General features: G+C 37.6%; 4 protein-coding genes and 3 pseudogenes across 8 annotated transcripts in view; 4 read left to right on the plus strand and 3 right to left on the minus strand.

Annotated features, from left to right (window-relative positions):
• Window positions 1-6, minus strand: part of LOC137733232 (putative inactive purple acid phosphatase 27) — a 6,729-nt gene extending 6,723 nt beyond the window's left edge. Inside the window, exon 1 of the mRNA XM_068472382.2 lies at window positions 1-6. This exon is cut by the window's left edge and continues 411 nt beyond it. The gene's annotated coding sequence lies outside the window, so the exon portion shown is untranslated.
• Window positions 7-1,580: 1,574 nt separating this feature from the next.
• LOC148695433 (uncharacterized) lies at window positions 1,581-6,498 on the plus strand. The gene is made up of 2 exons (XM_088697815.1): window positions 1,581-3,701; window positions 5,760-6,498. Exons 1-2 carry the CDS (start codon window positions 1,677-1,679, stop codon window positions 6,357-6,359), a joined length of 2,625 nt encoding a protein of 874 aa, XP_088553941.1. The 5' UTR covers window positions 1,581-1,676; the 3' UTR covers window positions 6,360-6,498.
• A 2,183-nt stretch (window positions 6,499-8,681) lies between these two features.
• LOC137734843 (DNA polymerase delta catalytic subunit) lies at window positions 8,682-26,283 on the plus strand. 3 transcript variants are annotated; one of them, XR_015964418.1, is made up of 32 exons: window positions 8,682-8,990; window positions 9,123-9,423; window positions 9,514-9,624; window positions 9,898-10,004; window positions 10,105-10,264; window positions 10,593-10,785; window positions 10,903-11,038; window positions 11,164-11,301; window positions 12,084-12,161; window positions 12,672-12,763; window positions 14,036-14,102; window positions 14,216-14,287; window positions 15,341-15,427; window positions 16,686-16,805; window positions 16,889-16,987; window positions 18,197-18,304; window positions 18,427-18,522; window positions 18,690-18,755; window positions 18,930-18,986; window positions 19,093-19,180; window positions 19,264-19,343; window positions 20,553-20,666; window positions 21,353-21,467; window positions 21,547-21,719; window positions 22,279-22,350; window positions 24,525-24,599; window positions 24,686-24,775; window positions 24,904-25,064; window positions 25,186-25,259; window positions 25,359-25,446; window positions 25,625-25,844; window positions 25,994-26,283. XR_015964418.1 is itself a non-coding variant. In XM_068474144.2 (31 exons), exons 2-31 carry the CDS (start codon window positions 9,168-9,170, stop codon window positions 25,710-25,712), a joined length of 3,261 nt encoding a protein of 1,086 aa, XP_068330245.2. In that variant the 5' UTR covers window positions 8,682-8,990; window positions 9,123-9,167; the 3' UTR covers window positions 25,713-26,283. The 3 variants fall into 3 exon arrangements, 1 of the variants encoding a protein (XP_068330245.2); XR_015964419.1 differs by having other exon boundaries at window positions 25,625-25,828; window positions 26,099-26,283; XM_068474144.2 differs by having other exon boundaries at window positions 25,625-26,283.
• A 13,639-nt stretch (window positions 26,284-39,922) lies between these two features.
• On the plus strand, window positions 39,923-42,712 carry LOC137735661 (scarecrow-like protein 3). Of its 2 annotated transcripts, XM_068475108.2 has the most exons (3): window positions 39,944-40,377; window positions 40,800-40,849; window positions 41,059-42,712. In XM_068475108.2, the coding sequence occupies exon 3, from the start codon at window positions 41,113-41,115 to the stop codon at window positions 42,487-42,489; it is 1,377 nt and encodes a 458-aa protein (XP_068331209.2). In that variant the 5' UTR covers window positions 39,944-40,377; window positions 40,800-40,849; window positions 41,059-41,112; the 3' UTR covers window positions 42,490-42,712. The 2 variants fall into 2 exon arrangements, with proteins under 2 accessions (XP_068331208.2, XP_068331209.2); XM_068475107.2 differs by lacking the exon at window positions 40,800-40,849 and having other exon boundaries at window positions 39,923-40,377.
• A 396-nt stretch (window positions 42,713-43,108) lies between these two features.
• LOC137733640 (dirigent protein 19 pseudogene) lies at window positions 43,109-43,831 on the minus strand (annotated as a pseudogene).
• A 5,190-nt stretch (window positions 43,832-49,021) lies between these two features.
• On the plus strand, window positions 49,022-54,300 carry LOC137733526 (uncharacterized; annotated as a pseudogene). The gene is made up of 7 exons (XR_015963889.1): window positions 49,022-49,051; window positions 51,671-51,862; window positions 51,985-52,086; window positions 52,925-53,069; window positions 53,185-53,384; window positions 53,487-53,541; window positions 54,002-54,300. The product of XR_015963889.1 is annotated as an uncharacterized LOC137733526 (transcript).
• Window positions 49,596-50,436, minus strand: LOC137733168 (dirigent protein 22 pseudogene; annotated as a pseudogene).
• Window positions 54,301-60,948: the final 6,648 nt, after the last annotated feature.

Consider the following 60,948-nt stretch of genomic DNA (forward strand, 5'->3'; position numbering starts at 1 on the left):
GGTCGTTGGTCTTGTATTTTTTTCCACTACTTTATCTTTGGTTTCCCACTTGAGTACGTATGAGTTTAATTTGCAAATTTGGATTTATTTTTAAGAATTTGGGGTTTGAAAAGAACGTGGCTTGTTCTATCCATCGTATAACAGAGAGACAGGTTTTGAGGTTTAATTTAAAATGATGTTCCTTAACGCAACGCTGTTTTGGTTATGTTGATACCACGCAGATGCAGCTGGTTGGTAATAACTAAGTTTAGGCTTTAATATTGTTTTGTCTTTTTTCTTTTTCTTGGGTAGACAATACATGAGATAGATGCACATATTCTCTTTGTGAATTCGAATAACGTATTTTTAACGCACAAATTTTACAATCGGGATTATTTAGTTTTCAATCTTCATTTGGAAATTATTCCTACACAAATCATTCAAATTGGAAAATCGTTCAAGCATTCAAAATCAGATCAAATCGATGATGTAAATACTATAAATAATATAATCATGATGAGTCGTCATTTATTTAATACATTTTGTTAACGCTCAAAATTGGTGAGGTCAACAATGGTAAAACTGGTCAAGCGTTTGCCTTTGATGAACTTGGGCTTTCCAAACAATAAGGAAAAAACAAAGGATTTAAGTGGTTCCGTCCTCAAAACTCGGATACATCATTTGAATATCTCTTAGATAAATAGAGAATGTACAAGTAGCGCTCGCCTAGTAGAGTACGATTTCTCTCTCAATTTGTCCGACCTCATTGAAGGAGTATTCATTCTCCTTATATAAGCCTTCTCTGAGTCTTCAGTCTCTTGGCACAAGTCTATCACTTTCTTTGCATTTAATGTGCCAAATGCATAGGTTAAACCTGTTAGTCGTCCTTGCGTTCTTTTACCAACACGTGGCAACGAGATGACATTTACGCAGCTCCACTTGTGTCCTTTCATTTCATGGGATGATGCGACCGAATGTCTTGCTAGGCCCTGAAGTTGGTGGGGACTCATACCCGAGCCCCCTACATGTTAGCCTTTATATCCCTTAGTAGGCCTTCAATCCTTTGCATGTGGCTCAGAGTTGACATATAAGTAGGTTTGCTCTTTCCTAGTGTCACGGGCCACATGTTACAAACAAAGAAAATGCCCAAGACATCATATATCTAAGCCCATAAAGCCTTGTCTTCATGGAAGCTTCCGGAACATCCCGGAGAAATCAAGAACATGGCGGAGCGTTCAAGATAATCTAGGGCATTCCGGAACAATCCACACAAGTGTACATATTCAAGCCTCACCTAGAACAATCTAGATTAGGCAAGTTGTATCTAGAACTATTCTAGATATTTTTGGATGTAAGTAGGCAATTCTAGAACCCTCCATTGAGGAGGTTACTTAGGCCTATAAATAGGAGGCAAGGCCATTTGGCCAAAGCATCCAAGAGTTGTAAGCAATTGTAAAGCTCTCCTAAGTTTCAATACAAAGCTTCCATTCTCCCATCTTCTAAGTGATCTTAGTATTCTCCAAGCTATCTTAGCTTTCTTTGTGATTCAATCCGGGGAAGCGAGGCTTCAAAGGCTTACTTAGCTTGTTCATCGAGGTTTCAAGTCTAAGTGCCGCACGGGCGGAAGGCTTAAAGAGTCATCCCGTGACAGCTGGTATCAGAGCCAAGCTCGCGAATCACTTGAAGGAAAGTAAGATATGGCAAGTGGAGAGATGGTGTCCGGAGTCTCCGACCCAAGGGAGCGTACTGCCGAGGTGCAAGATGTTGCCAAGAGCAAGCCAAAGTTAAAGGACTTGCAAGCAGCGATGGAGACCATGGAGGAACGACTCGAGAAGGTGGAACGAACCATACTCGAGTTCGATACTCGACTTGATGAGGACGTTGTCGACAAGGAGGAAATCCAAACCATGGTGGAAGATGGTAAGGATGAACTGCGTGGCTTGGTGGAAGGGCTACGAGATGAGCTCCTTGGCGCCCTCAACACCATGGCAGACAAAATGCGGAGGGAAGTCCAGGTTCACCTTGACAACATGGAGGCAAGGCTTGTGGCGCTTCAAGAGGAGATAAAAGACACAAAAGAACTTAAGGGAGATGTGGCGTTTTGCAAAGAAGCAATTGTGAAACAATTCGTGCAAGGGCCGAGGGAAATCAAGGCGTTGGACTCCAAGGTAATCGACTCCTTTAAACCCAAATCCTATAATGGGAAAAGGGAAGCAAAGGAGCTCGACACATTTGTGTGGAACGTGGAGCGATACTTCAAGTACCTGAAGCTTGAAGATGAAGAGTCCAAAATCGCCACGGCAACCATGTTCTTAGCTGACAATGCCCTTATGTGGTGGCGTCGCCGGAGCATGGAGATTGAACAAGGTACGTTCTCCCTCACCACTTGGGATGAATTTAAGAAAGATCTTATGTTGCACTTCTATCCCCAAAATGCCAAGTACGAAGCTAAGGAGAAACTAAGGTGGCTCAAGCAAACGGGGAGTGTCAAAGACTATGTCAACACCTTCGTGAGCTTGTTATTCGAGGTGCCCAACATGCTAGAGGAAGACAAGCTCATGTACTTCATGAGTGGACTGCAAAATTGGGCAAAACTCGAACTACAAAGGAGGCACGTGCAAACATTGTCTGATGCCATTGCCGCCGCCGAATCCTTGATTGAGTTTAGATCAAGCCACCAAGGTGATTCCAAGTCCACGGGGAAGAGGAGTAACTATGAGAAAAGTGGGGGAGCACATAAGCCGAAGGATAAGGCGGAGACAAGCAAAGGGGCTGAGACAAGCAAACCGAAGGAGAAGAAAGCCGATAAGCATGACAAAGGCAAGGGTAAGTCTTGGCAACCCACTTGTTACTTATGCAACGGCCCTCACATGATGCGAGATTGCCCACAAAAGAACGCCCTTAAGGCCATAGCTTTCAAGGAGGACAAGGGTGAGGAGAGTAACGATGCAAGGATGGGATGCATCCGTCTCCTGAATGCCATCCAAACAACCCTTCCACAACCTAAGGCTCAAGTTGAAGGAGGATCATTGTTCGTCGACGTCAAGACTGGTGACAAGACGACGCGTGTGTTGGTGGACACAGGAGCAACACACAACTTCATGACGTCGGAGGAAGCTATAAGGCTTGGCCTCCGAGTCACAAAGGAGCCCGGTAGCGTGAAGACGGTAAATTCCGCTGCCACCCCCATCGTCGGAATTGCGCGCAATGTGCAAGTAGACATTGGCGCATGGAAGGGAAAAATCGACTTCACCATTGTCAAGATGGACGACTATGGCGTAGTCATTGGGCTAGAGTTCATGGACAAGGTACGAGCCTTTCCCATTCCCTTCTACAATATTTTCTGTATCTTGGACGAAGGAAGACAACCTTGCCTGGTGCCATTGGAGAGGCAAGCCAAGAAGTGTACCCAACACTTGTCGGCAATGCAATTTGCCAAGTCCTGGAAGAAAGGAGAGGCCACATTTCTTGCAACCCTAATGTTGAATGAAGGGGAGGAGAAGTACGGGCCTTTGCCGAAACAAGTGGAAGCAGTCCTTATTGAGTTTGCGGACGTGATGCCTAAGGAACTGCCAAAGAAGTTGCCACCAAGGAGAGAGGTCGACCATGCGATTGAGTTGGAGCCTGGTGCTAAGCCTCCCTCCAAATCACCTTATAGGATGTCGCCACCCGAGTTGGAGGAATTGAGGAAGCAACTCAACGAGCTACTTGATGCTGGCTACATCCAACCCTCCAAGTCCCCATATGGTGCACCCGTCTTGTTCCAACGCAAGAAAGAAGGTAGCCTAAGGCTGTGCATCGACTATAGAGCATTGAACAAGATTACCATCAAGAACAAGTACCCACTGCCGTTGATCGCCGACTTATTCGATCAACTTGGTGAAGCAAGGTACTTCACAAAGTTAGATCTTCGATCGGGATACTACCAAGTGAGGATAGCCCCTGGAGACGAATCGAAGACGGCGATGGTGACCAGATATGGTTCGTTCGAGTATAAAGTCATGCCATTTGGTCTGACCAATGCCCCTGCAACATTCTGCACATTGATGAACAAGGTATTCCATCCTTATCTTGACAAGTTTGTCGTTGTTTACATCGATGATATTGTTATCTATAGCAAGACATTGGAGGAGCACGTCAAGCACCTGCGCATAGTGTTCAAGACCCTTCGGGAACATGAACTCTATGTCAAGAAGGAGAAATGCTCCTTCGCCACCCAAGAAGTAGAATTTCTTGGCCACAAGATAAAGGAGGGGAAACTTATGATGGAAAAGGGCAAGATCAAGGCCATTCAAGAGTGGGAACCGCCGACCAAGGTACCAACACTTCGATCCTTTCTGGGGCTAGCCAACTACTATCGAAGATTCATTAAAGGGTACTCAGCTATAGCGGCACCCTTAACGGACCTTCTCAAGAAGAACAAGGCATGGGAATGGACGGACAGGTGTCAAGAGGCCTTTGAGAGGTTGAAGAAGGCCCTAATGGAGGAGCCTGTACTAAGGTTGCCCGACCTCAGTAAGCCATTCGAGTTGCACACTGATGCTTCCGACTTTGCCATAGGAGGAGTGTTGATGCAAGAGGGACACCCGATAGCCTATGAAAGTCGCAAGCTAAACAATGCCGAGAAGAGGTACACGACCCATGAAAAGGAGATGACCGCCATCGTCCATTGCCTTAGAGTTTGGAGGCATTACTTGCTTGGTACTTCCTTCATCATCAAGACGGACAACGTTGCCACTAGCTACTTTCAAACCCAACAAAAGCTCACACCTAAGCAAGCAAGGTGGCAAGAGTTCTTGGCGGAGTTTGATTACAAGCTAGAGTACAAGCAAGGAAAGGAGAACGTGGTGGCCGACGCTCTAAGTAGACGAGTAGAGTTAATGGCTACGGTACTCAAGCCGCAAAGCCATCTCTTGGGCCGTGTCCGAGAAGGTTTATCACATGACGTCCAAGCCAAGAACATTGTGGAGTTTGTCAAGGAGGGGAAGACAAGAAGGTTTTGGCTTGAGGACGGCTTGCTATACACCAAGGGCAAGCGGATCTACGTCCCAAAATGGGGAAGCTTAAGGAAAGAAATCCTGAAGGAGTGCCATGACTCGATGTGGGCAGGACATCCTGGCACTCACCGCACGTTGGCCTTGGTGAGTGATGCTTATTATTGGCCCCAAATGCGGGATGATGTAGATTCCTACGTGAAGACTTGTCTTGTGTGCCAACAAGACAAAGTGGAACAAAGGCAACCGGGAGGACTATTGGAACCGCTTCCCACCCCATCAAGACCATGGGAGTGCTTAACCATGGATTTCATCACACATTTGCCCAAGTCTGATGGATGTGGATCTATCTTCGTCGTGGTCGATAGATTCACCAAGTATGCCACTTTCATACCCGCACCGGTGGAGTGCACAGCCGAAGTAGCTGCACGCTTGTTCCTAAAGCACGTGGTGAAGTATTGGGGTGTTCCGAGGAGCATAGTTAGTGATCGAGATGCTCGCTTCACGGGTAGATTTTGGAAGGAGCTCTTCAAGCTACTTGGCTCAAAATTAGACTTCTCCACCGCTTTTCATCCCCAAACCGATGGACAAACGGAGCGGGTTAATGCATTGTTGGAGACTTATTTGCGGCACTATGTTAGTGCCAATCAACGAGATTGGGCTAAGTTACTTGATGTTGCCCAATTCTCTTATAACTTGCAACGTTCGGAGTCGACGGGAAAAAGTCCGTTCGAGTTGGCTATAGGGCAACAACCCTTGACCCCGAACACGGTCGCGACTGGCTACACGGGGAATAGTCCAGCCGCTTTCAAAACCGCTAAGGAGTGGCAATTAGCCCACGAACTCGCTCGAGCTCATTTGGAGAAGGCTTCAAAGAAGATGAAGAAATGGGCGGATCGTAAGCGAAGGAATGTGGAGTTCCAAACCGGCGACCAAGTCTTTGTGAAGCTTAATGCGTCTCAGCACAAGAGTACTCGTGGCTTGCACAAGAGCTTGTTACGGAAATATGAGGGACCATTCCCTATCATCAAGAAGGTTGGCAAAGCCGCTTATGTCGTGGAACTCCCACCCCGTCTCAAGTTCCACCCGGTGTTCCATGTGAGCAACTTGAAGCCTTATCATGCAGACAATGAGGAACCAAGCCGAGGTGAGTCTCATCGAGCACCCCCTTTGATGACGGAGGCATTTGACAAAGAAGTGGAGAGCATCGAAGCCAAGCGTGTCGTGGTGCGACCAAGACAACCAAAGCATGTGGAGTACTTTGTCAAATGGAAAGGGCTACCATACTCCGAAGCGACATGGGAGAAGGAGACGTCCTTATGGCAATATAAGGACTTGATTAATACCTTCGAGAGGCAAGAGTCGACGAGGACGTCGACGGCTTAAGTGGGGGAGGATGTCACGGGCCACATGTTACAAACAAAGAAAATGCCCAAGACATCATATATCTAAGCCCATAAAGCCTTGTCTTCATGGAAGCTTCCGGAACATCCCGGAGAAATCAAGAACATGGCGGAGCGTTCAAGATAATCTAGGGCATTCCGGAACAATCCACACAAGTGTACATATTCAAGCCTCACCTAGAACAATCTAGATTAGGCAAGTTGTATCTAGAACTATTCTAGATATTTTTGGATGTAAGTAGGCAATTCTAGAACCCTCCATTGAGGAGGTTACTTAGGCCTATAAATAGGAGGCAAGGCCATTTGGCCAAAGCATCCAAGAGTTGTAAGCAATTGTAAAGCTCTCCTAAGTTTCAATACAAAGCTTCCATTCTCCCATCTTCTAAGTGATCTTAGTATTCTCCAAGCTATCTTAGCTTTCTTTGTGATTCAATCCGGGGAAGCGAGGCTTCAAAGGCTTACTTAGCTTGTTCATCGAGGTTTCAAGTCTAAGTGCCGCACGGGCGGAAGGCTTAAAGAGTCATCCCGTGACACTAGGACCTTGTGCCTTAAAGCTATTAGTGGCCACCTTACCTTATAGTGCTTGGAAAGCTTTTTTATGGGGAAATGATAGCCTTGATTCCTGATCAGATGCGTTGAGGCCATGGGCTCCTTAAAGCGTTCGGCTTCATCGTTCCATGCTCATTGGACCTTAACTTTTCTTTGGATCTTTGTTCCTTTGGGGTTATTAGGGTCAGAAAGGACATGCGTTAACACATTTGAATGACTAAGCAATCACGAATTAGAATGATTTTTTGTACGAAAGAATTAAGTGATGATTAAGAAATTGAATAGTTTGTACGATAGAAATACGTTTTCTGCATGGGTAAATATGTGCATTCATCTCATAGGATAGATGCAAGTATATATTATCCTTAATAGCTAGAAGCATGATAACCGTTAGCGAGAGAACCATTCTTAAAATCATACCCCGAAAAATACTGAGCCTGCAAGATTCATGGCCTGCATAGTACTTTGCAACCTCCCCTCTCAGATGCTTGCAGGATTTCTCCCTATAAATAGCCAGGTCAAATATAGTAAAGCTAATCACTACTTACTACTCAGAACTTTCTCAAATTATCTTTCTCTCTTTACTACTTTTCTGACTTAACATGAGAGATCCTTTGGTGGACACCCTTCCCGTTTCTTTTTTAGGGTGCTAGTCAATTAAGCTAACAATGTTTTGTTCTCTTGTATGTGGAATTTCGTCGAACCAATCGTTACTTGTTGGAAGGGTGAAAGGTTTCGGTACGTAAGTGCTGAAACTTTATTCGGAGATTGTGGGGTGTAAATATTCTATCCCAATCTATAGACATAGAGATGTTGGATTGAGATTAATGTAACTCATTGCAGGCCATGGTCTATAGTTGCATTAAGCTGTGTCTCTTTTAGTGACTTTCTCTAATTTGAAACAACAGAGAAAGGAAATGAAATTGAAATAACCAAAGAAGAATGGACGAAGAGTTACAATCTTTATAAATGTGACCTTTGAAGTTTACTTAAAAAATGTCTACATTTGTGTGAAAAAAACAAATCCAACCAACAGAAATTTGTCTAATTAAAACCACATGGCCCAACTTAAATCAAGCTTATAATTGCCAAATTTTATGTTGTGGTGATCAAATTTTAACCAAAGGAGGAGACACAAATTATATTTTCTTTTAAATTTTAATATTGTAATGCATGTTTGTATTTGTTTTCCCAATTTCAGCAGTCAGATTGATGAAAATAGAGATGAGAAGTGTTTTTGTTAATCTTCTTAATGAGAAAAGAAACAATCTGGTAAAAATGAAATAAAGTACGTTAAATTTTCGGGTTTCACATACAGAACATGTCAAGACTACATGAACAAGAAGATTTGTATCTCTGTTTTTATATATCCATCCACATCAATACTTGGGTTCCATTAGTTTAACTACAAGAGCTGAATCTGTAAATTCCCTTTTGTTTTAGAATCCATAACTTATTGCAAAATTGAATATTTGGTTGGTTTATGTTTTATAATCCATGAAATACTGTGAAGCTTCATTGTTTTTAATTTTTTTTGTGTTACAGTATAGTGGTATTCATTTTCGATTGTAAGTAAAAAGTCCTAAATTTGAATCTCGTGAATGAAAAATTCGATACCAAATTAGATTACCCATTGTGTGACTCTGGACCCCTTGCCTATAGTTTAAAAATATCAATGTACTAAAAAAAAAAAAAAAAAAAATTTCTTTTGTGTTGGATTCTGAAATTTACTACAAAAATTTGGGCTAACAGTTCTAACGCTTTGGGCCTCCAATGACTAGAAGTCCATCATTCTTTGTGGCCTATCTTCGTCGGCAAACCCAAACGACCCGCCAAAGAAGACGGCGCCGGCGACGAAAAAAAGGAAACCGGTACTCAGACGCAGAAGGTCGATACTCAGGTGCAGCGGCATCCCAAACGCCATCGCTCTCGCCCAGTTCGATCCCGCATCCGTTTCTCTCCAATCAGCTGGTATTGCTCCAATCCCCAATCAGATGTGGCTGAGAGAGACCATTTGGTTCTCTCAGGCAAAAATCGAACATTCTGATCAGAATTGCAATTTCAGGTCAGTTTTTTGTCTGGGTTTTTTCAGAATTCAATTTTCTAATCTGGTTTTTTTTTTTCAGAATTCGTTTTAGCCACATGCCTACTTTTTGTCGAATCATGAAAAAGTATGTGCTTTCTGGTTATTTTGCAGGGATGTTAGCGTCATTAGTACATTAGGAAATCCAAAGCAAAGGCGATGAACAAAGGCATAAGCAGAAAACGGCCAGCGCCGCCACAACCGGCGGCGAACCCAGCCAAGCAGCAGGCCACGTCCCCAGAAGAAGAAGAAGAATTCGTAGACGAGGACGTCTTCCTCGACGAAACCCTTTTCGAGACTGAAGACGACCTTGTTCTCCGCGACATCGAGCAGCGCCAGTCCCTCGCTTCCCGCCTCACCAAGTGGGCCCGCCCGCCTCTCTCCCATGCCTACACTTCCGCCTCCCGAAGCGTCGGTCTGTCAGCCTTTTCCAATTTTGCTCCATTCTCTATTTTTATTTTTAGAACTTGTTAAAATCTCTTTCTTTCCTTGTTGTGTGTTGTAGCTTTTCAGCAATTGGAGATTGATTATGTAATTGGAGAGAGCCATAGAGAATTGCTACCTAATTGGTCCGGGTCTGCTGCCATTATCCGAATTTTTGGGGTTACAAAGGAAGGTTAGCTTGTGCTCCTAATTTCTTTTAGGGTTATTATTCTGCTGTGAAAATGTGAAAATGTTTGGTTGGTGACTGAGAAACCTGAATAAAACTGTAATTTTGTATTACTATAGGATCAGCATTGTTGTTTCGGTCAAGCATGTTGGTTATTTGTTCTCAGAAATGCAACTTTTTACCAAGTATTCTATGTTGCTTCATGGGAATCAAATGTGCTACTAAACTAAACTAAGATAATGCATTTTCTGACTCTGATAAGTTGTTGCATCATCCTAGGACATAGTGTTTGCTGCCATGTTCATGGATTTGAGCCATATTTCTATATCAACTGTTTCCCTGGAATGGGCCCTGACGATATATCCAGGTTTCATCAAATTCTTGAGGTATTGTTTTGACTTTATTTCTTGAGCAGCTCAGATGTCTTTGTTTTTGTTATTGCATTACTTTAATTGGTTATGTCTTTTGTGTTTGGTAATTCAATAGGGGAGGATGGGGGAGGTCAACAGGAACAGCAAGGTACCAAAATTCATTCGCCGTATTGAAATGGTGCAGAAGAGGAGTATCATGTATTACCAGCAACAGGATTCTGAACCCTTTCTCAAAATTGTTGTTGCTTTGCCAACAATGGTGGCCAGCTGCCGGGGTAAATTCAGTTTCACTAATATTTGATAACGTGTAGGATCTGAATTACTTTCTAGATTGAAACACCTACATGCAGGGAAATGCATTTTATGGGTGATTACCACAATTATTTCTTTGACGATAATTGTTCTCCAACTTCTTTCATGTCTTTCTTTGTGTATCATTGTACTGATCCAATTTACTCTTTGTAAGGACTATATTTGGAGGAGAGCTCATATTGTGTCTTGCACCTTGCATGTCAATGTGTACTGCAATGTTTCCAACTTTCCATCATGTGGTTTATGCCTAATAATGGTTTATTCCTCTTCTATGCTTTCCCAAACTGCCAGGCATTCTTGAAAAGGGCATACAAATTGATGGCCTTGGTATGAAGAAATTCATGACATATGACAGCAATGTTCTTTTTGCTCTTCGTTTCATGATTGATTGCAACATAGTTGGTGGAAATTGGATTGAGGTCCCTGCTGGTAAATATAAGACAACTAAGCCTTTGTCTTACTGCCAGTTAGAGTTCCATTGCCTGTATCATTACACATTCAAGGAACTATCTGGGGTTTGGTGAACAATTTAATGAATGCCATTTACATTATGAGCTATTTCGTACGTGGTTTATCTTTCCTTGACAAACCATTTTCTTAGATATTTAGACTTGATCAGCCATACTCCAGAAGGGGAATTTTCGAAGATGGCTCCATTTCGCATATTGAGCTTTGATATTGAGTGTGCGGGCCGTAAAGGTCATTTTCCTGAGCCTACCCATGATCCTGTTATCCAGGTTCAGTTCTTTTCATTCTGAGTATCTGAAATAAAATGTTTAAGTGATTTTCGTGTTGCATGGTAAATATTTTATTTTTAAAGAACTGTTTCTGAAACGAATTGCTTTTTTTCTTCGTTTTATAGGTGGCCAACCTAGTTACTATGCAGGGAGAGAACCAACCGTTTATACGGAACGTCATGACTCTTAAGTCCTGCGCTCCAATAGTTGGTGTTGATGTGATGCCTTTCGATACAGAAAGGGAAGTCTTGCTGGCTTGGAGGGTAATATTATTGAACCTAAATATTCTTCTTTACTTAAAATAGAAAGGGGAAAGAAACCTTGTAATTTTGATGCAACACTATTGTTAATTGACTAAAATGTATTTTTCTTTTGGGCTAACTACATTTTAAACCCTTTAAGTTTGACAAGCTAAAAACACAATCCGTTTTATGTTTGTACACATTACAAAGTCCCTATATCCAGTCATCTGATATCATCCTACTTGCATACCATGTGATCCTTTTCATTTTTTTCTGTAGATTTTATGTCATCATTACCTTCATGTCTCTAACTCAATTGTATGTGTGTCCAAATTTTTTTGTCTAACTTGTTCTTTAGTGCTTTTGATTTTTTCATCTGTGGCCATTCATAATGGCAGATTTATGAAATTTTTTTGAATATGTTGTGCCAAATATCTCCAATCATCTATCAAGACAATATGTAATTCATTTTCTTCAGTAGGGACATTATTAATAAAAAGAAATTATACCAGAGGGTAAGAGCCGTCTTTAAAAATGTAGATTACTAGATGCATCTCTACCTAAAAGGAATACTAGTTAGAGTAGAAGCAAAGAACTAAGAGCATCTCCAAGGGAGATGTCAAATGGATTTTTTAGGCATTTTCTATTTTCTATGCATGAAGATTTAGATGCTAACCTAATTACTAGGCTACTGCCATTCACACGTTATGCACAAAAAGGTGTGTCAGTCTCATAGAAAGGAAATCTAATTGCCATCATTCTTTATGCCTTGCTAATGTTGAATAATAAAACTCTGCTTGCAGGATTTAATCCGCGAGGTGGATCCAGATGTCATAATTGGATATAACATCTGCAAATTTGATTTGCCATATCTCATTCAGGTAACTGAAACATTTCATTTTTGTTTTCCATTTGATTTAACATGGTATACATTCTCTAGTTTGTTGTACCAATTCGTGTCAAGTTCTGTTAACTATGTATCAATTTATGCCCATTTTGTGGAAATGGGATATCAATTCGGACTTGTTTCACTTTTTTGTCAAATTCATGTACCCTATCTTTATTTATTTATTTATTTTTATAATGTCTGTTGACACAAACATGATAAAATTTAATTTTGGGCCAAAAATCCAAACATAACACAATATCTCATGCCAATTTCATATTTGTGTCATGATTTGGTTATGTGTCCTCAAAATTTCACTCCTAAACGAAGAGGTGTTTCCTGGATTAACTCATCCACTCCTTCGGGGTAGAATGCTAACTTCTCTGTGCAACATCGTATTTTTAGCATAAAGGGTTGCGCCTCCATGGTGCTTTGACTGATCTCTATTCACTGACAAGAAAAAAAATGTTGCAATAATTTGTTGCCCTTGTTTTCTGGTTTTCAGAGAGCTGAGACCTTGGGAATTGCTGAATTTCCGATACTTGGCCGCATCAAAAACAGCAGGGTTCGGGTCAAAGACACTACTTTTTCTTCAAGGTAATAAGTTATAAACTGTTACTAGACTTTATATTGTATCCTTTTTCTATTGTTGGTGTGCCAATGTGGACCTTATTTTTATGATGTTTTTGCGTTGTTTCTCTATTGTATAATTGAGGTAATTTTAACAACTTGTGTGAGGGTTGAATTAACAATCCATCCACAGAGTGACTTAGGCTGTGAATATTAGCATAGTTAATTAACACACTTCTGCTTCTTTGCTATATTTGTTTTCACTACTATATAATGCATTCCACCGTTTTGATTTATTCTTTTTGTTGAAAAGAAACAAATTTTATTGCAATAAACAATTAAATTGCACCAGGAGTGGACAAGATGGCCACAACTTCATAAGAAAAAGCATAAGAAAAATGATAGAAGTAGTAAGTGTTCTCAAACACTAAGACATAAGCAATAAGTGTTTCTAACTTAGTTTCTCAAACTCATCTCTTGCAAAAGAATGCAAGCATGCCACAACTTCAGTGGGTAGAAAGTAATAGACGGATATTTATGAAGGCAAGAGATGAGATGACTGGTTCTTTGTAAGAGAGGGTTTGATGTTGGGCTTCTCTTTGGGCATTGATGTCCTTGGAGTTCAGGGAGAGCTTGTTTTTCTGTTATTTTCGAACTTGAATGCTGTCATTTCTTAATTCATGTTGTTTTGTCTTGAATGCAATTTTAGTTGATTTGGGTAGGTTGCTGATGGTTTTGGTTTTGTTTTTTTCCTTTTGACGACATCTTGTCATCAGTATTGTGTCACTGCTCTTTATTGATAAATTCTTGTTTCTAATCACAACAAACAAAAGAAGTTTTTGCACATTACAATTCAAGTTTCCACATTAAATTTGTGCTGGTGGCGGTGGAACATTGTCTTCATCCTATGATATATTATACAATGTAATGGCTTAGAATTTCTCAAATTTTCACAAAAAGTTTGTGTGTTTTTCAATTAATCTGTTATATTTTATTTTTTGTCAATCTTTTTTGATATACCTCTTGCTATTACACGCAGTAGGATTAAATTCTTCGCATCTCTCTGGGCTTCTTTGTTTAACAGTTTAATGATGTTCCTTTGAGTTTAATTGTTTTGTATTGGTCTATTTGTTCTGGTCTAAGGGTGGGTGTTTCTTCTGTCCTTTGGTTGGTCTATTGGTTTTCTCTATTGTCCTTTTTTCTGTTTCTTGGACTTCTTGGTTCATCTTGCTTTGTACTTCTTTATGCTTTTAAGTAAAATTCTAGTTTGTTATAAAAGGTATAATATTGGTAATACAGGCAGTACGGAACCAGGGAAAGTAAAGAAGTAACAGTTGAAGGGAGGGTTCAATTTGATTTACTCCAGGTATTATCTGTCTTCTTGCTCAATTTACCCTGTTACTGGTCCTTGAGATTTGTTCTTCAGCTAGAGATTCAATAAATATTCATGTAGATTTCTGTTGTCTTCCTTCCTTGTAGGCTATGCAACGAGATTACAAATTAAGTTCTTATTCATTGAATTCTGTCTCAGCGCACTTTCTCTCTGAGCAGGTGAGGTTTTGATATATTTCTTGTGCATATATTCAATTGCCCTTTTCCACAGCTTTTATTAAAAATCAGATTTAGCCCAGAAGTAACTTTTTGGTGTGGTTGCCTGGTAAAATAATTATAGACATTTTTATTTAGCAACATCGAGAAAAGAGGTACTTGCTGCTTTTTTTCTTTCTTGATACTTGTTTTTCTCCGGAATTTCCAAAACATGGTTCGATTGCACTCAAAGACCAATGTTTTTCTCTGGAATTCCTAAAACATGGTTCGATTGCACTCAAATACCCTTTTTTTGGTCGGACACTAAAAGGCCCTTTTATGTCCCCAATAAATTGTTTTCCTTGATTATTGTAATGGAAACTATTATTGGCACTCTGACCATCTAATTGTGCAAGTCAAACTTTCTATTTTTAGAATTTAGAGAGAAAAATACACTTATAGGTAGTGCAAAGTGAGACTTTTGGAGTGCCAATAATAATTCCCATTTTAATATACATTGGGATCTGTAAAATATTTGATTTGAGAAAATCATTGCTAGAAAATTATATGACATGTTCTTGTGCATCACTTGCTTTTACATATGATAGTTACCTCCTATTCTATATGTGGGCAAATGTAGTTACATTAGGTACTAAATCTCTGGAAAATTCTTCTTGGAACATTACTGAGAGATATCTCGTCAAACATGAAATCCACCAACTTTCTTTGCTGGGTAAAGTAATGCTTCCTTTGTTTCTCTTGTTTCCTGACTTCCTGGCCCACTTTTGCTCTTTTACATTCTATGAGGACATCCAAGCGTTAAACCTTGCTAAATTTATTTATTTGTTAAAATATCTTCTGTCTTTGGCCCATTCTTGTCGGTTTCCAGGAATGAATGGAATAGACTTCTTAGTTCTGAGTTTGTAACTGTCAATTAATTTTCTTGTTTTATCTTTAGCTCATATAGCTGACATAAAAAAAATCATCCAATAGTCTCTTCGTTTGATCTTTAATTGAACGGGGGAAGGAATGAGTCTTCATCGTTAATATATTGCAACTTTTTTTAATCATGTGCAGAAAGAGGATGTCCACCATTCAATTATATCTGATCTACAGAATGGGAATGCGGAAACTAGGAGGCGACTTGCTGTATATTGTCTGAAAGTACGTATTTGATTATTTTGATTCTTCCAACTTATCTTCCTTATATAATCTTCAAGAGTAGTCCTTTTATACAATATAAGAAGGTTGCAGAAAAGTTACATCTGTACCTGTTGTTTGTTATTGTGATGAACCTTGTAATGAAAGTAATACCTGAGATTGTTTAGTATTTTACCTTCTTTGGTACAGAGTTTAGTTTGTGGTAATAGAAAAATAGTGATGTAATTGCATGTCAAATCAGAGGCCAAGCACTTATATTTTATGAGAATATTTATGGCATCGGTAAAGGTGTTAATAGACACTAATGTCTAACACTCTGTTTCAAGCTGGAGCAAATACGTCCAAGTCGAGCTTGCCTAAAGAAGCACGGGAAGGACAGTTGAAAGGATTTTGAAACATATCAGCTTGCCTAAAGAAGCTCGATTTGATTTTTTCTCTCATGTTGACTGTATCCTAAGAAAACATAAAGGTAGAGCTGTTATCACAATATGATGCAGAAGAGTTTCATTACAAATCCCAGAGTCATGGCATGAGACGCAGCCTCTGTTGCTTGTTTGTCAGAGAAGCATAAACTATCAGGGAAGGGGAAGAAAACTATAAGACTTTATGGGCATGTATAATTTTGGCTGTGTTATGGTTAATCTGGACGGAAAGAAATAGGATGGTTTTTGGAGATTTTGTAGGTAACAGCAGAGGTGTTATGGGAGAAACTTCGTTTCTGGTCTTCATTGGCTTCAGTGTTGTCAGATTTAATGATTTGTCATTTTCATATATTTGGCTTTCTTAGGGCCCATGCTTTCTGAACAATAAGATGCTTGGTAGGCTCTATTCCGACACAATTAGTTTAGATAATCATTATAGTTAGTTTATCAATTACGATTGAATGTAATTGTCATTTAGTTGGACAGTATAAAAAAGAAGACAAGCAAAAGTTTTGAGAAAGGTAGCAGATATTTTTTCTTCTTCATCATGACGTAGAATGGGGGTTTTCTGGCTTTTGCATCTCATACGGAGAGGGCACACAGAAAGGAATAATGGAAATGGAATTAGTGAATATGAAACATATAAACCATTAATTGCCTATTCTTGGTATCCTGATCATAGTTCTCATAGATGTGTTGCACACTGTATCATACTTTTTCTGTATTCCGTTCCATATAAGCCTAATATTGACAAGAATATTAACAGTTAAACTTCAAATAAAAGACAATCATGTGCAGGTTATGTGGCACAAGTAATCAACTTTGATGTTTCATTGCAGGATGCTTACCTCCCACAAAGGCTTTTGGACAAACTGATGTATATTTACAATTATGTAGAGATGGCTAGAGTGACAGGTGTTCCAATGTCATTTCTTCTTTCCAGAGGACAGAGCATCAAGGTTAGTTTTGAGAATGAATACCTGCGAAGAGCACAATAGTTTAGTTGTGAAGAGGTTCAATGCATCAATGAAACCATTTTCAGGTACTTTCGCAGCTTCTTAGGAAGGCAAAGCAAAAGAACCTGCTTATTCCATATGTCAAAAAGGTTGGATCTGAGCAAGGAACGTATGAAGGTGCCACTGTAAGTTCACGAATGCTTAATATGTCATTATCACGGTTGTTGTTAATTAACTGCATTTCTCTTGACAAAGTGGGTCTGGGGTGAGGAAGGTTGTTGACGTTTATGATCTGGTCTTATACTGAGTTTTCTTGTCGTCAAATTGTTTATAAACATTCTGCCTGGTTGTATAAATATAACTGCTGGGGTGGTGTTTCAGCCTATAAAGTGTAGTTTTGTTTGCATGCATGTATGGTGGCTGCCCAAAACTTTAGAGTTGGATCCTAAATCTAGCATCCATTAAGACGTTCTGTACCCTAATTAAGTAACACTGTTGAAAAAATAGATCAAAACTAACAAAAATATCTTGAAAACTCGCAGCTAGTTGATGGAGCTAAAATAATAAAATTAATTCCTGGCAGGTTGCCCGTCCCTGATGTAGGACAGTGAGAAGGGTTGGGCTAAAAATCACAAAACTCTGATTTTAAGGGCTTACAAAGTAGCACCTTTTATAGGCTAATGGGTGAATGAATCTGGAAAGATCCACAACAATATGCTTTGAAATTCGGAAGTTGTACTTTTTGACATACAGAGAAACTCAATGACAGTGAACCTGCACATGTATGTGTAAATTTCTGTTGTTATATAAGAAACTAGAAAGATATTCGCTTGTTAAACTTTTGAACTAGGCTCCTGCATCAATCCCCCTTTTCCACGTCGACCTGCTCCTCGTCTGGACTTTAAAAAACTCTGGACGTCCTGCACTGAGAAATTTTTGTGTATATATATTTATTATCTAAATACTTAGAAAGTGAGTTTCAGTTAATTTTCCAATTTTAGTTTTGAGTTGAGCATAGATGCCTAGGGTGAACATTAGTTACATCATTATAACATTTATACTCGTACTACAACAAGCATTGTTGTTAAAATTGTTTTATATTTAACAGTAATTGATAACAATACAACATATTAGTCCTTTGCCAATCTACAGTTCCCTCCCACTGTTTGAACCTAGAGCCAATTTCTTGATTGGTTATAAAGCGGAAGATATTCAGGAGCTTGTTATGTGCTGTAACACAGTACATAACTTGCGCATTATAACCTGGAACTTATTATTTTGGAATTTTCTCTCTTTGTGTATTTGATGCTTTCAGTTTGTTCCTTAAACTGGCTTTGAATGGCATGAGACATCAGATTCATATGGGCTTTGATATTCATCGTTTAGAAATCCAGGTTTTGGAAGCAAAGGCAGGATTCTATGAAAAGCCAATTGCCACTTTGGATTTTGCATCTTTATATCCATCAATCATGATGGCCTATAATCTATGCTATTGCACTTTGGTAAGTCTCCTGACAGTTTTTCTATAACCTGCCCTTTCTGTATTTTGATTTCTTAATCCAACATCAAAGAAGCTCATAGTGAGAAACTTTGGCCAAAATGGTATCCCTTTTTCTATGTGAAGGTGACACCTGAAGATGTCCACAAACACAATATCCCTCCAGAATGTGTCAACAAAACTCCATCTGGAGAAACATTTGTTAAATCCAATTTGCAGAAGGTCATCTTTATTTTATGTTCCTCTATGTTGCGTTTTCTGTTTTTTTTATTCGACAAAGATTCCTAGTTTTGAATTTTTTTTTTTATTTAATTATCTGTATGACATATAATTACTTCATCTCATCAAGTAAATCATTTACATTAATAAGATTTTAATATGCTTTCCAGGGAATACTTCCTGAAATTCTTGAAGAATTATTAGCTGCTCGGAAGAGAGCAAAAGCAGATTTGAAGGTACATTACTTTTACTATGTATTCAATGGCTTTTGCCGACTGCTTTGGAAAGAAAAAAAAAATGTGGGATGACATATTATCTGGTTACAAGCTTACAAATCACTTCTTTTGTGCATGCAATTTTATGAACTACCATTAATTTTTTTTTGGGCTAATATCATTTTATTGTTCTAGGAAGCAAAAGATCCACTTGAGAAGGCAGTGCTTGATGGGCGACAATTGGCCTTAAAGGTATTTTCTGAACTATTACATTCACATTATCTTTATTGAATAGTTTGCAACTAATAGTATGCATGTATTTACATATAAGTATACATTCATTTGTCCCTTAATCCAGGTAAGTGCCAATTCTGTATATGGGTTTACTGGAGCTACTGTAGGCCAATTACCATGTTTAGAGATATCATCAAGTGTCACCAGCTATGGTACGTTTCAAACAGAATTGTTATAATGCATTGAACTTGTTGAGATGTGCCTGATATTAATGTTATGTGGTTGTTCTGTAAAGGTCGACAGATGATTGAGCATACAAAGAACCTTGTCAAAGAAAAATTTACCACCCTTAAGGGCTATGAACACAATGCTGAGGTATGCCAGCTCAGATTTTCTCGGTAATTGGTTTGTAATTGTTTGAGCCTACGTTAATTTACTATAGTATTGTTCTTCCTTGGTCTTCTTTACTGCTTCTCCTGCAAGGGTTTCTTCTCATAGTTTATAATATAAACTATGTGGTAGGACTCTTATTTAGCCAATCAATTAAAGCTATACGTTAACATTAACTCTTTTTTTCTTTTTGATATCATATGAGCTAGGACTCTCATAGTGTAGGCCCATTCATGACAATCCATATGGAGGCTCTTTCCTTCGTTGCTTCTATTTGGGTCTGCAAGCCCTATTGGGGGTTGTTTAGTTGCCTTTCCAGATTGGATGGTCTCTTTTGTTCTTTTATTGTGTGCTATTGGATTTTTCAAGTGGGTTTGGTTGGGTTGAGCTAAAGGGGTCTTGTATGTGTGACCTTTTCTAGATAGGATAGTCACCGAATTTATAGTATTTCGAGGCTTTAGACTAAAGACTGATGAACGTTTTTAAGCACTTTTTCTTCTTCTTTTTTTTTTTTTTTTTTTTTTTCTTTTCGTTATTATGTATTTTTATGTATTTGTCTTGGCATGTCATGATCTGTGTTTCCGGTGGAAAATGTTGCTGGACTTCCGTTCCTTTTATTTAAACTTGAAATTAGTTCTGATAAATCTTTTGTTATGAAATCAAGTCAAATGATCTCATAAACGAATAAAATTTTAATTTAAAAATAAAAAAATGTCAAATGCTCATCTTTCTGGGGTTTTTGGCTTTGAAATTGTATTTTGTGGGAAAGTAGCAGGAGGATATATTATTTTTGAGTTGGTTAACTAACCTTGGCTTGGTCACTGTTTCTATTTTCGGTCTTTTTGGTGTTTAACGTCGGTCTTTATTGAAGTTCTATGCTCCCTTATCATCTTATAATCTTCATCACGTTTCAAGTAACGGCGCAAAAATTACAAATTAATTTTACAGTATGAAGTATGAACATATGATGTCAAGAAAAAAAAGAGTGAATACTCTATGGGCATTTGAGAAAATAAATCTCATTTTGTTCAGATGATTATATACGCTTCACATTTCTAGTGCTGCATGTTTACTATTTATGCATTAATAAATTTATCGAATTGCTGTTTCTTCTCATGCATGATGTCAATGATTCTTCCTTTTTATACTGCCTTTATCCTACTTTAATAATTTGACACTAAAATATTACTTTAGGTTATATACGGGGACACAGACTCAGTAATGGTGCAATTCGGGGTTCCCACTGTTGAAGCAGCAATGAACTTGGGGAGAGAAGCTGCTGAATACATAAGTGGAACTTTCATAAAAGTAGGAGTTGATGCCACTTGATTTCCTGTTTAGTTGGTTTCTTAAAGTCATGTGTCTTTGTTTGCTCTTTAGTATAATAGTGCTAAACTAGAGATTCCTGATGAACCTCTCATACACATGCATGCACAGAAAGTTCTTTGCAACATTTAATAAATACTTTCAAGCCGGAATGAAGGAAGGTGACTAGAGAAAATAAAAGTTGATTAATATGGTGTTTATCTAGATTATAGACTTCACATACTAATCTTTTGGTGAAATGATTTGAATGATATATATGTGAGATTATAGAGAAAGAGGGTATTGATGTGCCACAAACTAATTTTTTTTCACACAAGTGTTACTGCAAATAATGGGGATAACAAAGCTGAAACCTTATTAAGTAGACTACTTGTCAATTGTATTTGTTTGTGGTGAAAAGGAGGGCAAAATGGGAGGGGTGAGGTTAATGCCCCTTTCGCTAAAGCTGTAATGCCCTACAGATTTTGTTTGGTTCTTTCGTTATCTTTTGTGTAGGGTAATTTTTATAATGGTTATTTAGCTATGAGACTATTACCATGAATGTGACATGATTAGTAATTTGTCCTTTGATGCTTATTTTGTTGTGTAATTTTTTGAGCTGATCTTTTACCATTCTTTGATTTTAATTCGCTATCTGGGTTTTTTATTATTATTTTTTTATCATGAAGCCTATCAAACTCGAATTTGAGAAGGTTTATTATCCATATCTTCTGATAAGCAAGAAGAGATATGCTGGTTTATTGTGGACAAATCCTGGCAAGTTTGACAAAATGGACACTAAAGGTTAGTCAGAATCTCTCAACCCCTTTATCATCTTCTAATGTTTTGTGTGTGTCACTTATTTTGTATCCATTGATGACAGGAATTGAAACTGTACGAAGAGACAATTGCTTATTGGTCAAAAACCTGGTAAATGAATGCCTGCACAAAATATTGATTGACAGAGATATTCCTGGGGCAATCCAGTATGTCAAGAATACCATCTCAGATCTTCTCATGAATCGCATGGATTTGTCGCTTTTGGTTATCACTAAGGTTGGAATATTTACTTGTTAAAATAGTGCCCTAGCTGTCATTGCTTTGTGCCTTAGCTTCTTGCCCAACTCTGGAGGTGTCAAATGGGCCGCGGCATGCTGGCCCAACCCATTTACAGAGGGGCAATTCATGCGCTCTGTGCCTTGCCTATGCTGACATCAATTTTATAATCATATCGTATTTATGCCATGACAAATAGCCAAGACCGGGTGTGGTACTGGATGTTAGACTTTTGGTTTGGTGTTTGGAGTTTATATTGGATTCTACTTTTGTTATGATTGAATATTCAACTGTGTTTGAAAAAATGATTTTTCTTGTTGAGTATATTTGTTTTCAAAGAAAAACAATATTGAGTGTACCGCTCCAAGTTTACGCCTATATTTTGTTTCCTTCTTTTCTTATTTTGTACTAGCATTGTGGTGCCTGATGAGCTAAGAAACTTCAGTTCAGGCCTCACCATTTACTTGTGTCATGCTTGTGCCAGTCCGGTGAATTTTATTCTCTTTTAGAGTAAATTTATAATGAAAGTTAACCTGGTACATTCAAAACAATTTTGTAGGGTCTTACAAAAACTGGGGATGATTATGGAGTAAAGGCAGCTCATGTTGAACTTGCAGAACGTATGCGCAAGGTATGCAGCATTGACGTAATTTGCTTTAAATTTCTTGTTTCCTTCTTGTAAAAGAAATGCTTCTAGGAAAAAAAACCTTAAGAACAATGTTTGTTGCTTTTATTGATTGCATGCAGTTGGCATAAAATTGAATTGTTTCAGTATTTTGAGGTGGAAGCCTCCCATTTTTTTGCCCAAGGTAGTACATTTTAACTTACCTTGTCTGGTGGCAAATTCAAATGAGTCAGTTACTATGATCTCTGTTACTCTGAAAAGAAGATCATTCACATGTGGAATTGGTTGAAATTTATGAATTGGCATACTAGTTTTAAATCAAATTGTGTTTTTAGCAGTTTTAGTTGGTGGATTTCTTATCCACTTTCGTAATCCTCTGTTATTGGTTTTTATGGAGTTGTGGGTATGTGGCTACAACCAGATATTGTACCAATATCTATTTGCTTGCTCCAGCTTGAAATCCGATTGAAATTCGAGAGTTTTAATGATGTTTCAAGTCTTAAATGCATTTTGAAGGTAGTTATTGAACTATGCTCTATCAAAGAAAGATATGAGAGAGAGTTTCCTCTTTTCCGAAACCAAGAACAAAATGAAAACTTATATGACGGGTATGCCACGAGAAATATCCCAAGACACCCATAGCTTAAATAAAATTCCTCAATGAATCGAAGAAATAAGTTTTAGCCTACCTGCTTGATAAGTTGACTACGTATACGAATGAGTCTACCTCCTCTAGAGAGACACCCCTTTCTCCACCTGGCCACACGTTTCCTGACTTTTCTGCTTCAGGATTCCATAAGCTGAAAGAACTCATAATTAACCAAGAATCCCAACCAATTAGAAGAGATGATGAGGAGGGGTACATGCGTTCATGATTTTATTTTCTTTTGCTATTGGGAAGTGTTATTGGCACTCCAAAAATCTCTTTCTACACTCCTCACAAGTGTATTTTTCTTTCCAAATATAGAAAGTTTGGAGTGTAGAATGAGATTTTTGGAGTGCCAATAACAATTCCCTTGCTATTTTCTTCGACATATATGCATAGGAAGTTGCAAGAATACTCATTTATTAAACAATCATCCCTAGTTACCAAATTCTTGTTTCCCCTTAGATATTTGTTTTGTGTCTCTCCTAGAGGAAATGTCGAGCTTATTACCCTTATTTGTCACGTATGGAGCTTATTAGCAGTGTTATAATCTAAAGGGGGAGGCAAAAGTCTAACCCTTGTATAAAAATGTAAACCTAGATTGAATCTTCTCGTGATTCTTTACAGGTCTAATCGTAGATTGAACACGAAGTTGTCTGTTTATTATTATTTTTTAATGAAATTCTAAAACACATACTAGACTGGGGGAACAAGGTGTCCATCAACGAGATGATTCTCATAGGAAACAAATCCATGCTACATCTTTGATATTGTAAGACATTGTCATACAACTCTGAAAATCACCGTAGCTCCACCAATCTGAATAAATTTACAGTAAACGAAGATACCTTTCTTTTTTCTTGGTTAAGAAAATGAGAGTTGCCTGGAGGCTAGAAAGAGAAACACATAAAGATGCTTCAAACTTGTCTCTATCCTAAGTGTTATCTTCATCCCCACTATAATTCCAATAAATTTTTCTATTTGTCGCAACCGAATTACCCAATAAACCGGTAGTACTGTAAAACTCCACAAAATTCTTGCCCTCTACTAGAAGACATATGGTTATTACAAATTATGTTTGAGGGGTAACCCAGTTAACCCCTGCAATCTTAACCAGCCACCTACACAGCCCCAAAGCATGTGCACAAGATTACACCTCCTTTTTTTCACAAAATTCTGGTACGGAGACGGACGAATAGGGTCTTCTTTCTACATAATAATTAGCGTTTGCTCTTGCATGAGCTATGATTGATGTCAAAAAAGTGAACCTTAGGAAGAACTCTAGGATTCCTAGTCACTTTAGCCTTCAGCAGGCTAGAACACATGAATGGATTGCTTATCACTCAGGAATGTGAACATTCTTTAAGATAAAGACTTAATTCATTTCTGTTCAACTTTGTTTAAACTAGTTATAGTTAGTTTTTCAATATATTCCCTATCTGAAAGTCCTAGTAAATTGCTCATGTCTTTGGAGTGGACTATTAAATAAGGTACCTCATCTCTTACCTATTCTTCTTCAATTTGGCATTCACAGCGAGATGCTGCCACTGCTCCAAATGTTGGGGATCGGGTACCTTATGTCATTATTAAAGCTGCAAAAGGTGTCAAGGTAATCCTTGTGTAGAATTTTTCGTATATTTTCACTGCAAATGCTTTAGGCTGGGGTATGAATATTAATGGATAGATGACAATCAGGCTTATGAGAAGTCAGAGGATCCCATCTATGTGCTTGAGAATAACATTCCCATAGATCCTCAATACTATCTTGAAAATCAAATTAGCAAGGTAAAGTTTTTGCTACTATTATTTTCATTGTGGCAAACTAAAAGTTATTCTAAAGTACTGCACTTTAAATACTCTTCATATAATATCTTTTATTGTCTTACATGCTTCGATAAATTTTCATCATACAGCCACTTTTAAGAATTTTTGAGCCCATCTTGAAGAATGCTAGCAAGGAACTTCTCCATGGAAGTCACACAAGATCTATTTCAATCTCCACCCCAGCAAACAGTGGAATAATGAGATTTGCAAAGAAACAACTCACATGCGTTGGCTGCAAAGCTCTACTTAGGTACTATTATGTGCTGATTTTGTTGTCCCTTTATGAGTATTTTTATTGTCAGGCCTACCGAGTATATAAATGGCACTGAACTTCCTTAAAAATGTTGTTTATCATATTTTGTTATTCTTAGCAAGGCGGACCGTACTCTTTGCTCACACTGTAAGGGAAGAGAAGCTGAACTCTATTGCAAAACAGTGACTCATGGTATGAATCGATATCATACCTGTACATTATGCTAATTTTTTATTATGCGTTCATTTATATTTGGACCAAAGTACTCAACCTTTTGGAATGTTGCTGCAGTGTCTGAGCTAGAGATGCTTTTTGGGCGGTTATGGACGCAGTGCCAAGAGTGCCAAGGCTCTCTGCATCAAGATGTGCTCTGCACAAGGTATTGTAGTTGATGAGTTCTGAGTGATTTTTATACGTTAGTATATATTGTTCTCCTGGCCTGTGGGTATTTTGGGAACATATTCATGCATTTGGAGTTGGAATATGTACATTGCAAAACTCCAAACGCACAGATGCATGCTTGCTTTGTATGTAACTCTTAGTTTGTATTCTTCCAGTCGGGACTGCCCTATATTCTATAGGAGAAAGAAGGCACAGAAAGACATGGCCGAAGCTAAAGTGCAGTTAGACCGGTGGAGCTTCTGAAATTTACCCGACATTTGGATCAACCAACCAAAAATTGGAAATGGGTTGTATGGCTTTTGAACTGAGACGAAGTGAAGGCTCTCCTGTTAAGTGGAACAAGGGGACAACATTTAAAGGTATCAACATTTCCTTGTTACTGCATCGCGTTAAATAACTCAAGTGCAGTGATTGGATCATTATTCTGCTCATATGCGGCAATTATCGACTTCCATGAGACCAAACCTCTTACCTCCATTTGATCAAAAATTCTTCGTGCATGCCCCAAGCTACCAAATTTTAAGTACATGTTAATCAACGCATTGCGTACAAACAGATCAAAGTCTAGTCCATGCTTTTATGACATACGTTTGAATCAGTATCCCACTTGAGATGTCAAAGTTTTCCAGGTATAGACCTCTTTCTTTGGTATTGAATCAAAGGTGCAGCGAGAGAATGACACGCTGCCAATATTGTACCGTAGCGAAAATCTTGTATCATATTTATCGGTCACATTTCTCAGAGACGAAAACCGCTTTGAATCGTAAGTAGACCTCTTATATGTTGTGAGAAAATGTGAAGATGGTACCTACAATATTGTATTATTGACTATAATGAAAATAATTGCATGATGCACCAAAAAAAAAAAAAAAGAACGTAAATGCATGCATTAAACCCTATACGTTGAATCGTTAACAATGATGAATTATGCTTCGATCTTGAAAGGATAACGCAGCTCCCACTTGACATACATGCATGCTCAAAAGCGAGATGTGTATCTTACAGGTTACGAGAGAGAGAGAGAGAGAGAGAGAGAGGTGGCCTTGCTATTGTTGACAGAGAGGAGAGGTGAAATGGTTGAGAGCGTGATTTATGAGAGAAATAGAGATGGAAGCAAAAGTCTGAGAGTTTGTACTTGAAGCAGACCCAAATCGGCTCTCTCACAATGACCAACATGTGGACTAAAGGCGGTTTCGTAATTTAACTGTACCGAACTGAAAATAAAACGGGTCATGAAAAACAACTTAAGAAGCAAACCAAGCTAAGTTTTAACTAGGGGTGCAATTTAAGTTGGGCCAATTCGAACCTGCTCATATTCAACCTAACTTTAAATCTGAACAAGTGGATTTTTTTTAGTTATATGCCGCCCAAACCAACCCAATTTCAACCCATTCACTGATTGGGATGAGTGGGATTAATCATTTGCTCGTCCATCCCCAACGCAACTCAACCCGACTAACCAAACCCAATCTAACAAGATTGGAACCCATATCAATTAATGCTCATACTACATCCAAGTGAGCCAAGTCAAAAAACCAACGCCCTTTCTAATATATTTTTAATAAATTACCCCTTATAATTGCTTAAGCTTTTAGGGAATAAGAGACTTTGATCAATCAACCTATATCCGTAGTCTCTTAATCCTAAAACTTTATAGTGGATTGATTTATGAAATTAAAGTTAGCTAGCTTTGATGCTACTTGGCTTAATTTTTTTAGGAATTCTTGGAAACTAAGTTGTCACAAGATTAAACTTGAAAAGGTTGGGCAATCCGAACCCAACCCAAGTAAATCTTAACCCAATTAAACCTGAGCTCAAATGAACCCGAATGAAACCCAACCCGAGCCCAAATTGTAAAAATTAGGTTAGGATTAGATTGACCTTCCAACCCTGTTCTAGTTGCACCCCTAGTTTTAACTCAAAAAAATAAAAATAAACTAAGATTAAGGAGAAACCAAAATTGTAGGGTCCTCTTGTTTTTGTTTTTACCCCAAATTCCAATGCATTGCAAGTCTAACTGAAACTTAGAGGGCAAACAGTCTTGGTACAACGTAATTATCAATGAAAAATCCCTTTAATTGACAACGGTTGGCCACATGGTCTATTTTTGGCCCTGCTAAACACGACCATTAGCATTGTTAAGACCGATGTGTAGTCGGTTTAAGACGCACTCACGGCCTTGTTAAAAGGATAAAAACTAAAATAGCATAAAATATTGCTTATCATTGAGATTTCCCTTTAATTTGGGTGATACTGCCTATATGGCTGGCCAGATCTCTAAAACATGTCTTCTTTCCTTGTTTTCGGTGAAGCTTTGAAGTATACTTCTTACGGGTTTGCTTGCCTCCTAAGCAAAATACAAAATTAGAAGAGAAAGAAAGAAAACCAAGATAAGAATAGCGTTTGACAAACCCAAAAAAAAAAAAAAAAAAAAAAAAAAAAGGGATAAGAATAGGGTGACAATTCCAATTGTCTTTCAAAACGTTTTTGGTCACCACTTTTATATCATTCATCAAAGAATGATTCTGGTTATCAAATAATTGAACAACCGGGAGCAATTTACTTACGATACTTAGTTGACATTCATAAAAAGAATCTAATATCAAAATAAAATTCAAATCCAAACTCAAATGTGAATTGACTTTTTTTTTGGTTCAAAAAATAGTTAAATCCAAATGTCCACCCTAGAGTAAAGTAATCGGAATTAGGGTTTGGTTTCAATGGCCTAATATCTCCTACCAGGCAGTTTTTCTTTTGGGCAATTGTTCACCATTGGATCTTAGCCCCCTATAATTTTCGTTACCGAGATATCTTTTTTTTCATTGTTCCCAAGGATTTTTGCATACTTTGCCAGGCATTCTTTATTTAACTTTCTTTCAAAACCTCATATACTGATTGCAATCGAGAGTCATGGTCAAATGGAAATTGTCCCTAAAAGCTAGAAATAGTGTATAAGCCCAGCTAGAAATAGTGTATAAGCCCAAGGGTAAAGCCTAACATCCAGCCTCTTGCCATGCGCTAACGCGTGTGATAATTCATATTTATTTTATTTTATTTAAAATATTGATTTTATAATTATTATAAAGGGAAAATTTTTAAAATGTCATATGAATTTGTTCATATTTTTCAATTTGTCATATAAATTAAAATTTTAAGCATACCAGCTTTATAAAATCATTCATTTGTCATCTCACCCTAACTCCGTTAAGTTTTTCATCCAATATAAATTATGTGTCTCACACTGCCTATATGAAATTATGTCTTCGTCACATACTAAAATGCAAACTCCCACTCGTGTATCATTACATATTTGGAATAACCAGAAGAGAGTGCATTGCATGATCATTTCATTGCTATCATATCAAAAATATTGTTCCATTGCCTGAGAAACCCTACAGTTTTTTGTCGAATACAACTTAATAAAAGGGAAGTAAGGTATTAGAATGACCAAAATAACCCTAAACACAAATCATATGCGAGGCACATGACTTATATTGGATGGAAAACTTAACGGAGTTAAGGAGCAATGACAAATTAATAATTTCAAAAAGTTGGAATGACAAATTGCTTACAGTTTTAGTTTATATGACAAATTGAAAAATGCGTACAAGTTCATGTGTTGTAGAAGTTGTGGGAGTGAATGCCCACATGTTTTTAGTCAAAGGTGAGGAAGACTTTAGAATAGTGACCATGTTATTGTTGTATGAGGTTTTTCAAAGAGCACTCATTTCACCTTTGTAAGTTTTCATGGGTGTGGCTTTATTTAAAGAGCACTCTGTATGTGATCACAACACACAAAAAAAAGAAGTGAAAGCAATAATATCAGTATCCAGCTCTTCCTCTCTTTACCTGCAATCCTTTTGTTTTAGAGTTATGAAACTAAATAGTGTGATAAATTGCACCTGCTTCGTTCATGTCCCTAGTAAAGGTTACCTCTCTAACTTTTGCCTATTTATAACACATTATTAGCACAAATCTCTAACCCTAACCAGTTCTCATTTCCCTTCCCCGAAAAAATGCTTCATCCAAGGATTTTACCATTCTTCTTCATCCTCTGCCACACCTGCTTGATGTACCCTCGCCAAAATCTGCTAGCACCGTGCTTGCTCCTAGTTCTCATCTCAATATAAAAATTACTTATATTTTTGATTTCTTGTTTGGTGTAGCTCGTAATTACTAATCCAATGTTTATTTATGTTAATTTTATTGCAATCAAAGATGATGCGGTACAATCGCCCATCTTGAACTGCAGATTTAATTCTACTACAATTTTAAGTGGTGCGGTATAATCGTTCACCCTACTCTGCATATTTAATTTCCCTGCTACTTGAGTGGTGCGGTATAATCCCCCATCTTACACTATATTGTTTCAATGAGAATGGTGCGGTACAATCACCTTCCTCATTAATTATGTAAATCTCGATCCTGAAGTTTCGAATACTTATCATTTTGGCCTGAAGATCAAAATGAAAAATTTGTATGAACCATAAGTTCTAACACTATACATATTATTGCAAGTTCTTACACATCTCATTTTTCTTTTAGAAAAAGAAAATGACGAACTTGGCAAAACTTGATTTTGTTGCCCTGGATATTACTGGGAAGAACTACCTTACCTGGGTAGTGGATACCAAGATCCATCTGGAGGTAGGAAATCTTGGAGAAGCCATCAAGGAGGGAAACAGTGCATCATCTCAATATCGAGCGAAAGCCATGATCTTTATCCATCACCACCTTGATGAAGGATTGAAAAGTGCGTACGTAACGGTTAAAGATCCGTTAGCCCTCTGAAAGACATTGAGAAATAGATACAATCACCAGAAAACAGTGATTCTTCCAATGGCTCATTATGAATGGACACACCTGAGGATCCAGGATTTCAAGTCCGTTGTTGAGTACAACTCTGCAATGTTCAGAATTAGCTCCCAGATGAAGCTTTGTGGGGAAACCATCACTGAGGAAGATATGCTGGAAAAGACTTTTAGCACCTTTCATGCCTCCAACGTGCTTTTGCAGCAATACTATAGAGAGTGAGACTTTACTGAGTACAACTAGCTGATATCGATGCTCCTTCTGACTAAACAAAACAATGTGCTCCTGATGAAAAATCATCAGTCTGACCTATTAGATCGGCGCCATTCCCAAAAGTGAATGCTGCTTCCCTTGAAGTGAACACCATTTCCTCTCGTGGCAATAATTACAAACGAAGACGTGGCCACAAGCGAGACCGATGGAATGGGAAAGACAATAATCATGGTGTCCAGTTTTACAACCAGTGTCCAAGGTATAATTCAGGCCCAAGCTTTAAAAATGTAAATTGCCACAAAGGTAAAGCTTATATGAATAACACTCCTAGAAATCTTGAAGGAGCTTGTCATAGGTGTGGTGGTAATGGGCACTGGGCGCGTACCTGTCGTACCCTAAAACATCTGGTAGACCTGTATCAAGCCTCCATCAAGGAGAAGGAAGTCGAAACCAATTTTCTCTACCAGGCTAAACCAATGGATATACCTGATACAATGTTCGATTTATCGGTCAAATTGAATCATTTATGTTTGATGTACTAAACTTGTAGTTTAAAGCTTGCATTTCAATTCAATTAAAGTGACATTTCAATTTCCTTTTATTATGAATAAATTATTTTTAACTATGATTCCCTTACTCAGAGAGTATGGATAAAAACTATGGTTATTCTCAAAACAAGAGCAATGTCGGAGATATTTGTCTTATAGACAGTGCAACCACGCATATAATACTTCAAGATCAAAAATATTTCTCAAGCTTGATGCTTACAAAAGTAAAGGTAACAACAATATCAGCCCAATAAGATGTAATTGAAGGCTCAGAAAAAGCCCAAATCATGTTGCCAAATGGAACAATATTGTCCATGCAAAATGTTTTGTATGCTACTCGATTTACTCAAAATTTGTTGAGTTTTAAAGACATATGTTTAAATGGATACCACATTGAAACGAAAAGTGCAAAAAATGTGGAATATATATGCATTATCTTCAATGATACCCAGAAGCGTACATTGGAGAAGTTGCGTGGTTTATCGAGTGGATTATATTATACATACATAAAGACAATTCAAGCACATACTGTCATGAACCAGAAGTTCATTGATCCAAAAATTTACATCCTTTGGCATGACTGTCTGGGTCATCCAGGATCCACCATGATGCATAGAATCATAACCAACTTTAATGGGCATCCATTATTGAGCAGACACATTGCTATGTCAAATGATAACCCTTGAAAGGCTTATTCTCAAGGGAAGGTACTTAGACCATCACAATTAAAGATTGATGCTGAATCCCCATCATTTTTGCGAAGAATTCAAGGGGATATTTGTGGACTTATTCAACCATCTTGTGGACCATTTCGATATTTTATGGTTTTGGTTTATTCATCTACCTGATGGTCATATGTTTGCCTCTTGTCTACTCAAAATGTAGCTTTTGCAAGACTTTTTCCTTAAATAATTAAGTTGCAAGCACAGTTTCCAGATTACCCTATCAAGTCAATTCAACTTGATAACGTTGGTGAATTTACATCTCAAACCTTTTGATGATTACTGCATGACACTAGGCATTGATGTTGAACATTCTATTCCTCATGTTCATACTCAAAATGGTTTAGCAGAAGCATTTATCAAGCGGCTTCAATTAATAGTTCGTACTTTACTCATGAAAACAAAATTGCCAGTTTCTGCATAGGGACATGCCATCTTACATCATGCACCATTGGTTCGATTGAGACCTATAACCAACCACCAATACTCCTCAGTATAGCTTGTGTTTGGGCATCAGCCAAACATTTCACATTTACGAGTTTTTGGTTGTGTTGTTATGTGCATGTTGCACCACTACAACGCACTAAAATGGGACCTCAACACAGACTGGGATTTTATATGGGTTTGATTCACCATCTATCATTAGATATTTGAAACCTTTGACAGGTGATATTTTAACAGCTCATTTTGCGAATTGTCACATTGATGAGATAGTTTTCTCGTCATTAGGGGGAAAAAAGATTGTTCCAGAAGAACGCCAAGAGCTGACATAGGTTGTACCCACCTTATCTCATTTCGATCCATGAAACACTCAATGTGAAAATGATCGTTCATCTTCAAAGTATTGCTAATCAAATGCCAGATGCATTTGATGATGCTACGAAAATGACACAATCACACATACGAGCTGCAAATACACCTGTAAGAATTGATGTCCCTGTTGGATAAAATAAAATGGCAGCGAATGATTCATCTGGTGCACTCTTGAAGCGTGGTAAACCCCAGGTTCAAAAGATTCAGACTCTCGAAAGAGAAAGATGAGAGTACAACTGAATCCAAATAAAATCATTTAGGAAAAGAAAATGAATGACAAATTCACAATTCATGATTCTGTACTTCCAGAAAAAGAAAATATCCTTGATGAGATACATGTCCCTGAAGAGACAGAAGTACATGAAAGCAAAGAAATCTCCATAAATTATGCATGTACCAATGAATTGTGGGATCGAAATGAAATAATCATTAATGATATGTTCGCATTCGCAATAGCCACATATTAAGCGATGATATTAAGCCCCGCTCTATTGATGAATGCAAACAAAAACAAGATTGGCTTAAGTGGACATATGTAATCCAGGCAGAATTAAATTCCTTGGAAAGACGAAATGTTTTTGGACCGATAGTCCAAACCCCGCCTGGTGTAAGCCCCGTGGGTTACAAATAGGTATTCACAAGAAAGCAAAATGAGAAAAAACAAGATTGAAAGATATAAAGCACGACTTGTTGCACAAGGTTCTTCACAAAGACCTGGAATTGATTATGAGGAGACATACTCTCCTATAGTGGACACAATTACGTTTCGTTACTTAATAAGTTAAGTGGTTTCAGAAAATCTTGACATGTGACTTATAGATGTCATCACCGCGTATCTATATGGAGAATTAGATACTGACATATATATGAAGGTCCCAGAAGGACTTAAGTTGCCTGAAACGACTAACAAGCCATGAGGTATGCTCTCAATCAAATTAAGGAATGTGGTATAATCGTCTTAGTGCGTATTTGATCAAATAAGAATATATTAACAACGTCATTTGTCCTTGTGTCTTCATTAAGAAATCAAATTCTGGATTTGCTATAGTGGCAGTATATGTTGATGATATGAACTTAGTTGGAACCCTTGAAAAACTTAATAAAATTGCTGAATATCTGAAAAACGAATTTGAAGAAAGACCTAGGGAAAACAAAATATTGTCTCAGCCTACAGATTGAGCATTGTGCTAATGAAATTTTGGTCGATGAATCAGCTTACATTGAAAAAAATCCTAAAGCGATTTGGCATGGACAATGCTTATCCACTCAACACGCCAATGATCATTCGTTCTCTAGACATTAAGAAAGATCCATTCCATCCAAAAGAAGATGATGAAATGGTCATTCGTCCAGAAGTACCATATTTGAGTGCAATAGGTCCTTTATTGTATTTAGCATAATGTACTAGACCATATATAGCGTTTTCAATTAACTTGTTAGCAAGGTATAACTCTGCACCAACAATTCGTCATTAGAAAGGGAATCAAAGATGTTTTATGATACCTTCGTGGGACAATGAACATGGATCTCTTCTACTCCGAGAAATCCACAAATGACCAGAACCTTGTTGGATACGAATATGCTAGTTTTCTCTTTGATCCGCATAAAACCCGCTCACAAGCTGGATATGTGTTCAAGTATGGAAATACAACAATTTCATGGTGCTCAACGAAGCAAACTTTAGTTGTTATAGCTTCCAATCACTCGGAAATACTTGCTCTACATGAAACTAGTCATGAATGTTCTTGGTTAAGACCAATGATCCACCACATCCAGAATTCATGTGATCTACTTTCAAAGACAAACACTTCAACTGTCATTCATAAAGATAATGCAGTCCGTGTTGCCTAAATAAAGGAAGGATTCATCAAGGGCGATAAGATTAAACACATATCTCCAAAGTTTTTTAGTGCATATGAGCTTCAGAAGGCTAAAGTTATTAAAGTTAGCCAAATCCGCTCCAATGAAAATCTGGTAAATCTATTCACCAAATCTTTACCAAAGTGCACGTTTCAGAAGCTAGTGCATGGTATCAGATTACTTCAGCTTACCAATCAGTTAAATTTGAAGAATGCGAAATTAGGGGGGATACATATCGGGGTGAGCATTCATGATACATGTATTTTGTACTTTTTTTTCCTTCGGCTAGGATTTTTCCCACTAGGTTTTTCCTATCAAGGTTTTATTGAGGCAACAAAAGTATACTTAACACTATATCAACAATCCAAGCAAAGTTGTACTCATTTTCCTTCGCTACGGTTTTTTCCCACTGGATTTTTCCGAGCAAGGTTTTAACGAGGCAACTGATGTTGATATGTGGGCATCCAAGGGGGAGTGTTGTAAAAGTTGTGGGAGTGAATGCCCACATGTTTTTAGCCAAAGGTGAAGAACACTTTAGAATAGTGACCATGTTGTTGTTGTATGAGGTTTTTCAAAGAGCACTCATTTCACCTTTGTAAGTTTTCACGGGTGTGGCTTTATTTAAAGAACACTCTGTGTGTGATCACAACACACAGAAAAGAAAATAAGTGAAAGCAATAATATCAGTATCCATCTCTTCCTCTCTTTACCAGCAATCCTTTTGTGTTAGAGTTACGAAACTAAACAATATGATAAATTGCACCTGCTTCGCTCATGCCCCTAGCAAAGGTTATCTCTCTAACTTTTGCCTATTTATAACAATATGACATTTCAAAAAATTTCCCTATTATAAATCCAAGAAATCAACAATAGAAACTGCCCACTACGTGGGATTCTTTTAGTTTTCAGAATTTTTAATTAATCTATTTTAATTCAAAATGTTATCATTCTACTCTTTTATCCCAATTAGTTAAAATTTTCTTTTAACATTCTAATTAGTGAAGGGTATTATAGTTATATTGAAAGTTTCATGCAAGTGTATTGCCATGGTAGTTAGGGTGCTCATTTATATATAGAGAAGGAGCATGGTGGTTTCCTACAAGTGGTGGATATTGCTTTGGTAGTTAGGACATGTTTACTCATCTCATTCCAGCTTAGGTTCAATGATCTCCCCCAACTCTCCCCCGATCCTTCTCTCTTTGATTAGTGTAGAATATCACTTAAAACCCAAACGAATGGAGGCTCTTTTTTTTTTAGAAAACCTCGACGGTCCGAGGGGATTTTATTGATATAAAAAAAAGAGTGCACTAGTCAGGAGGGACATAACCCCTTATAATACAAAGAAAAATGATAAAGAAAAATTACAAGAAAAGAAGGGGGACATAAACCATACTCCTTTAGAAACAAAAACAACAAAGATATAAGGAAAATAGGGGGACATGAAACCTAACCCCTCTAAAGCCGAACCTAAACTTCTAAATCTGCAAAACAGAACAAGCAACATCACAAAGTTAAGAAAAAAAAACAAGAAAGTAAGACAAACATGTATACCGAGATGCACATTAATTTGAGAAACAGAAGCCATGAAAGCCAACATAGTCTGAAACAAAGCAGCACGAACCGCTATCCAAGGGGAATTAAGCCATACCAAAATTGGAAAAGACAAGCCCATGTTAGCAAAATTGTCCACAACCACATTTGATATATGTGAGAGGCATAGAAAGCCATCTTCCAAATGCGGTCCAAACAAATAGACCATTGCATATGAAGAGGCCAATGAGGATCAAAATTAGTTGATTGGAGAGCAGAAATAATACTAGAAGAGTCACTTTCTAGCCAAAGACAATGTCAACCCCACTGATATGCAACTCTACACTAATAACAACTGGTAATAATTCCACATAAAAAAGAGTTGCAATGACCATTCCCTTGGCAGATACCACAAGAAACTAACCATGAAAATCCTGGAAAACTCTCCCACAAGCAGCAGGACCAAGATTTCCTTTAGACAAACCATCTATATTAAGTTTAATCCAAGGGAACCAAGGAGAAGACCAAAGAATAGGAAGAATAGTTGGCACCTTGCATGGGATAGGTTGAATCCCCATAGAAGAAATGATGCGAGTGTCAAAACCCTGAGAGTAATCAAGAATAAACTTCCCATCATGAACGATCCCAAAATTGATATACATGCAGAGACGATGAAAGATTGGACGACCAAAAAATTAAACTTATTTCGAGCTTTCCAAATAGCCGAAATAATAGAAAGACCCGCAAAAATCAGAGATTGTGCAACTATTGGGAAAAGGGCTTACATATGTAGCCATCCCAAGAATAGCCATGGAATTTAAAAAGGTGAAAGAGATACCAAATTGACATGCTAACCACCTCTAAAGCTACCTAGATATCCGGCACCCGAAGAAAAGATGAAGGATTCTAATGGCCTTAACCTTAATTTTAAAATAACGTTGTTTAAACTTTAAACCATATATATATACACACACACATCATCATCCTCACAGGAATTGAAATGTGTAACATAAAATTCTATATATTTCATTCTCAGTCATTTGATACTTAAATTAAAACCCCAAAAATTCAGAAAATTATTAAATAGGATTCAAATTGTATTTCGTGACTATTGCACTTTGCTGATCCAGGGAAATATATATAATAGAAAAAATTAGGCAGTGAGACTTGATCAGTTTGACCAGCTTGTAATTGCAAACAAATGATTTACAAACAACAGTACAAAGGAATTGGAATTTTTGGAGGAAAAAAAAAAAAAAAAAAAAAAAGGACGACTGACAGATGCTCCATTTTGTCTACTTATATTTAGCACTAGCCATGCAATAGTGCTGGCCGACTCGTATCTCATTAGCCTCCCACATCCACATATATGGTATATATCATGGAACATTCGTTGCAAGGGTACCATATATCATAGCTTTATGTTGTAGAGTATGAACCGGCTTAAAGAAATTTTCAAACATAAATTTCCAATAAATTTATGGTAAGATAAAATGGCTTCACTAGTTAATGTCTTCACTAGCTATTTTGTCACATTTTCTTTTTGCCATGTTGTAGTTTCCACATGAGTAACATATGAAATTTAGATTTAATTATTTCAACAACAATTGTGGTTTGTTATGCCCCTTTCAAAGGTAGGTATGTCCTATTAACCTGAGGGATTAGGGCGTGCTTAATGTGACTTCAGCATAAGGTGATAAAGAATCTTTCACCTCCAATTGACTTAAATCTCCATGCAACCATTTACTTTAATGCGCTGCTTAGTTACAAGCCCCCGCTACAAAGCTCGATGGTTTAGTTATGTACTCTTATTTGAGAGTTACATACTAGACCAAATAATTATTCTTTAGAGTTATGTACTCTTATTGTCACTTAGGACTATGGTCTAGTGATATTTCTTTTTACTTGTAAGTGAGAGGTCTTAGTTTTGATTCTTGCCAAAAACGAATTTGAACCACATTATTGTTAGCACATTATGAGGCTAAGCTCACTCTCTCACCCCCTTAGTATAAATAATATCGTTTGTTAAAAAAAAAAGTAATTTGAGACTTGAGAGTTAAATGGGTTGTATGATTGAAATAGGAATATTATTCAGATGCTATAGTTTTTCCTAGTTTTGTATAGGATATCTTTCTTGAATGAGAATATAAAAAGTGAAAGGCTTATATGTCCAGAAGTTTCTTAAGATATGGACACCCATATGTAGAGAACTTGATTTTTTACGTAGTGGACAATTTTTTTTTGCTTTCATACTCGTGTCGTTATATTCATGTACTCATATTGTGAGATTTAGATTAATTGCCTAAATTCTAATTAATAAAGTAGGCCAACTTATGTTGTGAAAAATCAAACCCTGCCCTTCCTAACTTCACTTGCTCTAGCCACTCAATGTAATTGATCACATAGTTAGCCTAGTTTAGCATTGTTCAAATACATTTTTAGCTTAGTTACTCACCGACTTCCTCGTTACATAGCCTTTTTGATGGGGATCTCTCATTTTGGATTACCGAGATAATCTCCCTGTTAGGATAGTTAATCCTTGATGCTTTACGTCGTAATATAGCTTGGGGGTTGATGTTATGTACGTATCAATTGATCATGAACCGTTTTCTCCAGTAGAAAAAAAAAATACATATCACTAAGTTTCTTCGAATATTGAATATTGAATAATTGATCATGATTTAGATATTCAAATTTTGATCAATTAAAATATGGTCAACAAACTGAATGGATATTGATTTTTCAATAGGATAAAATATGGTTCCTTACCTTTAATAATTCATTTCTAATTTAGGGTTTTCGTGGAGCCGATTTCATCATGCACCAAAAGGGTGCCTTACGGAAACTAGGGTTCACAGAGAGAGAGAGAGAGAGAGAGAGAGAGAGAGAGAGAGAGAGAGAGAGAGAGAGAGAGAGAGAGAGAGAGAGAGAGAGAGAGAGAGAGAGAGATGTGTCTCCTTATTAATTATTATTATTTATTTTTTTGAACAAACTATAGTATCTACACTTACAGTGAGGTGGTGGGGGAGAATCGAATTTAAGATCTCTCACTTAACAGTGGGCTTGCCAAATACCCTTCACTAAATCAACCTATATACGTGTGTGTCTTTTTATTATTGTTCATTTCAATGTAATCGTAATAGTATCCAGCTATTGTATAAATTGACACATTGTTGAGTAATGATATCCGCATACTCCTTTCTTTTTTTCCTTATTCACATCTTTGTTTATTTATATTAATCGATTCTTTTTTATTGATTCAATCTAAAAATTAGATATAAACAGCCATGTGCACGTGAAGAAAAATAAGTGTGTAAAATCACTTACGTTCTAAATGAAATTATTCCATGTTATTTTGGAGACTGTTAAAATGAATTATATTGTATTTCTCGAAACACTTTTCACTGCATGAACATGATAAAATTTAAGTGAAATTGATTGCATAAATTTTTTCAAACAACAAACTCAAGCATAGACTGGCTAGGTGCAATGATGTGGTATACCACTATACTACATGATTAGGTGGCTTAGAGTAGATTGCAATTTGATGTCACTTGATTAAATACACAAGGGGAAGTTCATACATGGGATTGGGTTAGGGTAAAAAAGAAATACTGAAGGAATTGGGGTATGGTATTCTTCCAAGTACTCCCACCACCGCCACCACCAAAAGTTACATGTTCTCTCTACTTTTGGCTTTTCCAATAATTTGCTTGTCCCTTTGTCTTAATGTAAGAAGAAAGTACCAAGTGGATGGTGTATGCCTTTGGAAAGAATCCAAATACGAGTTTTGGATTTGGAGGCACTTGGGAGGCCTCCTCCTTGCAATCTCCCCACTATTGATTACCCACTAAGCAACAAGCAAGTGTGTTGTTTTGTTTTGTTAGGACATGTTTTGGAAGGGCATTGTGTTGGAGAATAGTCCCAAACTTTGGCCAGCTCTTATTTCCATCCATTTCACTTGGTGACAAATCTCAAGTGAGAGTGAGAGAGAAACAAAGTAATACACCAGACATTTTAAAGATAAAATCGAGAGGGAGCTAAAGAGAGGGGGAGAGGGGGAGGGCACTGTATTTCAGAAATTCCATATTCCTCTGAACGGGCCAAAGGACAAACAAAATAAATCAATGACGACGAAAGGAAGCCTCGTTTGTCGCCAGTGCAGCCATGGAACAGTACTTTAAAACAAGAGCTTTTTGCTATTTCACTCACTTTGCAACAAAACTTCACATCACAAACACAAAACCCTTCTGAGTTTTCTTAAACTCCTCGCCTTTGATGGATTAGCTAGGAGGAGGCTCCAGCCAACCACTACCATTTCATAAACTTTTCTGGACCCAGTGAGGAATTTCCATCTCGTTTGAACTTGGTCGGTTATTTATTGGAGGAACTAACTAGTTACTTTTTCTGGTAATTCCCTTGCTCTGCGTAGTTTATATTTATTACAGATGTAGTTGTTCATTTGTTGTGAATTGTTTTTTATTTTATACTTTTCTGTGTGGCATATTTGATTTTGTTTAGGGCTTTTTGGTTGATTTGTTGATGAAAAAAAGTAGACATTTAACATGAAAAATTCCCAAAAACTTACATTCTTGAGTAGAGAAGGAAATATTTTAGCTCACTTGTAATGAGTTCTTTTAGTTTTGTTCACAATGGGATCATTTCCAAGAACAAAAATCAAATTCATATTTTCAATTTTTCATTATTTTTCTCCTGTTTCTCAGAAACCATCTGTTCAGTTGACCCGATTTGTATCAAATTTACCCGGATTCATGATTAATTTTAGTTGTGTGCTGTACGTAAACACCAAAGTAAGGTCTGTGAAATTACAGGTCTGGTACTTCTGACCTTGTGAAAGAGCTAGGTCACATGGTCAGGGCAGGTGAGTTCGAATCCTCGGCCCCATAGATTAAAATAGTTTAGACTATTGTTTGTATTATAGGTATGATACTTGGAAATTTCAGCTCGAATACAAGTGCTTCATTATTTGGAAAACAAATATGCGGAAGAGAAAATATTGAAGTCGAATTTTAATTAATTTTATTACTCAGCTGCTTTCCTTGTGGCCTAATTCTTTCTGTTTTAAAACAGTTCCGGCAATTAATCTTCTGCATCAGCTGATTGTTTTTATCGTTAAGTGAAAAAATGGCGCAAGACGATGGGTCACCAGTAACTTCATCACCCCTGCAGTTCTTTCCCTGGCTATCTCCTGGGATGGGATCTCCATACTCACCATGGCTCAGGGAGCTAAAATCTGAGGAGAGAGGTTTATGTCTGATCCAGCTTCTTTACGCATGTGCTAGCCATGTCACTTCTGGTAGTATTGAGAAAGCAAATTTTTGGCTTGACCAGATTTCTCAGCTCGCCTCTCCTGATGGCGATTCAATGCAGAGAATAGCTGCTTATTTCACCGAGGCACTTGCTAACCGGATGCTTAAAGGTTGGCCCGGTCTGCATAAAGCGCTTCATTCAACGAAAATATCATCAGTCTCAGAAGAAATTATTGTTCAAAGGCTGTTCTTTGATCTCTGTCCTTTCCTAAAGGTTGCGTATGTGGTCACAAATCAGGCCATAGTGGAAGCCATGGAAGGGGAGAAGATGGTTCATATTATCGATCTTCATTCATGTGAGCCCGCTCAGTGGATTAATTTGATTCAAACACTGAATGCGCGACCTGAAGGCCCTCCCCATTTGAGAATTACGGGCATTAATGAACAAAAAGAAGTATTAGACCAAATGTTCCTTCAGTTGACAGAAGAAGCCGGAAATCTGAACATCCCATTTCAGTTCAATGCTATAGTAAGCAAGTTAGAGAACCTTGACATTGAAAGTTTGCGTGTCAAGACTGGAGAGGCTCTTGCAATCTGCTCCGTTCTGCAGCTACATTCGTTCTTGGCAAGTGATGATGATCAAAGGAGGAAATCACCATTAGCATCTAAGAACCTGCAGAAAGTCTTGCATATGAATAAACTCACTTTGGGAGAATGGCTGGAGAAAGATCCAATCAGTGCATATAACCTGAGTCCCGACACTGCTTGGTCCCCGCTATCAGGTGCTTCACCAACGGGGAGTTTTTTAACTTCTCTTTGGGGCCTTTCGCCAAAACTAATGGTAATAACCGAGCAAGAGGCAAACCACAATGGCCATACATTGATGGACAGGATCATGGAAGCATTGCACTTTTATGGAGCACTTTTTGATTGCTTAGAGTCTACAGTATCAAGAGCACCGATGGAGCGACAAAAGGTTGAGAAGATGCTTTTCGGAGAGGAAATAAAAAACATCATAGCATGTGAAGGAACTGAGCGCAGGGAGAGGCATGAGAAGCTTGAGAAGTGGATTCTAAGACTTGAGTTGGCAGGGTTTGGCAAGGTGCCCTTGAGCTACAATGGAATGTTGCAGGCTAGGGGGTTCTTGCATGGCTATGACGGGTATAAGATTAAAGAAGAGAATGGATGTGTGTTTATTTGCTGGCATGACAGACCTCTTTTTACGATTTCAGGCTGGAGATCTAGGAGATAAGAATGATATGTTGGTCGACCATGCGGGGATTGAGTAAAAGTGTACCTTTTTCTTGTTTGTGTAAAGGATTGTAAGCATTTCTTCCTATCCAACTGCATAGTGTCTTTCTCAGAACGGTTTGGAGAATTTATTCTCTCTTTTTTCTGTCGTTGTTAATCTGTATGCTTTTTAGATCTCTATCTATATTAAAACATGGTGTTGTGCCTCTGGCATATTTTCTTTAGGTTGAATCCTGTTCTGTAGATACTTCAATTTTAAACATATTTGGGGTTTTAAGTCAATCATATAGGTATTTTTAAGTAGTGAAATATCACACTCCTTGCTATTCAAGATACTCTAAATCAATTTAGTACTACGGTTTATTGATGTCCTTTTCACCAGTAATTAAGATGTCCTAGTTTTGAATCTCATAAATGTCGAGTTCATTACCAGTTTATTCTCCACCCCTTAGAGTAAATATACTGTTTATAAAAAAATAAATAAATAAATTCTAAACCAACACAGCATGTATTCATGGAAAGCAACACAAACCATAAAAGAAAAAGCAACAAAACTATTTCTAGTAAATTTACTGACCATATCTCTCACCAAGATGATGTGATACAATATCGTTACTCTTTCAGTAGTGCAACACAGACACATTGTATTCAGCAACATGCCAACAGCATATCCAGTTTTCGTGCTCATCGAGAATGTCTTCATCAATGCATAGCCCCGTGCATATTGGAAACTCCACTACCTCCAACGACAGGCATCTCTCGGATGGCTTCCATATAAGGATTCCTCCCTCGAATACTAACGGTACTACCATTGTACATACTGTCTAGGAAAGCAAAGTTCAAGACCATAAGTAATACCCAGGGTCATGTAGGGAAGCAAGAGCAGAAATGCCCTAAGCTCTCCCCACAAGCTTTGAACTAATCTTTGGCCCTTCTGTCAATGGATTGTCTACCATGAAAATTGTTCCGAAACCCCCAACTGACTTGTTTGGTGGTTCAACAATTTTCATGGCAGTTGGGTTCTTGCTGTTGTGGATGTCATGGAAATAGAACTGAAGGCGGGTAGTCTTCTCCATTCATTTTGCAGATAGGGATAAAACAGAATGTCTGAGAATGCTCCATGTACGGTAGTGAAGGAATTTGATAAGATGATGGAGTAGCAGGCAAAAGTGGCAAAACAAGACATTTTGCGTTCAGTTTTCAATTGTATTGCAAGTGTTGCAGAGAGTTGTTTATAGGATGGTAATGGTATGGAAGTGAGGAATGATGTCTCTTCCTTAGTTAAGAGAGTGTGGATTCTTTGCATTGGTGAAGAAGTTATAACCCCGTGCTTGGTTTTCCATCAACAAGAGCGCTGCGTAATATTTATTTACAATTACATAATAGAAAAGGAACGGGTAAAGAATATAATTTTATGACATCTTCAACAGAAATTTTAAGTAAATCAGAACACTTGTCACGTAGTGTATTTTTCCACGTGCTATTGCTGGGCTGTAATGAATTGCCTAACTTGAACTCCTTCGTTGGAGTAGAACAAGATAGAGCAGAGGGTGATGAGACTAGTGAAGTACAGAAATGAAGACATATTACTAGATCTCTACTCTCTACTCTCCACTTTCTCAGGGTGTTGATGAGTCAATATTACACTATATATAACCCTTATCTTAGTATTAATTTATTAGTTATTTTGGTAGAATTTTGATAATTTGTTATGTATTTTCAATGTAGGACATTTGATTTCCTCTGGAGCAAAAAGTAACCAAACAGATAAATTTTGGAGTGATTCTAATTGGAGGATGTTCGTGAGTCTTTCAAGATAGATTGTGTCAAAATTCCTGATTTTTCTACCAAACCGTTTGACCTTGGCAATGAAATAAAGACCCAGTGCGCAGCTTTCCCAGATTGACGTTTCTAGACGTTTCGGGTATTTTGAAGGTCAATATGGTATATTTTGAGAAAGATTCCTTCTGAGGATTTGTTAGGAACGTCTCAAGCTTTAAAAAGAGATATTTTGAAACCAAATCGGAGTTTATTTGGTTGATCAAAAGATGGATTTTCTCTGCAGTCCGAATTTCAGTTTAAATAGGAAGCCTTTTACTTCCTAATTATCTTATTCTATTATGTTTCCTAGTTTTTAGAAGACCTTTTCTAATAAGGATTTTATTTCGTAGTAGTATAAATAAGGCTATTTAGCCATTAGAGATAAAAGAGAAGAACGCTTATACTTTGGAGAACGCACTACTTTGTATTTTCAAGGTGTTTTTTATCCATATTCTTAATAATATTTTGTTTTATGATTGTTAGTAACTAGTTTCGTTTGCTAGGGCGAGGCCACGAGCCTTAGAAAGGATATGTAGTCTCTTTTCAATTTACTTGTGATATTATGCATGCAAGTTTTGAATTATTAATCACCGGTTTAAATTATCTAATTGTCTTGATGATTAACCGCCATTAGGATATTTAGAAAAGTAATTTGATGCAATTTTGGCGGTGAGCTGTCCCTGAAACTAACTAAGGCTTTTTGTGGTTAATATGTGTAACTTCTTAGGATGGACGACACGTCTTAAGGGTTATATGGTTTTTCATAAAGTTTTCACAAAACTTAATGAGTCTTGCATGTTCACATTCGATCTGGACATCACGGACGGGTTGCATGTTAGATATACGTTGTTGGAGGTTCCAAGTAGGGCATATTTTAGGAAAACCTAACCTTCAAAATATGCATAGGTAATTCATAAGTAATTGGAAGAACTACGTATGATTGTTAAGATGACGGCGGAACCCTAGTGCTCAAATTTATTTTCAAAACTATTTTCTTTTGTTTTCTTTACTTTGCCAATTTATTTAGTTATTTTTAATTAAATTAATTTTTAATATTTTAAGTCATAAAATCAACCTCTTCCAAACTTTGTTTTCAAATTATTAATTAAGATTTGGTATTTACATAAATTATTCAGTCAAACCCTGTGGATAACGACCTTACTCGAGCTGCTATACTACGATAACCTTATACTCTTGCAAGTATTTTTAAGTGTTTTTATTTCTACTTTTGCAGGTGGTAAAATCCTTATTAAGAAATTAGAACCCACGACCACAAGGTTATCGTGAATTTCTTAATAGGGATTTTACCACCAATCCAAATAACCTGTTCTAAAAATTTTAAAAAATAAAAAATAAAAAATAAAAGTAATTTGGACCCGTGGACTTGGTCCGAATCGGCCCGTTTAAAATGGGCTTGGTTAGGTCCGGTTTCAAATCTCAAAATTCATATACCCAGCTCGGCCCGGCCTGCTGCATTTTAAAACGGGTCGAGTCCGGTTCCTACAAATTTGGGCCCAGCCTGGCACATGCCCACCCCTAGGTGTGAAAGTGCAAATTTTAAAAGTATAACTCATGAATTATTGCCTAAGCAACGATAAATAGAAAATACTCTGCTGTGGGATTAATCTTCACCATATCCATTTGTTCTAACGCTTAAAATAATATATGGATATTAACTTAAAAAGAATGAACATTTTTATTTGACTCAAAAATTAAAAATCTAAAATTTCTTATTTCCCACCCCCCAAACTTATATCACACATTGTCTTCAAGGTGTGGAAAATAGAAGAAAAGCAAAAATAAACTAAAACATCAAACAAAAATAAACAACCACCTTAATTGACTAGAAATAGAAAGACGAAAAATAAAACAAAAGACAAAGCACAACAAACTATAAAATGATACCAAACGAAAAATAAAATAAAGGGAATGGAAGTGTGGACATAACTGGGTTCGAACCTGGGACACGAGAGCATCAAAGAAAGCGCTGAAAAATAAAAACCCAAAAGTGCCGCGGTGCTGGATTCGAACCCGTGACCTAATAGAACAACATGAGGCGCTGAGCCTTTTACAAACCACACGCGCAAGCCTTAACGTGAAAAGAAACCTAGCAATTCACTATTTAAACTCAGTTATCAGTTCTCTTGTGTCTTCTGCTTATTTTTGAAAGAAAATTAATAAAAATGGTTTGAAAATTTTGAGTTTTAACAATAAGGACAAAATAAAGGGTAAAATGAATAGTACCAGTATTGACCTTTTAGTGTAAAAATATAATTTTTCGTTAAAATAAATAATACGAGAAGTTTTTCCTTAAAGTTCGTATTTTTAAATTAGAGCAGTTGTTCCTCTCCCTCTAGAATCTTCAAAACCCAAAAACACAAACCTAGCTGCAGCCTCCATTTCTCTCAAAATCAAAATTATATCTCGAAATTCCATCGTCAAACCCAACTAACACCAAAGTCATCATCTAACTCGAGTCCAATCTTCTTTCTCTATTCATTGCTCTGAAGGCAAAAATGGAGATCCACCCCCAAACTTCTGATCATGGTTGGTGTCGACCCACTTAGAGGTAAAAATGTATGATTCTCTAAATTCAATTTCAAGTCTAAGCTTAGATTAGGAAAAATTAGAAGATGAATGTCTGATGTATGTGTGCTCCCTGTGTAGGAGCTGCAGAATGCCGACCCAACATAGCAAACAACGATAAATGTCTGGAGTCATATCATAAAGAAAACTATATTACAACACCAAGGTAATCACTTACCAGACGATGACATCACTACTCGAGAACTAGGGTTCTTCTGCAACTCTACACTCCTGGAAACGACTCAATCAAATGGGGTTGAATATCTGATTGCTTGCGTATAAATATAGTGAGAGAGCAGTGACCCAACTTTATACCATAAGCGATGGACTTCAATAAGGACAGTTCCCATTATGTGATCCTTAGCAAACTAACCATATCACCGCAAGTAAGTGGCCTTTTACCACAATGGTGGAAAGATATTGAACCCTTACATGATGACGTGGGTTCAAATCTCGTCAGTGGCTAATCAAACATCTTATCAAACAAAATCTATCATTTGACAAAACCATATCACTGCGAAACCCTAGTAAACATATCAACTAGATATAGTCCTAGTTCTATCAAGATTGCTTGAGGCTAACAAGTAACAACCTAGTATACAACTCCGACAAGCCATACCACATTGTTAAACTTAATCTCCTTATCATTCCAAATTACCTTTACACGATAAACAAGTGTTTGCTCAATCTCTATAGTAAACATATCAACTAGATATAGTCCTAGTTCAATTGTCACATCCCGGCCCGGGGCGGATCACTTCCCGGGCCCGCTCCACCATCGTAGCACGATATTGTCCACTTTGGGCTTACCATTCCCTCACGGTTTTGTTTTTGGGACCTCACGAGCAACTTCCCAGTGGGTCACCGATCATGGGATTGCTCAAGCCCCCTTCTCGCTTAACTTCGGAGTTCCCATGGAACCCGAAGCCAGTGAGCTCCTAAAAGGACTCGTGCTAGGTAGGGTTGGGAATATACATATAAGGATCACTCCCCTGGGCGATGTGGGATGTTACAATCCACCCCCCTTAGGGGCCCGACGTCCTCGTCGGCACACACGCGGCCAGGGTTAGGCTCTGATACCAAATTGTCACATCCCGGCCCGGGACGGACCACTTCCCGGGCCCACTCCACCACCGTAGCACGATATTGTCTGCTTTGGGCCCCAACCACGCCCTCACGGTTTTGTTTTTGGGAACTCACGAGCAACTTCCCAGTGGGTCACCCATCATGGGATTGCTCAAGCCCCCTTCTCGCTTAACTTCGGAGTTCCCATGGAACCCGAAGCCAGTGAGCTCCCAAAAGGCCTCGTGCTAGGTAGGAATGCGAATATACATATAAGGATCACTCCCCTGGGCGATGTGGGATGTTACATCAATCGAGATTGCTTGAGGCTAACAAGTAACAACCCTAGTATACAACTCCGATAAGCCATACCACATTGTTAAACTTAATCTCCTTATAATTCCAAATTATCTTTATACGATAAACAAGTGTTTGCTCAATCTCTATAGAACTTACAGGAGTCTGATTCTTGTTTTGGTTAACTTTTTAACTCTTAGTCACTACGAGCCTACAACGAGGAAAGAGATATTTCCTCGCCAACAATCCATCGACAGCGAGAAAACGTTTTCTCACAAAATATTTTAATTTCTCACTATAGTAAGGACAAGTTTAGTGATCAAAATCGGGTCTGTTTTTTAAAGGAATGGATAATATCCTTGCCAAAAGTGTTCTATAGACGACTTTGTTGTAGTGAGTCGAACTAGATTTAATTAATGAAAGCTCTTTCATTAAAGAAAAGAGAAAATCTTAGAGCAAAACCGATTAATAGTTGCATGGTTGGCCTAGCTACGTTTAGTAAAAATAAATGTAAAGTCACATACATGATCTTTCATCATTTCAAGGAAACTTCTAAAGTTATAATATATATAGAATCTAGCTCGAGCTGTTGAGAGAAAATATGAGTTGTTGACGAGCTTTATGAGTTGATAATATCAATGTTCAAGTTTTGAAAACATGGTTGAATATTTAAACACTTTTCATATTTTTTCCAGTTGAAGATTAGTGAAAGGATGGAAAACTGTTATTACATTTGCACCCATTTTGAAGCTCTCGAGGTTTCTTCAATGGGGAGAGAGAGAGAGAGAGAGAGAACAGTGAACAAGAGAAAAGTTAGGCGTGGTGCATCAGTTTGTGAAAAAAAAAAAAATAATAACGTTTTAAAAAATAGCTTTTCATTTTGAAAAAAAAAATGTTTTTATGGTTAATCCACGTGACACTATATGATTCAATAGTTTATACATTTATATGTCACATCAGCACACTAACATAAAATTTGATTGAAATTTAAAGGAATTATCAAATTGATTTGCGAGATTCTTGCTCTTTCAAGCTTTTATCCCTCTCTCCTTTCTCTTGGTTGAGGTCCTTTCTGGTTGCTCTGGGATCTCATCAAGCGTCAGTTACCACGAGCTAGGGTTCGAATCGGTCTCATCGTGTAGTTAAATCGAACATGCAATTGCCCACATTTTGATAGCTTCTTTTTTTTTTTTTTTTTTTTATGGTAATTACCTAATTTATGAATGAAGTACTTAAAGTGTTAGAAACGAAATTTGGTAGTGACTCTGATTTAATTTCTGGTTAAAAGATTGATTGCCTTAAATTGCACACCATTCTAAAATCCATCATAAGATACTAGTATATTTCAAAGGGATTATTCTTAGTTATAAGATTAACGTAGCCATTCCCTGATTAAGTACAATAGATGTCTCTATAAAGGATTAATAAAAATAAAAAAAGTATAAAAAAGTAAAAAGAAAAACGGGTTTTTCTCAACAAATGGCTAGCCTGAGACAAAGTTCAGGATTCTGACACATAAACATTGTACTCAACAATGGCATCTCCCGTATTAGCATCAAACCAAACCGTATGGGCTAAGGCATAACCTCGAGCAAACCTAAACTGCCCAGTGCCTCCAACAACTGGCATCTCTCTCACATCATTCAGGACCGGATTCCTCCCGAGAATGCTAATGCTACTCCCCTTGTACTTGCCTTCCACGAAAACAAAATTCATGACCATAAGGAGTGCAAATTCATCTGCTTGTTGTGAAGCAACTGAGTAAAACCCTTGTGCTCTTCCGATGAGCTTGGAGGCACGGTCTTGCTCTTCAGTCAGTGCATTATCGATCATCATAGTGCTGCCAAAGCCTGCAGCGGTACCATTTGGTGGCCCAATAATTCTAACAGAGGTTGGGTTTTTGCCACCAAGGATGTCATGGAAGAAAAAGTGGAGGTGGCTTAAGTTTTCTGTTTTCCCGTCGGATCTGACGAATTGCCTGATTAGAACTCCATCAATGGAAGAGAGAAAGGTTGAGCAGAGGATGAAGATAGAGTAGTAGAGAAATGAAGACATATTAGTCTCTCTAGCTAGCTAGTATGTCACTCTGTGTGTGTGTGTGTGTGTGTGTGAGAGAGAGAGAGAGAGAGATATTAGACTTGTAGTAAGATATGTGGTATGTGGTCACTACAAAAGAGGAGGAAGAGGACAAGTTTTAGAAGTTGTTAATATGTCCAAAGTGTGAGATTGAGAATATATATATCTCGTTTACAAAAATTCTATCGTGCTCCGGAGTATCTTATATTCCGAGTTTTTTAATTGTTAAATATTATTTATTGTGTGTTTTAGCTACAAAACTGCTAAAATTCTTGAGTAACCAATACTCCAGAGTATCATATATAAAAAATCCCATCATGCTTAATTATATAATTAATGGTTGGTCTGGTTGATGCATTTTCAAGCAACCACTGCTTTTTGTTGGGTCTACGAGAGTGTTTGGCTTTTAATTGCTTAACACAACATGGAGAGCTTGAATCCTTTTTAAGCAAAGAAAGATTGGAATCCATTGATGGCTAACCAAATGTCAAACATTACTTGTAACTTTGAAATTTTGTTTTTAGGAATCGAAAGACATGAGTTTGGTGTTCGGTTATAATAAGGTTATGTGAGACTTAAGTTATGCCATGTACATGATGATGACCCCGAAAACAATGATAACAACAATTGATTTTTTGTTTGGGCCTGCTTTTACGCTTGAGCTTAATATCAAATATCTATTGCATTAAGTAATTAGCTTGAGATTGAGCACAAAAGATAACATGAGCCCTAGACTTATATTATGTTCTGAAAGGAATGAATAATATGCAAGTCAAATTATGCACTCTGATATTTTATTACTCAAATTATGCATTATGTTATCAATTTTTATATTTTATTATTCGTTTTGGATATATTTTATTCATTTTTTTTTATATAAAGCATACAATTTTATATTAAAAAGGATAAGCATAGTAGTACATGTACCAAAAATTTCGAGAATATTCAAAACATATAAATTATATAAATTTTTGAAATATGTTTCGAGAATTTTGAGATTACTCTAATTCCAAAATTTTATAACAAAAATTAAAAGGAATTATTATTATCACTCCAAAAATCTCATTTTACACTCCAAACTTTCTATATTAGGAAAGAAAAATACACTTTGTAAGGAGTATAAAATGAGATTTTTGGAGTGCCAATAACGCTTCCCAAGTTAAAAACGTTGTTTTCAATTGAATGAGCCCTAAAATCACCCCTACCCGAAACAAAATAATAGTACATAAGATTATATCTTTTTTTTTAATGGGCTACTCATTAATAAACCCTCGACTAGTCAAAAACCCTACGTACTGGAGGAACACTACTATAACATGGTGAGGTGGAAGAGAGGGCAGTCGGAGTCGCAGTCGCAGAATTTATCCACTAGGATGGTGAAACGGAAGTTGGAAGACGAATCGACAACAACCGAAGAGAAAACAGAAGATGATGACACGGATAATGCCATTATACCGTCCCCGCCGAATGTTGAGGTCCGGGCAACTTTTATTGTAGAAAATGCTTCTCTGAGGAAAGGCATCGTTCGAAAGGTACAGGAGAAACTCTTCAAGCAAATATTTCTTTAATATTCCAGTAAAAAATTAAATTTGAAACTTTTTAATTAATTTTTTTTTTAGAATTATATTTCCTCAATTTCATTTTTATTCCTCAGAGGTGGAAGATTCTAGATTCAGAGGAAGACGCTGACTTCCTCAAACAAAAGAAAGATGTGAATGATTATAGGACTGGAGTTGTCTACCAGATTTGCTCTTGAGCTATAAATTAGACGTTACATTGATACATTTTTATGTCATTTGAACTCCAACTCAATGTCATAACTTTTTTATAGTATAGCGATAGTGTTATAGACAGGAGAGAGTCGGTGGAGATTGAACCCACACTAGGGTTTATAGGCATGATGTTTCTTTTCACCACTATGGTAAAATGTCATCTACAGCTCAAAGTCATAACTTTTGATAAACTATAACTTGCTTGATTAGACTTGGGAGTTATATTCTTTGGTTAATGAAAATCCTTATTTATAGTTGGTTAGGTTTCTATTTGAAACTCAAACTAATGGAGTTATATTATTAGGTCAATGAAAATACTTATAAATAAATGAAAAAGTAATTGATAACTATAAGGTGTTGATATCATTGTTGAAAAATATCAGTGACAACTTAGTGAGTTACTGATACAAATTCCGCCGACGATTTGTACCAGAGAATTTCTGGATGCATAGAAGGACCCTAGCTTTGCAAATTTAGGGTCTAAATAGATCCATCCATTTGTTTATATGAGAGGAAAATTTAATTCCAAACCTTCATTTTTCTGAAGTAACTTTTGGATTATATTAACATATCAAGACAGTAAAGTCCAATTAAACAATTTATACTGTATCATTCTATCATTCTATCCTTACAGACCTTTAAATTATAATATCATCAACCATAAGTTCATTCATTGGAATTGAGATTAGCATAGGCTTACTGTATGCCACCAAGGTTTTAGCATTGGATCATGCATGTCTTACTAATACGTAGTCTCTGTTTTCTTTTTCTTTTACTGTGTTTAATTTATAATTCATGATTTTAAGTGTTTTACCCGTCCAGGCTCTTCGTTCGATTTTTGATAGCAAACTTAATAAAGCTGGTATGGTACGAGCTGTGTATGTAAAAACAGATAATGGAGTGTTATTTGAGATTAAACCCCATGTCCGTTTACCAAGAACGTGTAGGCGCTTTTGTGGAGTCATGCGTAAGTTAGCTTCTACTCCTAGTCGTTTTATATTCACCTTTGCACCATTCTGCCTCTTCAAAATGTCATGGAACTTACGAATTGCTTTGTATTTTGACTTCTGCAATTTCTAAAGTGGAGTTACTAGATAAAAAATGCATACGGACCAAAGATACAAATGAAATTCTTATGCGCGTCATTGCGGAACCTGTAAACCCGACATTTACGAGTCAACTCTAGTGTAGTAGGTGAGCATTGCCTACCTTTATTTAGCATTCTGAGCTTACTGATGACTATGTTAATTCTGCCAGTGATGAATTGAATCTTGTTTTTGTGGTATGTTTGAGATTCTAAATTCCAGTTCATAGGTCTCTAATTCATGCTCCGTTTTGTATGTGAAATTTGAAATCCCCGTAACGGCTTTTTATACATGTTCAGGTGGGTGCAGAAACCCATGGGAAGATCAATGAGTATACAGATGATTTTATATCAGGTAATTTGTACTTGAGTTATTTGATAGTATGGTTTTTATAGAAGAATGGAGGAAAAATACTCTTTTAAAATTCTAAATGTCGATTTGAATAGATATGTTAAAACACTAAGATGGTTTATGTGAACTTTAGAGCTTGCAAATGTGATTTTTGGTGGTCTAGTATGAATTCTTGAGTACAAAAGAACAGCGATCGAAGGATTTTTTGCAATGTAGGAAACCTGAATCTTATCAAAACTGGAGAGCAGATGGTTGACACAAGTAGATACTGTAATTTCTTAAGTGTTATAGTGTATTAAACTTTGTTAAGTGTCATGCTCAGTTGTACACAAAACTGTTTCTCGTCTGGTTATGTTTTCTTCTTCCAGTTTACGTATTGCTTTACTCTTCTATGTCATGCTGGTCTATATCTTGCCGGAATCTTTTAATAATATCTTAATGTTGCATTTGTTTGCCTCTGCAGTTTCAAATTATCCATTGAGTGCAAAAGGCTGCATAGGGTTGATTTGCGAGTCGTTGGAGCATAAATGGAAGATCTTTTGAGTCATATATATCTAAGTTATTAAATACTAATTAAGATTTGTAAAAGCGCCGAAGATATCTAAACATGAGTATTAGCTCAAAAAAAAAAAGAAAAAGAAGGGTGGTTATTCAATTTGATGAAGTCAATTTCTTCGACACTGAAAGGTAGAGGCCAGCACAATACTAGTAAAGCCAAGTTGAGCTGATTTCCATCACTGCTGAAAATAACTAACTTGTTGATCGTCGTCATCAGTTCTCGGTGTCAAATGCATCTATCAGGTATAGAAATTTCTGATTTGAATTATGTTACATTTCCTATCTGAAAGTCTTATACTTATACACAATAAAAGAAAGCGTTACACATGTGCAACAGCACAGCAACATTCCCTGCTGTCCAGGTGCAAACGCACAGCCAGCACACAACACAGGTGCAACAGCAATAATAAAATGACCTCCCTGCTGTCCATGAGTCAATAATCACATGTCCTCCTTGCTGTCTTTCCTTTATGGCAATGATGACTATAATTGTAATGATGGCAGGTACATACACCCATGCTTGCCGACTAGGATTCTGCACTGCATGTGGAGCATCAAATCATGGAGTGGATGAACCTGCAGATTGACTTGGGTTAACAGCCCCCCACAAGCGAACAGGTGGGGGAACAACTGGAAGCTTGGAGACAAGAAACTTAAATCGTGAAGAAGAGAGGCCTTTAGTAAAAATGTCAGCAAGCTGGTCTTGAGAACACACATAACTTACTACGAGCTGTTTTCGAACCACCTTTTCACGAACATAATGGTAGTCGACCTCCAGATGCTTAGTGCGCGAGTGGAAGACTGGATTGGACGCCAGGGCAATTGAGGAAATGTTGTCACACCAAATGGTTGGTGGAACCAAATTTAAATGAAGATCTTTGTAGAGAGACCTTAACCATGATAATTCTGCAGCAGTATAAGCTAACTGGCGATACTCCGCTTCTGCACTCGAACGTGAAACGGTATTCTGCTTCTTTGAACTCCAGGAGACAAGATTAGAACCCAAATAAACACAGAAACCACCCGTAGAATGACGAGTATCAGGGTTGCCAGCGTAATCTGCATCCGAATAAGCTGTCAACGTAGCAGTTCCTAGTTGATACAGTAAGCCATGATTATATGTAGCCTTTAGATACCGAAGAATTCTCTTGACCGCCATCCAGTGTGTGTTTTTCGGGGAATGCATAAACTGGCACACTTGATTCACAGCGTAGGACAGATCAGGTCGTGTGATGGTGAGGTACTGGAGCGCCCCCACAACACTGCGATACATCTCTGGTGTGACGTAAGGATCGCCAATATGAGCACTCAGTTTCTGACCAGACGACACAGGAGTAGAAATAGGTTTGGCATCTGTGAATTTTGTGCAAGTGAGGAGATCCAGTGCATATTTAGACTGACAAAGATGCATGGCATCACCATTATACTTCACTTCAATGCCTAAGAAATAACTGAGCGGTCCCAAATCTTTCATTAGAAACAAACTACCAAGTTTCTGAATCAAATGAGCCACCTGGCGTGGATTGTTCCCTGTTATAAGAATGTCGTCGACATAAATTAACAGAATAATATATATACCCTGCCTGTCAAACACAAAAAGGCTGTAATCACACGTAGATTCCTCAAACCCTAGTTGAAACAAAAAATCAGAGAACCGTTGAAACCAAGCCCTAGGCGCTTGTTTGAGACCATAAAGAGATCGATGTAGCTTACATACATGATGAGGAAACTGGTTGTCAATGAAGCCTGATGGTTGTCTCATGTAAACATGTTCATTTAAGTATCCATGCAAAAACGCATTCTGCACATCAAGTTGGCGTACAGGCCACTTCTTTGACACAGCAAGACTCAACACGAGTCGAATGGTGCTATGCTTTACCACAGGGCTGAAAGTTTCGGTGTAATCCACACCAGCTTTCTGATGAAAACCATTGGCAACTAACCGAGCTTTATGTCGCTCAAGAGTGCCATCAGCGTGGCGTTTAATTTTAAACACCCATTTGTTGGGTAGCACATTCATTGTAGAATTGTACGGAACTAAGCTCCAAGTTCCATTTCTTTGTAGTGCATTAAACTCCTGCGCCATAGCTTCTCTCCACGCCTGATGTTTGACTGCCTAACTGAAACAGGTAGGCTCAACAAGAGAGTTATCAAGTGCAACATGCATAGCATATTTTGGATTTGGTTTGTGAAACCCTAATTTAGACCGTGTAGTCATAGAATGTCCAGTATCACTAGGGACAGTGGGTTGCACACGATGTTCAGTTACTAAAACTTGCTCATTTGATGATAGTGAGGGTCCTATAAATAGGTTAGGGTCTAAAGGTGGGTTGAGCTGTGATACAGGTTCAACCATGGATGGTGGATTAGTGGGTAATGGAAAGATAGGTAAGATATAAGGGAAAAAATTGTTACCTTGTTTGTCGACACTGTCAGAAGGAGATGTGAGTCCTTTAAAAGGGAATGAGTCCTCGTCGAATAGAACATGGCGAGACAAATAAACTCGTCTTGTGGTCATGTCCAAGCATCTGTATCCTTGATGGTTCAAAGAATATCCAAGAAAAACACAGGACTTTGATTTTGGTTGTAACTTGTTTTGCGTGTATGGTGTTAGCCATGGAAAGCAACGGCAACCAAACACCTTCAAAAACTCATAATTGGGTTTTCTTTGAAATAATTTCTCAAACGGAGATGTATCAAATAATACACGAGTAGGTAATCGGTTTATTAGATATGTGGCAGTTGAGCATGCATCAAACCAAAACGTAGTTGACATGAAAGACTGAGCAAGCATAACCATGGCAGTTTCGACAATATGTCGATGTTTTCGTTCAGCTAAACCATTTTGTTCAGGATGTTTAGGGCAAGAAAAACGTTGAGAAATACCATGAATATCAAGAAACCTTTGAAAAGAATAATTCTTATATTCACCACCTTCATCACATTGAAGAGTTTTTATGGATTTGTTAAACATATTTTCAACTTTGGCTTTAAACTTCACAAATATCGCAAAAACTTTAGATTTTTGTTTCATGGGAAAAATCCATGAATATCGCGAATAATCATCCACAAACAACAAATAATAACGAAAACCTTCGTTAGAAGGAATTGGAGAACACCACACATCTGAATGAATAAGTTGCAAAGGAAAGTGAGACCTAGACTTGGACAATTGGAAAGGTAATTTAGTACTTTTACCTAGAGGACATGACTCACAAAAGCGTACATCAGAGGTACCATGAATTGGTACCAATTTTTTTGAAATTAAAAACTTGATTATTGGTTTTGCAGGATGGCCAAGACGTGCATGCCACTTTTGAACCGACACTCGAACTCCCACACATGCAGTAACAGAATGCTTGAGACAGCCACTGCCATTTGGAAATGGGTACAACCCATTCTCACATCTCCCTTGGAAAAGCGTCTTCCGTGTCTTGAGGTCCTTTACAAGGAAAACATGGGGAAAAATAAGTAAGTAACAATCATTATCTAGGGTAAACTGATGAGCAGAAAGGATATTAGTGGAGGTAGTTGGGCAATGAAGAATGTCACGTAAAACAAATGAGCAAGATTTAGTTTGAAGTTTACTGGAACCATAATGTGCAATTAAGATGCCCGTGTGATTACCTACACCTCCTACTCCTTCATTCCCGTGATACTCTTTGGGATTGGCCAGATTGTGAATGTCAGGAGTAATGTGTGCATTGGCTCCTGTGTCTAGAAGCCAAGAACCATTCTGCTGTTTGTTAAGAGTAATTGGTGAAGAAGTCATGGCCGAGAGTCGTTTGGCCGGAATTCGTCCTTCAAAGGCAGTGTTCATGCGCTGGTAGCAATCCAATGCAGGATGACCTGGTTTACCACATATCTGACACACAATTCTATCACCACAAGAAACAAACCTTTCGCCAGTACCTTGATTATTCTGCGAAGCATTGTAATGGCGAGGATTGGGACCTCGTTGAGCACCACCACGATGTGAGTAGTTCCCGCGTCCACCACCACGAGAACGACCACCCCCACGTCCTCGAGAAGCCACGAAGGCATTAACAGTGGCTCCTTCAACCAACGGAACATTGTGTTCCACCATTCTCCTTTCTGTTGTCAGCAGCAAGGATTCAAGGGCAGGATAAGTAATAGGGTTGTCACGAGCTTGTGCTGCGCTCACAGTCATCTCATATGCTGGTCCAAGATTATTCAACACAATCTGGACCAGTTCATCATCACTCACAGGTTGCCCAGCAAGAGCAAGATTGTCAGCAATCGCATTCATGCGATCAAGGTAATCCGCCACAGAGAGATCACCTTTTTTGGTCTGCAACAATTCATTCCTTAGAAACAAAATACGATTCTGAGACGTGGATGCATACCTTTGCTCCAGAGCTTCCCAAGTAGCTCGAGCAGTTCTTTTGCTTGCCACCACAGACAAGACAGACGCAGTCAGAGATCCATTAATCCAGCTAAGGATCATTTGATCCTGTTGCACCCACGTTGTGTACGCAGGATTCACGGTTGTCAAACCAGCAACATGTTTTGGGGGACACACTAAGGTGCCATCAACATACCCCATCAAGTCCCGGCTTTTTAAAATAGGGAGAATTTGAGCCAACCACAGTGGGTAGTTGGTTCTATCAAGTTTGATATTGACGATAATGGAAAAAGGTTGAAAGGTGGTGGTTTGGGGGTTAGGGTTGATAGCAGGGACATTGTTTCCAGCCATGGAAGCGATGATGGACAGAATAATAGGTTAGGATCTTTGTCGTTAGACAAAAAAGGCTCTAGAGACCATATAGAAATTTCTGATTTGAATTATGTTACATTTCCTATCTGAAAGTCTTATACTTATACACAATAAAAGAAAGCTTTACACAGGTGCAACAACACAGCAACATTCCCTGCTGTCCAGGTGCAAACGCACAGCCAGCACACAACATAGGTGCAACAGCAATAATAAAATGTCCTCCCTGCTGTCCATGAGTCAGCAATCACATGTCCTCCTTGCTGTCTTTCCTTTATGGCAATGATGACTATAGTTGTAATGATGGCAGGTACATACACCCATGCTTGCCGACTAGGATTCTGCACTGCATGTGGAGCATCAAATCATGGAGTGGATGAACCTGCAGATTGACTTGGGTTAACATCAGGATGGTCAAAGTTGAATTAATTCATGTACTCATTTAAGTTCCTTCTCGATCAGTTAGATTATGATAAAAGGAATCCTGGTTAACAAGAACAAGACGCTGATCATGAAGCTTCTGTATAATCTTATCGCAAAATGTAGTCTTACCAGAAGCTGCCCCACCAGCAAAACGAACCGATGTTCAGATAGACGGAGAAAGAGAGTTTTATCTTATATTGCGGTTGCAAACTTGCAGATGTTGTAAATATAAGCATTTATGTGTGATTACATAAATAAAAGTAGGAATTTAACATGGCTCGTCGGTTAGGATCATGTACTTATTGTATCTGTTAAGGGATTCCTAAACCGCCACTCAATACTACGGTCTGGTGGTATTCCTCTTTACTTGGAAGTGAAAGGTTTTAAGTTCGAATCTTGTGGATAGCGAATTCGATACTAAATTAAGTTGCTCATTGTATAGCTTAGGCGAACTCCCCCTCTTCCTAGTATAAAAATATCGATGTAATATAAAAAAAAAGGGATTCCTAAACCATAGAAGGATTAATATAAATATAAGGCGCAACGCATGTGAAAAAACAAGTTCCCCTCTCTCTCTCTCTCACGTTCTCTCACTCTAATTAAGTTTTCTGGACAATATATATTATCAGCGCTTTTGTAGTTCTTGAGAGCAATCTTATTGGTGTTTGGAGTTCTTCATCCAAGTAATTTCTAAACTTAATTTAAAGTTCTTGTGTTAAACTTGACTATATGAACATCACCACAAAGAATGAACTCAATTTTACACTCGGAATTATATTTTGATTATGTCTTTCGATTAATATGAATTACTTGTTGATATATGTGTCAAAAGAAAAAGAAAAATCTCTAGGAAAAAAAAAAAAAAAAAAAACCCTAACGTCGAAGGCTCCAAGACCAGGACATCGATGCCATATGACTAGGGGTGGAAAAAATTCCCGAAATTCCCGAAATTTTCGGGATGCTATCCCGAACTAATCCCAAAATTTCGGTATGGGATTCGGGATTGGCTTCTCGATATTTCAGGAATCCCATACCAAACCGAAAATATATAATATTAATTATTATATATATTTATACATATATATATATATATTATTCTTTTATAATTGATGCTAGTAGTTTCTAATTCATGCTCAGCAACCTAGAATGCCCTACACCTTGCATATTTTTCATGTTCTGTTTGATATTCATGTGGATTTTATTATTGCTGCTACCATGGCTGATGATTTCAGAAGGCTTGATTCTTTTGTCTCTCAACAGATTGCAAAAAGAGTTTAATTAATTTGAATTTTGACTATGATAAAAAGAGTCAAGCATGCCAGTGTTCAATTAAATGGTAGTGTGAATGAAATGAAATTCCTAGTTCATGAATGTGTTCTTGAATTATATATTTGAAGAACAATTCATAATTTCATATTTCAATTTGGGATTCCCGATTTGTCCCAAAATCCCGAAAATATTTCGGGATTCCCGAAAATTTGGTTTGGGATTGGTCTTCAAATTCTCATCCCGAAAAATTTCGGTTTGGGATTCGGAATACTAGTTTCGGTATGGTATCCCATACCAAACCACCCCTACATATGACTGTCTTTGTCTCGATCTTCGCCTGCGTTGCCACCCCTGTAGCTGATTTTGGATTCATCTATAAAAAAAACAATTTTAGACTCTCTCTCACCTTGCTCGCTTGCTATAGC

Source organism: Pyrus communis, chromosome 7 (genome assembly GCF_041283825.1).
Source record: "Pyrus communis isolate YQ-2024b chromosome 7, ASM4128382v1, whole genome shotgun sequence".
NCBI lineage: Eukaryota > Viridiplantae > Streptophyta > Magnoliopsida > Rosales > Rosaceae > Pyrus > Pyrus communis.

Bases quoted from the DNA above. Each gene is read 5' to 3' on its own strand.
- LOC148695433 (XM_088697815.1), top strand. From the start codon at position 1,677: ATGGCAAGTGGAGAGATGGTGTCCGGAGTCTCCGACCCAAGGGAGCGT. The intron at 3,702-5,759 runs ATCCAACCCTCC...GCGACTGGCTAC, and splicing joins AGCTACTTGATGCTGGCTAC to ACGGGGAATAGTCCAGCCGC.
- LOC137734843 (XM_068474144.2), top strand. From the start codon at position 9,168: ATGAACAAAGGCATAAGCAGAAAACGGCCAGCGCCGCCACAACCGGCG. The intron at 24,600-24,685 runs GTAATCCTTGTG...GATGACAATCAG, and splicing joins AAGCTGCAAAAGGTGTCAAG to GCTTATGAGAAGTCAGAGGA. The intron at 24,776-24,903 runs GTAAAGTTTTTG...TTCATCATACAG, and splicing joins TTGAAAATCAAATTAGCAAG to CCACTTTTAAGAATTTTTGA.
- LOC137735661 (XM_068475107.2), top strand. From the start codon at position 41,113: ATGGCGCAAGACGATGGGTCACCAGTAACTTCATCACCCCTGCAGTTC.